The sequence below is a fragment of the Triticum urartu genome, chromosome 5A, assembly GCF_056163025.1.
Source record: "Triticum urartu cultivar PI428250 chromosome 5A, HENAU_Tu73, whole genome shotgun sequence".
NCBI lineage: Eukaryota > Viridiplantae > Streptophyta > Magnoliopsida > Poales > Poaceae > Triticum > Triticum urartu.
Genome location: NC_141877.1, coordinates 597,204,883 through 597,275,676, shown reverse-complemented (window position 1 = coordinate 597,275,676; position 70,794 = coordinate 597,204,883). Strand labels below are relative to the sequence as shown.

The 70,794-nt window shown below is 48.5% G+C and overlaps 4 protein-coding genes and 1 pseudogene across 5 annotated transcripts; 4 read left to right on the top strand and 1 right to left on the bottom strand.

Annotated features, from left to right (window-relative positions):
• Positions 1–17,453: 17,453 nt before the first annotated feature.
• On the top strand, positions 17,454–20,625 carry LOC125529850 (G-type lectin S-receptor-like serine/threonine-protein kinase At4g27290). The gene is made up of 5 exons (XM_087521958.1): positions 17,454–19,076; positions 19,155–19,365; positions 19,477–19,714; positions 19,787–19,937; positions 20,034–20,625. Exons 1-5 carry the CDS (start codon positions 17,469–17,471, stop codon positions 20,328–20,330), a joined length of 2,505 nt encoding a protein of 834 aa, XP_087378084.1. The 5' UTR covers positions 17,454–17,468; the 3' UTR covers positions 20,331–20,625.
• A 3,831-nt stretch (positions 20,626–24,456) lies between these two features.
• Positions 24,457–29,386, top strand: LOC125528362 (wall-associated receptor kinase 5-like; annotated as a pseudogene).
• Positions 29,387–29,843: 457 nt separating this feature from the next.
• LOC125528363 (small ribosomal subunit protein uS13z/uS13y/uS13x) lies at positions 29,844–31,629 on the top strand. The gene is made up of 4 exons (XM_048692836.2): positions 29,844–30,002; positions 30,095–30,255; positions 30,346–30,534; positions 31,259–31,629. The coding sequence occupies exons 1-4, from the start codon at positions 30,000–30,002 to the stop codon at positions 31,362–31,364; spliced, it is 459 nt and encodes a 152-aa protein (XP_048548793.1). The 5' UTR covers positions 29,844–29,999; the 3' UTR covers positions 31,365–31,629.
• Positions 31,630–57,201: 25,572 nt separating this feature from the next.
• On the top strand, positions 57,202–62,662 carry LOC125528361 (glutamate dehydrogenase 1, mitochondrial). 2 transcript variants are annotated; one of them, XM_048692835.2, is made up of 9 exons: positions 57,202–57,329; positions 59,434–59,578; positions 60,078–60,191; positions 60,589–60,810; positions 60,919–60,993; positions 61,107–61,223; positions 61,543–61,793; positions 61,961–62,036; positions 62,142–62,662. In XM_048692835.2, the coding sequence occupies exons 2-9, from the start codon at positions 59,471–59,473 to the stop codon at positions 62,412–62,414; spliced, it is 1,236 nt and encodes a 411-aa protein (XP_048548792.1). In that variant the 5' UTR covers positions 57,202–57,329; positions 59,434–59,470; the 3' UTR covers positions 62,415–62,662. The 2 variants fall into 2 exon arrangements, with proteins under 2 accessions (XP_048548792.1, XP_048548791.1); XM_048692834.2 differs by lacking the exon at positions 57,202–57,329 and adding an exon at positions 59,101–59,315.
• Positions 62,607–63,500, bottom strand: LOC147973198 (uncharacterized). The gene is made up of 2 exons (XM_087521957.1): positions 63,363–63,500; positions 62,607–63,300 (listed from the first exon to the last, which is right to left on the bottom strand). The coding sequence occupies exon 2, from the start codon at positions 63,286–63,288 to the stop codon at positions 62,719–62,721; it is 570 nt and encodes a 189-aa protein (XP_087378083.1). The 5' UTR covers positions 63,289–63,300; positions 63,363–63,500; the 3' UTR covers positions 62,607–62,718.
• Positions 63,501–70,794: the final 7,294 nt, after the last annotated feature.

Below are 70,794 nucleotides of genomic sequence, written 5' to 3'. Positions count from 1 at the left end.
TCGATGCTAGTTTTGACACAGATCTGGATGACTCCAAGTCACAAACCGGATACGTGTATATTTTGAATGGTGGGGCAGTCAGCTGGTGCAGTTGCAAGCAAAGCGTCGTGGCGGGATCTACATGTGAAGAGGAGTACATGGCAGCCTCGGAGGTAGCACATTGTCGGATTTCGGGTTCCGGCAGACCCTTAAGGTTCGAACACTAGGGTGCGCGCGGAGATTTCGCCTCCTACCTACCTGCACCCCTCCGCCTCGCTAAGATGTAAACTATGGAAAGAACAACACGAGAGACGCAGGGTTTATACTGGTTCGGGCCACCGTTGTGGTGTAATACCCTACTCCAGTGTGTGGTGTGGTGGATTGCCTCTTGGGCTGATGATGATGAACAATACAAGGAAGAACAGCCTCGCGAGGGTCTGTTCTTGGCTGGGGCCATGAACTGCTGGGAGGAGCTCAGTCACCCTTCTCTCTCTCTCTCTCTACCTGATCTTCTCTATCCTTCGATCCCTCTCTTTTCTTCCAACCTCTATTTGCTCTGTGGGTGGCTGGTCCTATTTATAGAGGCCCAGGTCCTCTTCCCAAATATTGAGCAGGAAGGGAGCCAACAATGGCGGGCTAACTTGAAGCGGGACAGCTAGTATCAGCTATCCTGACAAAAGTAGTCTTCGCCTGCGCAAAGCTCTGGTGATGACGCCGTCTTGGGCTCCACGGTGACCTCCGTCTCGTAGTCCTCCTGGTCTTGGTCTCGTTGCACCGAAATGGCAACCTTTGCCTGATGCCTCGGTACTCCACGACTGTGCTTGCCCCCTTTGCACCAAAGAGGAACGGATGACACTGCGCGGGCTGGCACCCGCTTGGCGCCCCCGGTCGTCATGGCTTGCGTCACGGGCACCTCGTGAGGTACCCGGCCTTGATCTCTCTGCCTCCTCGTGAGCCAGCCTGACGAGGCCGCGCCTGAGGAAGCTCCGCGTCGTCTGCCCCGCGAGGCTTGGCCCCTCGCGAGGGTCTTGGGTTTGTGTTGGTGAAGATGGCCCACGCTGGGCCCCCCTTTGAGACACGCCGCAGGCTGCAGGCAGGCAAGTCTGGGGACCCCCGTTCCCAGAACGCCGACAGTAGCCCCGGGGCCCAAGGCGCGCCCGGACTTGGCCGTGCAGGGAGGCGGAAGGGCAAGAGCGAAGTGCCGCGGGCCCTAACAGCCTGCGGCCTTGGGCGCCGTGTGGCAGTTGATTGGACGTAGGCGCCTCCACTTCCCCATGGCGCCTCGGCAACTGCACGGATTGGACAAGTCCCTGCATGCAAAGTGGGTCATGATTACCTGCGATTGTGGAGGTCGACGGTTGGCCTTCGCCGGCCATAAGTACGGAACGGCGCGCGCCCTTCCAGTCCATCCCTCCTTGCTTCTCCTTCTTCCCGGTCCTTTCTCCTTCTTGCTGCGATGGCTCCGATCCGCCGGTTCTCGATGGCAGAGAAGGGAAAGGCTCCCCGAGAGGAACCAGACCCGCTCCCGCTGAAGAAACGGCTCGTCCTCCATGGCCCGGACGAGGGGGCCCATCAGGTGGTGTCGAGGCCTTGGTGCGAGCGGGCACCGCCGGGGTTCCCGCTTCCCTTGTACGCCCACATCGAGGGCCCTGAGGGAGCTCATGCTGATCGTCATGGTCGGCGCCGCCGTCGGCGCCGATGGGTCACAAAGGTGTGGGTCGTTCCCCCTAGGGTCCACACCTAGGGCTCCTCCCGAGAGCTCGTGCTCCACGTCGCCATGCCTCCTCAGTCTTGGATTCGCCATCCTCCCTTCTTCGCCTCTATCGTCCCGCAGGGAGAGCCCCTGGAGCTTTGGCTGCAGCACGCCGGCTGCAGCACCCCCGCGACCGAGGCAGAGGTCGCGGTCGTTGCCCCGGGCGAGGTCTTCATGACTCGAGGCTGGAGCAAAATCGCTCGAGTTTGCAGGATAAGGGGCGTCTTCGCGGTCCACTTGGATTATGACGGTGCTTCGGTGATGCTCTTCAAGGTCTTTGATGCGAGCGGGCGCCGGCTGGAGTGCTGCCCAGGGGAAGGTGGCCAGGACCCTGCCGCGACGAGGACTGGGCCCGCCAACCGCTCCCTTGGCGGCTCCTCAGGCGGTGGAGGCGTCGGAGGTTCCAGCGACTCCGGCGAGCTCTTCGCGACTCCGGAGACAAGCGACGACAGCTACGAGTCCCCGAGCCGGCGCCGCTCTTGGAGCAGGGTGGGCTCGTCAGGCCGCCGCCGACTCTGATCTGGATGGGGTTGGCGTCGGTGCTTGACGGCCCACTATTGATGATGGCGTCTTTTGCAGGGTCGCGCATAGTTTGTGTCCCTTTAGGATCTGTTCCCTGCGAGGAATCAAAAACGCATCCCGTGGGGGCTTGTAAGGTGCCTGTGATCCTGTTTTGTTAATATAACCCTTGTCGTAGAATTGCGCGAGTTGCTCATTCTGTCTTAGCTCAGTCCTCCCTTTCGAACCTCACGAGGGCTTGGTGCTCTGCGCCGACAGGTCCCAGTCCCAAGGCGGCTTCAGCCGTCGCTGGTATGCCAGGTCGCGATGCCGTGGTCAAGGCCAGGAGGTGAGCGACCCGGAGTCCGGTAAGAGCCCCTGAGTCGCGATGCTCAGGAGGTCCCCTTTGGCGCCCAAGCAGCCGTCGTTTGGTGAGAAAGGAGAGCGGCGTCGCTAACACGGGATAGCATTAGGTGCGGGGATGGTGCCACGGCAGCTGGCGCTTCCGGGTGATGACTTATCTCGAGGATCAGGGGCCGCTCTCTGGTGTGTCGCCAGGTCCGTGCATCGGCAGGCGCGAGGTTGCTCGGCGAGGTCCTCATGTGTCTCTCCCCTCTCGCCTTTGCTCCCCTTTCTGCTCTACGTCCTCGAGTCCCGACCCTCGAGCGAGTCTCAGCCATCGCTGGTATGCCAGGTCGCGATGCCGTGGTCAAGGCCAGAGGGTGAGGGCTGGAGAGCTAGTAGGAGCCCTGAGTCGCGATGCTCAGGCACCCCCCCTTTAACGTGCAAGCGGTTCGCGCGGACGAGAGCGCAGGTGACACCGCAAGGGCCTCGCCTGACGCAGCTCCTTCAGGAGGTCCTGCAGGTCCATCATAGAAAAAACAAGGGGTTGCCATGACAATTGGCAGTCAGCCGTTGGTTGCTTCCGAGGGGTAGTGAGGCACTGAAGGCTTGACGAGGTGACGCTATGCGGGGCTGCCGCGGCCAGAGCTCAGCCATCCAGGTTTGTCGGCGTTTCAGGGACGGACCCATGCGCAAGCGTCGTGCCGTTTGGGAGCAGCTCCATTAGTTGGCGTCAGCTGAGCAGGCAACTAGGTAAAACACATTAGCCGCGAAGGAGTGGGTTCGTTCAAATAGATGCTGGGAATGCGGACATCATTGGGTCAGGCCCGAGCGACTTGGGGGGTCATGCAGCCCGAGGGGCGCCCCCAACAAGGTAAGCTAACAACATGGAATAAAAAAGGGATACACGCCGCTGGTACGGACCCACGCGGCCTGGGAATAATGCAGCCCTGGGGAGGCACTCCCAGCTGGAAATAAAACTCGAAAGATGTCACCTGATGATGTTGAGGACGAAGGAGCATTGATGTAGCAGGCTTGGTGGGCTGCGGGAGCCAATCCTCACGAGCCCCCAGGCCCAGGGGCCTCGGGAGGCTCCGCAGGCGCTGGCGGCTCCTCACGGGCCATCTCCATCCCTGTCAGGGCTGCGGAACGCCTGGCCTCTCGTGCCCCCGTGATGCCCCTCATGAGGCGCTGGTACGTGTCAGCCGCGTTCGGCAAGCCGTAAGGCATGCGAACGTAGCTGTGGGGTGGGCCTCCGCAGCGCCCCACTCGCGAGGGCCAGAGGTGCTCCAGAGAGGCGACGCGGTTGAGCCCTGGTATGTCGATGCAGACGCGCAGCCCACCATCCTCGCCTGGATGGGGAGCCACTGCTGGTAGGCGGCGGCCGCCTTTCATGACTCTTGACTCCTGTAGCTCCTGAATGGCCTTGCTGACGAACTCCTGAGGGTCTGGGTCTCCTTGCCTTGCTCCTTCTTGAGGGAAACGTGCTTCGAAGCACGCCTCCATGTGGTGCCCAAGCGCCTCCCTCGTGACCCTAGCTAGGTCGGTGGCCCTCCAAGGGAGAGCCCCCGAGCCCTGCCTGAGGAGGGCGCCAGGCGCACTTTCCTATGCGATGGAAGGAGGTTCCTCCTGGACAGGCGCGGGCCCAGAGGGGCCTGCCTCCTGAGTGGTCGAGCCAGATGATGTCTTCTTCTTAGGGGCGGTCTCGGGAGGCCTCCTGCTTCCACGATCCGGGTCTTCCAGTGACGCGGCCTGAAAGGCTCGTTCCAGGGAACACACCGCGTCCTTCTCTTCACATGACACCGTGATGACTCCGCCGCTTCCTGGCATCTTGAGGACATTGTAGCCGTGGTGAGTTACGGCCATGAACTTGGCCAGCGCTGGGTACCCAAGGATGGCGTTGTACGGCAGGCGAATGTGAGCGACGTCGAAGTCGATGAGCTCGGTGCGGTAGTTGTTGCATGCCCCGAAGGTGACAGGGAGGCGGACCTGCCCAATCGGGACCGTGGAGCCGTCGGTGATACCGGAGAAAGGCTTGGTTGGCTGAAGTTGGTTGTAGGGCACTTGGAGGTTGTTGAATGTCTCCACGGACAGGACGTTGAGCCCTGCCCCGCCATCGATGAGGGTCTTGGTGACCACCACGTTGCTGACGATCGGGGAGCAAAGCATCGGGAGAACTCCGGCTGTAGCCGCACACTTGAGCTGATCTGCTGAGCTGAACGTGATGGCGCATGCCGACCACCTGAGAGGGCGCGTGGCTTCGAGCCTGGGGAGGACTGCGTTCACTTCGCGGGCGAACTGCTTGAAGATGCGTTGAGAGGCTGGGGCTTGTGCCCCGCCCAGGATGCATGCGATCGCGCGCGGCTCCTGGAAGCCCCCAGCCCCCTCGTCCTGGTGGCGGTCCTCGTTTCTCCTTGGCTGCGGCGGCAGCGGTGGGAGGCCTGTGTTGCCTTGCGGGCGATCCTCGCGAGGCTGATCGTGCCACCCTTGGCGCGGGCCACGGTCTTCCCAGCGTCCTGCATTCCTTCCTCCTCCTCGGCCGTAGCCCCGGTCACTGCGGTCAGGGCGACGGCCGATCCTTCCTTCTTGCACAGCTCGGAGCTCTTGACATTTGTTGGTGTTGTGGGTGTGGAGGTCATGGTACACACAGTACCGACTGCCCTTGGAAGGTTCGGGCTGATCTCTGCCCCGCTTGGTGTCTGGTTCTGCCGCGAGCACGGCAGCCCCCTTGCGCTTCACATCCTTGGCCTTGGGCTTCTTCTCTTCTGGGTCTGTGGTAGGCAGCTCGAGGAGGGAGAGACGCCCTTCCTCGGCCCTGATGCACTTGGTTGCCAGGTTGAACAATTCCAAGGAAGTGCACAGGTCTTCATGCATCGCCAGCTCCTCCTTCATCTTGACGTCGCGCATGCCGTCGGAGAAGGCCGAGATGATGGCCTCCTCAATCACCTTGGGAATCTTGAGGCGCGCGTTGTTGAAGCGCTGGATGTACTTCTGCAGGGTCTCCCCGGGCTGTTGCTTGATGCGGCGCATGTCGCTCATGGCGGGTGGCCAGTCGCGAGTGCCTTGGAAGTTGGCGATGAAGCGGGTGCGCATCTCGTCCCAGGAGGAGATTGTGCCTGGAGCCAGGTTCAGGAGCCAGGTGCGGGCCCCGTCCTTGAGTGCCATGGGGAACCAGTTCGCCATGACCTTCTCGTCTCCGTTGGCAGCTTCGATGCCCAGCTCGTAGAGCTGGAGGAACTCCGCAGGGTCAGCCGTGCCGTCGTAGCGAGGAGGCAAGTCTGGCTTGAACTTGCCGGGCCACGCGACGCTGCGTAGCTCGGCGGTGAAGGCGCGGCAGCCTGCTGTGGCCACGGGAGGCCTTAGATGACGGGGAGCTTGGTCTTGCATGTCCCCACGCGCTGTAGCTGGGAGCAGCGCGAGGTCTTGACGTGCGGGAGCAGGAGCATGGTCGCGACGTGCTGGAGCATGGAGCGCCCGGGCAGCTTCTTGCGGGCGAGGGACTTCTTGACGGCTCTGCTCTTGCTGCGCTGGCGCCTGACGGAGCGGGTTCCGCCCAGGGGCCATGCGCCTTGGAGCCATGGCGCCTTCCTGAGGAGGAGGCGGCCGGGGCGCCGCCGAAGCTTCATTGCCCGCGCGGGGCGGGGGGCGGTGCAGCGGAACGGACGACACAGGAGAGCCCCCTGCGGCGCGGACGAGCTCGGCGACGCGGTCGAGCCATTCTTCATAGACATCGTCGATGGGACGGTAGCGCAGGAGCTCGTTCGCCGCGATGAGTGTAGCCCGAGCCTCCATGGGCGCGCGGAGCACGCGGGACGAAGAACCAGCTGGGGTGAGCGAGGGAGTTGCGGTGCGGCCGTCTTGCCGCACAGACGGATGCTGGGACGATGCTTGCTGCTCGTCCCCGCAGGTGATGGGGAACGGCGAGGACGCCCGTCGACAGGGGCCGTCTGGGCGACGTGGGAAGCGAGCGCGGCCCGGCGCTCGGCAAGGGCCTGACTAGCATCAGACATGGGCGTGATGGTCAGAGGAGAAGGGGGTGGTGGAAGACGAATCCCGGCGCACCCCTACCTCACGCGTCAAATGTCGGATTTCGGGTTCCGGCAGACCCTTAAGGTTCGAACACTAGGGTGCGCGCGGAGATTTCGCCTCCTACCTACCTGCACCCCTCCGCCTCGCTAAGATCTAAACTATGGAAAGAACAACACGAGAGACGCAGGGTTTATACTGGTTCGGACCACCGTTGTGGTGTAATACCCTACTCCAGTGTGTGGTGTGGTGGATTGCCTCTTGGGCTGATGATGATGAACAATATAAGGAAGAACAGCCTCGCGAGGGTCTGTTCTTGGCTGGGGCCATGAACTGCTGGGAGGAGCTCAGTCACCCTTCTCTCTCTCTCTCTACCTGATCTTCTCTATCCTTCGATCCCTCTCTTTTCTTCCAACCTCTCTTTGCTCTGTGGGTGGCTGGTCCTATTTATAGAGGCCCAGGTCCTCTTCCCAAATATCGAGCGGGAAGGGAGCCAACAATGACGGGCTAACTTGAAGGGGGATAGCTAGTATCAGCTATCCTGACAAAAGTAGTCTTCGCCTGCGCAAAGCTCTGGTGATGACGCCGTCTTGGGCTCCACGGTGACCTCCGTCTCGTAGTCCTCCTGGTCTTGGTCTCGTTGCACCGAAATGGCAACCTTTGCCTGATGCCTCGGTACTCCGTGGCTGCGCTTGCCCCCTTTGCACCAAAGAGGAAGGGAGGACACTGCGCGGGCTGGCACCCGCCTGGCGCCCCCGGTCGTCATGGCTTGCGTCACGGGCACCTCGTGAGGTACCCCGCCTTGATCTCTCTGCCTCCTCGTGAGCCAGCCTGACGAGGCCGCGCCTGAGGAAGCTCCGCGTCGTCCGCCCCGCGAGGGTCTTGGGTTTGTGTTGGTGAAGATGGGCCGCGCTGGGCCCCCCTTTGAGCCACGCCGCAGGCCGCAGGCAGGCAAGTCTGGGGACCCCCGTTCCCAGAACGCCGACACACATGAAGCAATCTGGATGAAGGAGTTCATTACCGACCTAGGAGTTATTCCCAATGCGTCGGGCCCGATGACTCTCTTCTGTGACAACACTGGAGCTATTGCCCTTGCCAAGGAGCCCAGATTTCACAAACCAGGCATATCAAGCGTCGCTTCAACTCCATTCATGAAAATGTTCAAGATGGAGACATAGAGATTTGTAAAGTGCATACGGACCTGAATGTCGCAGATCCGTTGACTAAACCTCTTCCACATGCAAAGCATGATCAACACCAGAACTCTATGGGTGTTCGATTCATCACAATGTAACTAGGTTATTGACTCTAGTTCAAGTGGGAGACGGTTGGAAATATGCCCTAGAGGCAATAATAAAATGGTTATTATTATATTTCCTTATTCATGATAATTGTCTATTGTTCATGCTATAATTGTGTTATCCGGAAATCATAATACATGTGTGAATACAAGACCACAACATCTCCCTAGTGAGCCTCTAGTTGACTAGCTCGTTGATCAATAGATGGTTACGGTTTCCTAACCATGGACATAGGATGTCATTGATAATGGGATCACATCATTAGGATAATGATGTGATGGACAAGACCCAATCCTAAGCATAGCACAAGATCGCGTAGTTCGTCTGCTAAAGCTTTTCTAATGTCAAGTATCTTTTCCTTAGACCATGAGATTATGCAACTCCCGGATACCGTAAGGGTACTTTGGGTGTGCCAAACGTCACAACGTAACTGGGTGGCTATAAAGGTACACTACGGGTATCCCCGAAAGTATCTGTTGGGTTGGCACGAATCGAGACTGGGATTTGTCACTCCGTATGATGGAGAGGCATCTCTGGGCCCACTCAGTAAGACATCATCGTAATGAGCTCAATGTGACTAAGGGGTTGGTCACGGGATGATGTGTTACGGAACGAGTAAAGAGACTTGCCGTAACGAGATTGAACAAGGTATCGGTATACCGACGATCGAATCTCGGGCAAGTGCTATACCGGTAGACAAAGGGAATCGTATACGGGATTGATTGAATCCTTGACGTCGTGGTTCATCCGATGAGATCATCGTGGAACATGTGAGAGCCAACATGGGTATCCAGATCCCGCTGTTGGTTATTGGCCGGAGAGATGTCTCGGTCATGTCTGCATAGTTCCCGAACCCGTAGGGTCTACACACTTAAGGTTTGGTGACGCTAGAGTTGTAATGGGAATTGTATGTGGTTACCGAAAGTTGTTCGGAGTCCCAGATGAGATCCCGGATGTCAGGAGGAGTTCCGGAATGGTCTGGAGGTGAAGATTTATATATGGGAAGTCCAGTTTCAGTCACCGGAAAGGTTTCGGGGTTTATCGGTATTATACCGGGACCACCGAAGGGGTTCCGGGGGTCCACCGGGAGGGTCCACCTGCCCTGAAGGACCTAATGGGATGTAGTTGGGTGGGAACCAGCCCCTTAGTGGGCTGGTGCGCCCCCAAGGGCCCAAGGCGCCTAGGGTTGGAGACCCTAGGGGGCCGCTCCCCCCTGGGGCGGGCGCCCCCCTAGTTGGAAACCCTAAGGGGGCCGGCGCCCCCCTCTAGATGGATCTAGGGGGCCAGCCCCCTCTCCCCTTTCCCTTATAAATAGTGGGGGGGGGGGAGGGCAACCACACCCCTTCTCAAGGCGCAGCCCTCCCCTCCCCAACACCTCCTCTTCCTCCCGCGACGCTTGGCGAAGCCCTGCCGGTGTACCACGCTGCTCCTACACCACCACGCCGTCGTGCTGTTGCTGGACGGAGTCTTCCCCAACCTGTCCCTCTCTCCTTGCAGGATCAAGGCATGGGAGACGTCCCCGGGCAGCACGTGTGTTGAACGCGGAGGCGTCGTCGTTCGGCGCTTAGATCGGAATCAACCATGATCTGAATCGCTACGAGTACGACTCCTTCATCCGCGTTCTTGTAATGCTTCCGCATCGCGATCTTCAAAGGTATGAAGATGCACTCCCCTCTCGTTGCTAGTAAACTCCATAGATTGATCTTGGTGATGCGTAGAAAATTTTAATTTCTGCAACGATCCCCAACATGTATTGTTGCCATCGAGGATAACAAGATGGGGTTTTCATCATATTGCATGAGTTTATCCCTCTACATCATGTCATCTTGCTTAAAGCGTTACTCTGTTCTCTTGAACTTAATACTCTAGATGCATGCTGGATAGCGGTCGATGTGTGGAGTAATAGTAGTAGATGCAGGCAGGAGTCCGTCTACTTGTCTCGGACGTGATGCCTATATACATGATCATACCTAGATATTCTCATAACTATGCTCAATTATGTCAATTGCTCAACAGTAATTTGTCTACCCACCGTGAATACTTATGCTCTCGAGAGAAGCCACTAGTGAAACCTATGGCCCCCGGGTCTATCTTCTATCATACTAATCTTCCAATACTTATTTTTTTCCTTTGCCTTTTATTTTACTTTGCATCTTTATCATAAAAATACCAAAAAATTATCTTATCATATCTATCAGATCTCACTCTCGTAAGTGACCGTGTAGGGATTGACAACCCCTTATCGTGTTGGTTGCGAGGATTTATTTGTTTGTGTAGGTGCGAGGGACTCGTGCGTGGCCTCCTACTGGATTGATACCTTGGTTCTCAAAAACTGAGGGAAATACTTACGCTACTTTGCTGCATCACCCTTTCCTTTTCAAGGGAAAACCAACGCAAGTGCTCAAGAGGTAGCACGTAGATCTCCCCGGGAACGGTGCCACAAATGGCTAGTTGACAGGAGATCCAATCTTGACTTGACTTGGTGCAAATATCCCCTACAAAAGCGTCAGAAATCCTTCTTGCTACCTCTTGAGCATGCGTTGGTTTTCCCTTGAAAAGAAAAGGGTGATGTAGCAAAGTAGCGTAAGTATTTCCCTTAATTTTTGAGAACAAAGGTGTCAATCTAGTAGGAGACAACACGCAAGTCACCTAGTACCTGCACAAACAAACAAGAACCTCGCAATCAACGCGATAAAGGGGTTGTCAATCCCTTCACAGTCACTTACGAAAGTGAGATCTGATAAAGATAATAAGATAAATATTTTTGGTATTTTTGTTGTATAGATTGAAAAGTAAAGATTGCAAAATAAATAGTAAACTAAAATTGTAGATCGGAAACTTATATGATATAAAGTAGACCCCGGGGCCATAGGTTTCACTAATGGCTTCTCTCAAGATAGCATATATTACGGTGGGTGAACAAATTACTACCGGACAATTGATAGAAAAGCGCATAGTTATGATGATATCTAGGTATGATCATGAACATATGCATCACGTCCGTGTCAAGTAGACCGAAACGATTCTGCATCTACTACTATTACTACACACATCGACCGCTATCCAGCATGCATTAAGTTCAAAAGAACAGAGTAACGCATTAGGCAAGATGACATGATGTAGAGGGATAAACTCAAGCAATATGATATAAACCCCATCTTTTTTATCCTCGATGGCAACAATACAATACGTGCCTTGCTGCCCCTGCTATCACTGGGAAAGGACATCGAAAGATTGAACCCAAAGCTAAGCACTTCTCCCATTGCAAGAAAGATCAATCTAGTAGGCCAAACCAAACTGATAATTCGAAGAGACTTGCAAAGATATCAAATCACGCATATAAGAATTCAGAGAAGAATCAAATATTGTTCATAAATAATCTTAATCATAAACCCACAATTCATGGGATCTCGGCAAACACACCACAAAAAGAATTATATCGAATAGATCTCCAAGAACATCGAGGAGAACTTTGTATTGAGATCCAAAGAGAGAGAAGAAGCCATCTAGCTAATAACTATGGACCCGAAGGTCTGTGGTAAACTACCCACACATCATCGGAGAGGCTATGGTGTTGATGTAGAAGCCCTCCGTGATCGAATCCCCCTCCAGCAGATCGCCGGAAAAGGTCCCCAGATGGGATCTCACGGGTACAGAAGGTTGCAGCGGTGGAAAAGTGGTTTCGTGGACCCCCCCCCCCCCCCGATGTTTCCAGGGTATAAGAGTATATATAGGCGAAAGAAGTAGTTCGGTGGAGCTACGAGGGACCCATGAGGGTGGGGGCGCGCCGCCCTACCTCGTGGCCGCCTCGCTGCTTCCTTGACGTCCACTCCAAGTCTCCCGGATTGCGTTTGTTCCAAAAAAGATCCTCGCAAAGGTTTCATTCCGTTTGGATTCCGTTTTGATATTCCTTTTCTGTGAAACACTGAAATAGGAAAAAACAATTTGCACTGGGCTTTTGGTTAATAGGTTAGTCCCCAAAAAATAATATGAAAGTGCATAATAAAGCCCATAAACATCCAAAAACAGGTAATATAATAGCATGGAACAATAAAAAAGTATAGATACGTTGGAGACGTATCACCCACTAACCGCCAGACAATACCAATGAGGTTAACGGGGTCACCCTCGAGGTTGGTTGTCATGGACAGTTCGCACCGCCACCAATAACTACCTCCTCGAGCTTCCCATGCTACCTCCCCTTCCCCAACCTCTCCCATCTAGTTGTCGGCCTCTCCTACACCATCTTCGTCATGCTCCCAACCCAAACCCCGCGCTGATGCCCGACCTAGTGCCATAACAAAGGTCTAGACGGAACTGCATCCACCGCCACCCAACCCCATTGAGGTACCAACGAGAATCGCCTCCCCCGACAGTTGTGAAGATGGTCTACCACTAAAGACACTCCCCACTAACCGCCAGACAGTACCAATGAGGTTAACGGGGTCACCCTCGAGGTCAGTCGTCATGGCCAGTTCACACCGCCACCAATAACTACCTCCTCGAGCTTCCCATGCCACCTCCCCTTCCCCAGCCTCTCCCATCTAGTTGTTGGTTGCTCACCACTCCTCAGCAGACCATCGCACGTCGTTATGTTGCCTCTACCATCTAGCCGTCGGCCTCGTATTCATCATCTTCGTCAAACTCCCAACCCAAACCCTGCTTCAATGCCCGACCTAGTGCCACAACAAAAGTCTTAGAACTGCGCCCATCGCCGCCCAACCCATTGAGGTACTAACGAGAACACCCCCACCCCACACACATAACCCATGGATGCAAAGCAAGGGAGAGAAGGAGATGATTGAAAGGGAAATGGGACCGGGAGGGGGGATTTAGTGGGCCAGGGGTGTCGGAGTGCTACGTGGCTGCTCTCCGGACTCTGGCAAAGCTCTCCGCCCCAACTTTGCTTCCACATTATGGGAGAAAGTGCGCCCGGACCGATAGAGGCCCGTGTTAGATGGCACAACACGTCCGAACTGCGTGTACAAATGTACACGGATGCCCTAAGAAGCTATGGGTTGTTCGTCGAAGACAAAAAAGGGAAAAAAAATTGGTAGAAGAGTGGGTTGTTCGTCGAAGAAGAAAAAATAAACGAAAAAAATCTGGTAGAAGAGTCATCTCCGCGACTCCATCCACCTATTCACTTGTCTCTTCCCTCTCTTTCTCATCCGGAACATAATCTGCGCGCACAACTCCGGCCATCGCCGCCCGGGAAACCGAAGAGGCCCAAATACTTTCCGCGAGCGGGAGCTACCGGCGGGCGAAGCACCGCCTGCTCGCTCTCCCGTCTCCCACCCGCATAATCAATGACTTCGACGTCATCCGCACCCACCCCATGTCCGCCTAAGAGCCTGCGACGGCAAAATCGTCCTTCGCTTCGTCTTCTACAAGGTCCACGTCACCGGCTACCCCGCGCCATGCCTATGGCGATGAGGCGGCCCTGAACACCCTCGCGGGCGAAGGGGTGCTGTCGCATGGTGGCGGGGATGCCCTGCACAAGAGTAATTGACAAAAAACTACCACATTTCACGTATCCGTACCACAGAACTACCACATTTTGAAAACTGACCAAAAACTCCAGATTAGTACTAATTCTGTGAGAAAAAACTACCACTTTCACAAAATGGCCAGTTTAGACGATTTAAACATGTTTATGACAGGAGGGCCCGTTTGTCAGGGCTGACGTGGCGGAAATCGTCAACTCCGTTTATTTTGACTGTCATGTTGACCGTGATGACGGGTCAGGCCCACATGTCATTCTTCTTCTTCCTCCTCTTTCCCTATCTGACATTTTAACAAACACTTCATGTGCTCCCCTACACCACCATCTGGAGCAGCATCCCGTGCGTCGCCGCTCCTCCACCGTCACATCCACCCAGCCCGTCGCCGGAGTGGTCCATCCATGCCAAAGACCTCCTCCTCCGCGCGAAAGAAGCTGGCTCCGGCGCCCTCAGGCCAATGCTCGCCCGCGCCGCACATGGGCACCTCCTCTCCTATGCTCCACGCTCTCCTCGTTCTCTTCTCGGTGGCCGGCGTCCACGACGCGTCCAGCAGCGTCGCGCCCTATTTGATAGCCCTCGGACGGGTGGCCGCGGCCGAAGCACGCGCCGGTGGGGGCAAGGCGAGGCGCAGGGGTGTGGCACGGGCACGGCCAGAAGAAGGCGAGCGCGGGCGGCAGTGGTGCTCCGGCCATGGTGAGCATCAACGACGGCGGGAGCGCGACAGTGGGCGGAGCTAGCGGGGCGTGGCTGGGCATTGTCGGCAGCGGCGCCGGGGCAGCATCAGTGCATCAGTAGGTAGGGGTGCTGTCACTTAACAGGGAGCGGGGAGCAGGAGGAGGAGGAAGAAGGTCGCCGGTGCCACGGGCTGCCGCTGCTCACCGGCGTCGACGCGTCGGCACGGTGGTGCTGCCCGATGCACATAAGGTGCTTGTTGAAATGTCAAACAGAGAAGGAGGGGAGGAAGAAGAAGGTTGATGATGACGTGTGGGTCCCATTTATCATAACGGTTAACTTCACGGTCAAAATAAACAGAGTTGAGTTTGCTGCCGGTCCCACATGTCATAAACAGGTTTAAAATCATAAAAACGGTCATCAACTCAAATTGATAGTTTTTTGTCACGAAATTAGCACTAATTTGAAGTTTTTGGTCAGTTTTTAAAATGTGATAGTTCTGTGAGACGGATACGTGAAATGTGGTAGTTTTTTTGTCAATTACTCCCCTGCACAAGCAACTTGGAGCCGGCATTTCAGCGAACACCTAAGGGGCGTCCTGAATAATCTTGCACGAGCAACCTAGCCAATGCCGGGGCGGCACGATGATCGAGTGATGACACGATGGCAAGCCGGCGAGAGGAATGATCTAAGCCGTCTTCTTCCTTGGCTCCGGTCAAGGCCCATGCCGCCGTTGTTTCCTGTACTGAGGTCAGTCTCTACTCACACATTGCGCGTACTGAGGCCATCGCATTGGTGTGACCAAATACCTGGTAAAAAAATACCTTGGAATAATTCTGAAGCTATTGCAAGTTATATAATTCTGAAGTACTCCTATATACTAGCTGAAAGATGACAGACAAGTCTCTCTCTCCCCCTTTTTTCCGGGGAAGATGACTTGCAAGTCTTACATGTGAATGACCGGCATTTGTAAAGCTATTCCAAGTCCAAGATACGACCTTCACCAAGACAAGTCCTCTTTCTTTTCGCAAAAAAAGAAAAAGGACAAGTCCTCTTTTTTGGCAGGACTTCTCCGCCTTCAGACAAGTCCTCTTTTTTTGCTTTCCAGCAACAGTAGGCATCAGGTTAGAGGTTGGCTTTTGTGTTCACAAATAAATACAGTACTACTACCCAATAGTACTAGTGAAAGAAGGAATATGTCCTCCAATTCGACCTAGAATATCCTCACCAGGAAAAAAACACATATCTTGTTTTAGGAATGTAGCAGTTCCTCTGCCTCTGCTCCTTCATCAGGGCCTCAGGGGGTGAATTGGTGCAAAATCTTACTCCCTCCGATCCATATTAATTGGCAACTTTAGTTCGAAGTTAGTACAACTTTGTACTAAAGCTGCACCAGTTAATATGGATCAGGGAGTGCTGGAATAGACTAGACAAGGCAGAAGAGAGGAACACAAACAAAGGATCCGAATCTGTTTCTGAAACATAACCAGACTTTGCTGAGTACTCGGGGGAGGTGGGGGACATTGAGCACAACTGGTGTACGGAATGTATAAAAATTGACAGTGAGCATAGCAAAATGCATACTATTATAACCCGTTACAATTAGATGATGATTAACTAACAAATTTCAGTCGAACAGCGCGGGCCATTTCGTCGAAATCATCAATAATTGTATCTGTCGAGAATCATATTGCAATCTCTTTCTCGATGTAGATCAACAAGTAATCTCTTAGAAATATGTCTCCATTTTATTACGGAGTCTTGTTTTAACAAGTTTTATTGTTGTTGAAAATGCACACTCTGTTGTTGCGGCTGATACCAGTAAAAGAAGAACAACTCGAATTAATCTACATTTCTTTTATGTTGCTATAATTTCCATAGATTCAGTAAAAACCAGACCCACAAATGAATACTGCAAATTAGGAGATCAGAGTGCACGATCTTTCATCTTGAACATGTGTGACTGTGTGTGTTAGCTTCCTGATGTGCTCCAAACTGAAGAAGAAAAAAAATAAAGTTCTTGATGTGCCTCGTTACAGTCGTCCTAGATCTTGGCCTTGTAAGAACAGAATTTGCAGAGAGAGGAGAAGCTCCAAGAATGAGAAATAAGCAAAGGGGGGGGGGGGGGGGGGGGGGCGCAGGAATGGCTCCCTCCATAGCTGAAGGAGAGCAGGTCAAAGGGCTTCTCACTTTTTAGTGGGATCTTCTGTGAGTAGCACATGTGCTTTTATTATTTTGCTAAAATGCTCTCCGGGAGAAACACATACAAGAGGCCACATAGCTTTTTTACATAAATAATCGGGGGCCTTCAGAAAAATTCATACAGAAATAATCGTGGGTCTTCAGAATAAGTTTTTTTTTTTTGACAAAGGTCTTCAGAATAAGTTGGGCGGCTGGTGGTAAGCTAATCTAGTGCGGCTGCTAACCGAGAACGACACTCTAGGTCAAGTTTCACAGTCCAAGGAATGGCTGAAGTTGACCTAGAATGAATTGATTAGGCAGAATAATATATCAAGGAAGGGACAACCCCCATAGTTAATCCCCTTCTAATTTTCAGCACAGTAGTGACTAGATTGCATTCTGTTAACTTATCCATCATTCAGCACCATAATGTTGTTGGGTGTGTCTACCTTTCAATCAGCCTTGCTCGTGTACCAGATATAAGAAGGATCCATACTACTATCGGAGGTGAAGTCTTTCACTCACCAACCTAAAACCTCTGCATTGAACCACCACAAGAGTTAGGCCCTGTTCGGGAATCGTCCAGCTCCACGGAATACGGGAGCGGACGGAGCGCCACTTTGGCAACTCCCAGAAAATACGCTGCGGGCCGCTCCGCTCGGCTGCTCCAGGAGCGGAGCTGCGGAGGCGGAGAGCTGCCGAACAGGCTCTTACTCTGCAAGTTCAAATTCCCAGCCTCTTCCAGCCCTGAGTGCCTGGATATTCAGTATTCATCGACTATCCCATCCATGGCTCCTCCGGCCTTCCCCCTCCTTCTACTCAGCCAAATCCATAAACTTCTTTCAATTTAATGCACTGCGATGCAAAACAGTCTGCGTTTTCTCGAAAAAATTATAACTACGAAGCATGCACAAAGTATATACGTAATCGCAGGATGAGAGACAAGTCTTACTACAATATTTGCAAAACTTAATCAGGGAAGGGAAAAAACAGAGCCTGCTGTATACCAGGTCAATGGAACCTTCCTATTGAATTATTCCATGATATACTGGATGACAAACTTTTGACCTCACATTCATCAACAATGACTCTGAATACTCACCAACCTAAAAACCTCTATATCCAAGCACCACCACGAGTTAGGCAGAAAGTTCAAACTCCCATGCTCCTGCCAGCTCTGGGTGGGTGGGTGGGTGTTCTTCCAAGCTGCCATCCATGGCTCCTCTCATCTTCCTCCTCCTACTCAGCCAAGTCCTTGTCTGCACAGCCGTTGATATCATCAACTCCACCTCACCGTTGTCTGGGACGACACACAGGATTGTATCCCAGGGCAAGAAATTCACCTTGGGATTCTACTCCCCGACACAAGGTAACACCACCTCTTCCAGCTCCAACACCTACTACATAGCCATATGGTACAGCGACATACTGCCGGTGACGACGGTGTGGACGGCGACCACCGACGTGCCGGTTTCCGACCCGACCAGAGCCGCCTTGGCCATGGGCAGCGATGGCAACCTTGTCCTCTTTGACCAATACAGGAACAGGGAGCTGTGGTCGACCAACGTGAGCGTACCCTCCAACTCCACCATGGCCATCATCAGGGACACCGGTAGCCTCGACCTCACCGACGCCTCGAATTCATCCATAATTTATTGGCGGAGCATAGACCATCCAACAAACACCTGGCTTCCAGGGGGGAAGCTCGGGCTGAACAAGATCACCGGCGTGAGCCAGAGGCTTGTTCCTTGGAAGAACACGGCAGACCCATCTCCAGGGCTGTTCACGCTGGAGCTGGAGCTGGAGCTGGACCCAAACGGCACGCCACAGCTTTTCATCCAGTGGAATCTGTCCATAACCTACTGGTCCAGTGGCCCTTGGAACGGCCATAACTTTAGCCTTGCACCGGAGATGACAGTCGGTTTCACATTCGACTTCCCATTCATCAACAACGACACTGAAGGCTACCTCTTCTACTCGCTGAGGGATGACTCGGTCATCTCGCGGTTCATCATCGACGTGGGCGGGCAGATCAAGCATCTGTCATGGGTGGATTCCTCACAGCAGTGGATGTTAGTCTGGGCCCAGCCACCGATCCAGTGCGAGGTCTACGCGCTCTGTGGGGCATACGGCAGCTGCAACCTCAATGCCCTGACGCACTGCAACTGTGTCAAGGGGTTCAGCCAGAAGGTTCAGAGTGACTGGGACCTCCAGGATTACAGCGGCGGGTGCAAGAGGAACACGCCATTGCATTGCCAGACCAACTCGACTTCTGCACATGCACAGACTCATCAGTCTGACAAGTTCTATGTCATGGAAGATGTGTTGCTACCTGATAACGCTCAGGGTGCAGTGGCTACAAGCTCTCACGAATGTCAGGTGGTGTGTCTGGATAGCTGCTCTTGCACCGCTTACACTTACAATCACACTGGGTGCTTCATTTGGCACGGGGACCTCGTTAACCTCCGAGAGCAGTACAGGGGAAATGGAGGAGGCGATCTCCTCCTCAGGCTCGCAGCATCCGAGCTGGCAGACCCAAAAAAGCCCAAGATGGTGATCATTGGTGTAGCTGCTGGTGTAGGCTTGATAATGCTTGCAATGTTCTTCCGATATCAGAAATGCTGCCGAGACAGAAGAAGTCATTGGGTATCCGAGAATGCTGGGATGATAGCCGCACCGACTGGCTTCAGGTACAATGATCTATTGGACGATATTCAAAGTATTGATTCGCTGCTTCTTGATCTATCAACGCTACGAGTTGCTACGAATGACTTCGGCAAAGGAAATATGCTTGGTGCAGGAGGTTTTGGTATGGTTCATAAGGTACAAATCATGCCGTGTCCCGTAAACTTTATCTAACTTTATGTATTTATTTACCAATGAGTATCTTGTCTTGCACAGGGAGTCCTACCTGACGGTAAACAAATAGCAGTAAAAAGGCTATGCCAGAGTTCCAAGCAAGGGATAGGGGAGTGGAAAAGTGAACTTGTCCTGGTTGCTAAGCTTCGCCACAGGAATCTTGTAAGCCTCATTGGCATTTGTTTGGAAGAACAAGAGAAAATACTTGTGTATGAATTTATGCCCAACAGAAGCCTTGATACCATTCTTTTTGGTACACAACCTTTTCACCATTAGTTTCTCAAGGAATATTTTCACTATGGCTGAGCTTCAATAAGAGTACTTTCACTGCAATGCTGATACTTCTTGTTTGAACGAATGGCAGATTCGGAGAAATGTAAGGACCTAGATTGGGGAAGGAGATTCAAGATTATCAACGGAGTTGCTAGGGGATTACAATATCTCCACGAAGATTCTCAGCTGAAGATAGTTCACCGGGACCTGAAAGCAAGCAACATCCTGTTGGACTTTGATTACAACCCTAAGATTTCTGACTTCGGCCTAGCAAAGATATTTGGAGGGGATCAATCAGAAGATGTCACCAGCCGTATCGCTGGAACATAGTAAGCATAGTTAGCATTTCTCAGTTAAAACGCACACAGGACACAAAATTAATTATGTTCTTATTATTGCAGCGGATACATGTCGCCTGAATACGCCATGCATGGTCAGTACTCAACAAAGTCGGATGCGTTCAGCTTCGGTGTTTTGGTTTTAGAGATCGTCACAGGAAGAAGAAACAGTGGCTCCTGCACCTCCGAGAAATACGTTTACCTCGTAAACCTTGTAAGTACTCACGAACCAACGTTAGTAAACTCTGCGCGTGTGGCTCAATCCCCACCGTAATAACCGAGCAATTTGGAATTTACCGATTCGGTGCAGGTATGGGAGCACTGGGTCAGGGGAAATGTCATCGAGCTGATCGACGCATCGCTTAGCAGGCATCCTTCTCCCACTGAACAGGTGCTGAAGTGCATCAAAATCGGGCTACTGTGTGTGCAGAACAGGCCTAAAGACAGGCCGACAATGTCGTCGGTAAACGTCATGCTTAGCAGCCACAATGTTCGTCTCCCTCCTGTTTCCATGCCGGCCTTCTGTGACGGGTTGAACGGGTTCACTGATAATTCAGAAGCGGCGTCCTCAAATGGGGTAACCATGACAAGGCTCGACCCAAGATGAGCCTTGGAGCAGTCGCTGAGCCAGTTTGGACTAGTGTTAATTTACAGTCTGTTTAGAGACCACCTGGTGGCTATGATGAAAAGTCATATATGTTCCTCCAAGATTGTCTTCAGTTTCAGTTTTGCTGTGAAGAGGCGTCAGGGTATTGCCGTTGGGAAAAAAATGTCAGCGGCACTATTGCGATATGCGCCTTACCCTTGAGCAACTGCATTTGTCAGTAAGTGTTTTTTTAGAATGACGCTCTAACTTCATTCAAATTCAAGAAAAATACAGGTACAATGCTTCGGATCATAGATCCATGAAATTATAAAGTTACTCCTGCAACGAAGAAATAAAATGAAATTTCTTAGATACAACTTCTCGGTGGCACCAATCTTTGCAACACGAAATATTGCAAGGCTTCGGTAAAGAGACTGCGGTCATACAAAACGCGTGCCAAAAGAACAGTTGGGCATGCCAGCTGCCTTTGTTTCAGTGGATGCGGGGTGCGTAGCTACTTGAAGCAATGAACTAGCCCATGGAAGAACTCGGCTTGAGGATTTGGTTTTGGGTCCAAGTCACAAAATATTTCAAGTTCTTGTCTATCCAAACTAAGCGGGACAGATGTATCACATCATGCAGTTTAAAAAAGATCGATTAGCTTTTTCCTAGGTGACATGTAATTGACCACGTCGAAGCATTCCATGCACAATATATACCATTACAGTACATATTACAACATCTATATATTGTTGCAGGAAACATCCCCGTCGAAGACCCGACTCTTTCCAAGTCTCCCTCCGATTACATTTCCAAAACTCCATCAAAACCTGGTTGATTGATTGGTTGCATTAACACCTGTTGATTGCTCCAATCGGTCAAGATAATTGTGTCATTGATCAGATCAAGGCTGATGCAGAAGCATTGGGCGCTGGGAAGTTCAGGGCGTTTTCCTCTGCAGCTCTGATGTCATGTACATTTTCCTCTGCAGCTCTGATGTCATGTACATTTTCCTTGGGTTGCACTCCTGGGTTGTTTCTCCTTTGTTTTCTTCGGACGTCGTGGTCGTGGAATGGATTGCTTCCTATAAAACAGATGCAGGTCTCCTGAGCAGGTGGTCCGCGGCACACGAGAGGGAGGTCTGAGAGCCCCGCGCGATGTCGAACCGCACGCATCTTCTGCTTCGTCTCCGGCCAACTTTTCTTCTGCTCCGCCTTGCCCTCTTGGCTACGGCGGACGGTGGGCCGGCCGCACGGACGGCGGCGAGGCCAGGCTAGCCGATGAGGTGCAGCGACGTGGACATCTCGTACCCGTTCGGCATCGGGGAGCGGTGCGCCGTCAACCGAGGGTTCGCACTCCGCTGCAACTCGACCATAGGCGTGAAGGAAATATGCCCTAGAGGCAATAATAAAGTTATTATTTTTTTCCTTATTTCATGATAAATGTTTATTATTCATGCTAGAATTATATTAACCGGAAACATAATACATGTGTGAATACATAGACAAACAAAGTGTCACTAGTATGCCTCTACTTGACTAGCTCGTTGATCGAAGATGGTTATGTTTCCTAACCATAGACATGTGTTGTCATTTGATTAACGGGATCACATCATTAGGAGAATGATGTGATTGACATGACCCATTCCATTAGCTTAGCACCCGATCGTTTAGTATGTTGCTATTGCTTTCTTCATGACTTATACATGTTCCTATGACTATGAGATTATGCAACTCCCGTTTGCCGGAGGAACACTTTGTGTGCTACCAAACATCACAACGTAACTGGGTGATTATAAAGGAGCTTTATAGGTGTCTCCAAAGGTACATGTTGGGTTGGCATATTTCGAGATTGGGATTTGTCACTCCGATTGTCGGAGAGGTATCTCTGGGCCCTCTCGGTAATGCACATCACATAAGCCTTGCAAGCATTGCAACTAATGAGTTAGTTGCGAGATGATTTATTACAGAACGAGTAAAGAGACTTGCCGGTAACGAGATTGAACTAGGTATTGAGATACCGACGATCGAATCTCAGGCAAGTAACATACCGATGACAAAGGGAACAACGTATGTTGTTATGCGGTCTGACCGATAAAGATCTTCGTAGAATATGTGGGAGCCAATATGAGCATCCAGGTTCCGCTATTGGTTATTGACTGGAGACGTGTCTCGGTCATGTCTACTGTTAAATTGTGATCCAAATTCCAGTACCGTATTGGACTAGATGTAGTACATACGGTGTGGGCCTTTTGCGTTGGTACCGACGCGTACGAGTACAACTCGTTTACTTGTCCTACAAGGACTCCTATGTGTTGCCCCTCATATATACCCCATGTAGTTGCACCTCAGACGGTCTGTCGTCTCGTGCTTGTAATACTCCTCCTCATAGTGATTGCGCCTTCGTGCGTCCGTGGTTTTCTCCCGCAAGGGTTTCCACGTAAAAATCTGTGTCTCTCTGTCTCGTTTATTCTCGTTATTATCTAACATCTACATTGTTCTCGAACCCGTAGGGTCCGCACGCTTAATGTTATGATGACAGTTTCATTATGAGTTTATATATTTTGATGTACCGAAGGAGTTCGGAGTCCCGGATATGATCACGGACATGACGAGGAGTCTCGAAATGGTCGAGACATAAAGATTGATATATTGGAAGCCTATGTTTGGACATCGGAAGTGTTCCGGGTGAAATCGGTATTTTACCGGAGTACCGGGAGGTTACCGGAACCCCCCGGTAACCTAATGGGCCTTAATGGGCCTAGTGGAGGAAGAGGAGAGGAGGCCTAGGGGCTGCCGCGCGCCCTCCCCCCCCCCCCCCCCGAGTCCGAATTGGACAAGGAGCCTCCCCCTTTCCTTTCTTCCCTCTCTTCCTTCTTCCACAAGTCCTAGTCCAACTAGGGAAAGGGAGGGAGTCTCCTCCTGCGCGCCTCCTCCTAGGGCCGGCCGCACCCCCCCTTGGCTCCTTTATATACGGGGACAGGGGCACCCCTAGACACACAAGTTGAACTAGGTATTGAGATACGGACGATCGAATCTCGGGCAAGTAACATACCGATGACAAAGGGAACAATGTATGTTGTTATGCAGTCTGACCGATAAAGATATTCGTAGAATATGTGGGAGCCAATATGAGCATCCAGGTTCCGCTATTGGTTATTGACTGGAGACGTGTCTCGGTCATGTCTACATTGTTCTCGAACCCGTAGGGTCCGCACGCTTAACGTTACGATGACAGTTTCATTATGAGGTTATATATTTTGATGTACCGAAGGAGTTTGGAGTCCCGGATATGATCACAGACATGACGAGGAGTCTCGAAATGATCGAGACATAAATATTGATATATTGGAAGCCTATGTTTGGACATCGGAAGTGTTCCGGGTGAAATCGGTATTTTACCGGAGTACCGGGAGGTTACCGGAACCCCCCGGTAACCTAATGGGCCTTAATGGGCCTAGTGGAGGAAGAGGAGAGGAGGCCTAGGGGCTGCCGCGCGCCCTCCCCCCCCCCCCCCCAAGTCCGAATTGGACAAGGAGCCCCCCCCTTTCCTTTCTTCCCTCTCTTCCTTCTTCCACAAGTCCTAGTCCAACTAGGGAAAGGGAGGGAGTCCTACTCCCGGTAGGAGTAGGACTCCTCCTGCGCACCTCCTCCTAGGGCCGGCCGCACCCCCCCCCTTGGCTCCTTTATATACAGGGGCAGGGGGCACCCCTAGACACATAAGTTGATCTCTAAGATCGTTCTCTTAACCGTGTGCGGTGCCCCCTTCCACCATACTCCTCGATAATATTGTAGTGGTGCTTAGGCGAAGCCCTGCGACAGTTGAACATCAAGATCGTCACCACGCCGTCGTGCTGACGGAACTCTTCCCCGACACTTTGCTGGATTGGAGTCCAGGGATCGTCATCGAGCTAAACGTGTGCTAGAACTCGGAGGTGCCGTAGTTTCGGTAGTTGATCGGTCGGGCCGTGAAGACGTACGACTACATCAACCGCGTTGTCATAACGCTTACGCTTTCGGTCTACGAGGGTACGTAGATTATACTCTCCCCTCTCGTTGCTATGCATCACCATGATCTTGCGTGTGCGTAGGAATTTTTTTGAAATTACTACGTTCCCCAACAAGACGGCAACAGCAGCAGCAGCATGATGCCCATCATCGGCCGAAACCTCGAGGTGACGAGGATCTCCGTGCCGGACAGCAAGGTCTGGATCAGGTGCTACAACCCGGCCAACGGCGAGATATGGCACCACAATCGTGCGTGGGTGGACATGACACGGCTGCCCTGCTGGTTCTCGGACGTGGACAACAAGCTCTTCGTCATCGGGTGCAACTCGTGAAAATGTTTTACGAAACCATGATTCAGCCGAACCTACGCTCGACATCATTGATTTCTAGACACTATTCATGAAGATCCATGCATGGTTGATTAAAAAACACAGTTGACATACATGTCTATTCATGAGGATCCATGCATGATTGATTAAAAAATGCAGTTGGCATGCATGTCACAGATCCACATGTAGTAGGATGTTAAATCGTACGACATAGACCATAGGTTCGGCTGAACCATGGTCCTGAATCATGTCTCTCGTGCAACTCGTTGGGCTATGCGAGGGGTGTCTCTGTAAGTACAACAACCTACTACTCTCCTACTCCTTTGGCTAGTACTCCCTCCATCCCAAAAATGTCTCAACTTTGTACAAAATTGTACTTCCTCTGTTCGAAAATACTTGTCATCAAAATGGATAAAAAGGGATATAGTATTAAACTTGAGACATTTATTTTGAAACGGAGGGAGTATAAAAGATGCACTTTATATATACAACATGCCTCTATCATTTTCATTTTATTTTTCTTTGCTCGTATATAAAAATCAGGATGTGTAATGTCAAAATATATAGAATACCATGTCTGCTGATAATTTTTTTTCATGATATATACAATTATATTGTGTGTGTAGCCATGGTGTGGTTTAAATGTGCATTTAGGTGCGTCTTCTATTAGTGAGGGCACTTCCTTAAGGGTATATGTTCGGCTTAGGAAGGTTTAGTTCAGCTTAATGAGGATTGCCAGCTCAATCCCATTAATCCCAGCTAATCCCTCCTAACCGGAACGTGGCCTAATAGAGGAGGAGTTGCTCGAGGAAGACAAGTTCACAAAGTACGGCAAGCATGAAGAGGTGGGGTAAGTGGGCCCGACAAATGAGACACTTTCATTTTCTTAGAACATATACAACCATAGAGGCACACCACCATATATATGCACCCCGCACAACTATATATGAGCAACTATAAGACTAAAATTGACAGGGCTAGAAATTGAAGAAGTCACTATAGGCGCCTTGATGCCAACGGAATCATCGCCCCTCCAAAAGAATAGCTGCATCGATGTGACAACAAAACGTTAAACTAGAGGTTGATTTGGTTCTTGGTGAGCTAGGGGCAAAACCACCTCCGCTAACCACCCAAGTTATACTATGTTCACAGTGGAGACAATTCCATCCGAAAGGAAAAAAATGGGTGTACATAATCTTGGGTTAAATACAATTAGTACAACTCATTTTGTTTGCCTACTTGTTCTTGAATTTGATATTAGAGGTTCAAATTAGCAAAACAGATCCCTCCGTTTCAAAATAAATGTCTTTTGTAAGTATAAATTATGATAAGAATCCTTAAATTGAGTAAGTTTGAAGAATATATTAATTGGATTCAATGAGTGACTATTCTTTCAAGGAGGGGCATTATCCCGTAGGTATCAAGGCATTAGCATTCAATATGTCCTCGCTAAAAATGATGAACACAAATGTGGCTACTTAATAGTATTTCCAAGCTATCTCTTGATTATTGTTCTTGATTAAAGTTAGAATGGTGATAAGGGAACGATGTTCCTCATCACGCTCAAAAAATCATGTAGGCCGTAATAGGATGATACTCGACATGCAACGGGAGACCCTTAAACGGCACATGCTCCCACCGCGGTGGCTGCTGCCAAGCGGACATCCCGAAGAATTTGAACTACTTTCAATCATATCTAAACGAGTATTACAATAGCACAGACCCTGATCAGCCCTGCAGCTACGTTGTGATGATGGAGAAGGCGGGCTTTAGTTTCAGCACCACATACCTAACATCGACAGTGTTCAACGAGACTTACAAGGGGAAACCCCCGGCCGTGTTGGACTGGAACGTAGGACCCTGGTCGTGTGATGAAGCCAAGAGAAACATGAGCTCCTACGCATGTACTGGTCGGAACAACGAATGTGTCAACTCCCCGAACCAGCCTGGTTACCGCTGCAAGTGCTCAGCTGGGTACCATACATCAATGGCGGATGCACAGGTCTTCTAGCTCTCTGCCTCTCTAATTTATTGTGTCGTAAGAGTTTGTGACAGATTTACCGAGTTTGTGAGAAAGTTAGTTGATCTAGCTTCAAATTTGTCATTGCAGATATCGATGAGTGTCTTGACAGTGCCACTTATCCTTGCGTGGGTATGTGCGCCAACACGGTGGGAAGTTTCACATGTCCCTGCCCACCAGGAAAGCAGATGATCTAGGGTGTTTGCGTGCCATATCAAAGGCATGCTTGGGTGATGCCTACCGTTGGTATGTCAATCAATTTCTCTCTTCAATATACTAAGAAATACTCCATCTGTCCCATAATATAAGATTTATTATAACCGATATACTAGGAGACTTGTATTATCCTGAGTAATCTGCTATCTGTTTGGCCTGGGTTCTAAATTGACGTGTACTTACGCAGGTGCAAGTATCGGATTTGTTGCCCTTGTGGTTCTTGATACGCCCATTTTGCATCATGCTTTTATATCAATATTTATTGCATTATGGGTTGTTATTACACGTTATGTCACAATACTTATGCCTATTCTCTCTTATTCTACAAGGTTTACATAAACAGGGAGAATGCCGGCAGGTGGGATTCTGGCTGGAAAAGGAGCAAATATTAGAGACCTATTCTGCACAGCTCCAAAAGTCCTGAAACTTCACGGATGATATTTTCCAAATATATAAAAAACATTGAGCGCAAGAACTTCACCAGGGGGGCCACACCCTGCCCACGAGGGTGGGGGGCGCGCCCTACCCCCCTGGGCGCGCCCCCCTACCTCGTGGGCCCCCTGGTGACCCTCTGGTGACCATCTTCTGCTATATGGACTTTTTCGATGGGAAAATAATCATAAGCCATCTTCTCGGACGAAACTCCGCCGCCACGAGGCGGAACCAATCTAGGGTTCTGGCGGGGCTGTTATGCCGGGGAAACTTTCCTCCAAGAGGGGGAAATCATCGCCATCGTCATCACCAACGCTCCTCTCATCGGGAGAGGGCAATCTCCATCAACATCTTCATCAGCACCATCTCATCTCAAAACCCTAGTTCATCTCTTGTATCCAATTCTTGTCTTCAAGTCCGGGATTGGTGCTAGTAGGTTGCTAGTAGTGTTAATTACTCCTTGTAGTTGATGCTAGTTGGTTTAATTGGTGGAAGATCATATGTTCAGATCCTATATGCACATTCATACCCCTCTGATTATGATCATGTTTATGCTTTGTGAGTAGTCACTTTTGTTCCTGAGGACATGGGAGAAGTCTTGCTATTAGTAGTCATGTGAATTTGGTATTCGTTTGATATTTTGATGAGATGTATGTTGTCTCTTCTCTAGTGGTGTTATGTGAACGTCGACTACATGACACTTCACCATTGTTTGGGCCTAGAGGAAGGCATTGGGAAGTAATAAGTAGATGATGGGTTGCTAGAGTGACAGAAGCTTAAACCCTAGTTTATGCGTTGCTTCGTAAGGGGCTGATTTGGATCCATATGTTTCATGCTATGGTTAGGTTTACCTTAATACTTTTGTTGTATTTGCGGATGCTTGCAATAGAGGTTAATCATAAGTGGGATGCTTGTCCAAGTAAGGGCAGCACCCAAGCACCGGTCCACCCACATACCAAATTATCAAAGTACCGAATGCGAATCATATGAGCGTGATGAAAACTAGCTTGACGATATTCCCATGTGTCCTCGGGAGCGCTTTACATCATATAAGAGTTTGTCCAGGCTTGTCCTTTGCTACAAAAAGGATTGGGCCACCTTGCTGCACCTTATTTATTTTTGTTACTTGTTGCTCGTTACAAATTATCTTATCACAAAACTATCTGTTACCACTTATTTCAGTACTTGCAGAGAATACCTTGCTGGAAACCGCTTATCATTTCCTTCTGCTTCTCGTTGGGTTCGACACTCTTACTTATCGAAAGGACTACGATAGATCCCCTATACTTGTGGGTCATCAGTTCTCTTCACCTGCGGATACCTTGTTAAGGAAAGACGAAGGACAGAGTCCATCAAACATAAGTATTTTCGGCAGCATGACGACATGCTTCTATTTGAAAAAATGAAGTCACAACAAGGAGTTTCTTTCAAGATATTCTCAGAGGAGCTACAGCAAGCCACCGACAAGTTTGACGAGAAGCACATCATCGGCTATGGAGGACATGGCACCGTCTACAGGGGGCTTCTCGACAGTGGCGTCGAGGTTGCCGTCAAAAGACGCAAGACCATCGACGAGAAGAACAAGAAAGAGTTCGGTCGGGAGATGTTGATCCTATCTCAGATAAACCACAGGAACATCGTCAAGTTGTTGGGATGCTGCCTCGAGGTTGAAGTGCCCACGTTGGTGTACGAGTTCGTCCGAGATGGCACGTTGTACCAACTCATCCATGGCAGCCCCGTCAAGCGCATCTCCCTAGCAGCTCGTCTGTAGATTGCCCATGATTCTGCTGAAGCTCTCGCCTACCTGCACTCTTGGGCGTCGCCACCCATCCTCCATGGCGACGTCAAGTCCTCCAACATCCTCCTCGATGGTGGCCTCACGGCCAAGGTCTCCGACTTCGGCGCCTCCATCCTAGCACCGGCAGACAAGTCACAGTTCGTCACGCTCGTGCAAGGAACCTGTGGCTACCTCGACCCGGAGTTGCTTATATCCTGGAACGGGATGCACGTCCCGCTGGGAGTGGTAGGGGCCATGCGAAGTCCTTCAACAGTGTAGAGTTTTATGTTCAACTCCCACCCACTGTTTACCTTCAGAGCTTTTTTTGTGGTGTCTCTGCCACCCAAATGAATTCAGTTTCCATTAATATACTTGGATGTACTCCAGTAGTTTGTAATACTATTCATCTAGGTCTGCTACCCAAATGAATTCAAGTTGCAATAATATACTACTTGGCATAATGCTACAGATATACAGTAGTTTGTAATACTATTAATCTAGGTCTGCGAGCAAAACTTTTTTTTTTTGAGAAAGAAACGAAAGAGCAAAATTGTTTTTTTGAGACAATAAAGAGCAATTTTTTTTGAGGGGTAACAATAAAGAGCAAATGCTCCTGCGAGGCGAGGCAGAGCTCCCCCAACGGCCCGTTCAAAAAGAGCCCAAGAAAGTCCAGAAAAAGGCCCGTTCCAGTAGAGCCCAAGAAAGCCGCCCATTTACAGAGCCCGCAGGGATCGGCATCCCTCCCGCAGATCACAGCCGTCCGATGAAGCACCAGGGTTTCACCTCGGGTATATAAAATTCATCCCCGCGACCCCGGCTCCAAAACCCTAGACGCGAACGCACCTCCTCCCTTCCTGCCCCCGACCGCCCCAGCCGCCGCCGCCGTCGCCGCCGCCGCCGACTGCAGCCATGGTAAGTGTCTCCCCCCTCCCTTCTCCGCCGTCCTCCACCTCTCGCGGATCCCTCCTCGTGTGCTGACATCCGTGAATCTTCCTTGGCCGCAGTCGCTGATCGCGGGTGAGGAGTTCCAGCACATCCTGCGTGTGCTCAACACCAACGTCGATGGTAAGCAGAAGATCATGTTCGCGCTGACCTCCATCAAGGGTGTGGGCCGCCGCTTCTCCAACATCGTCTGCAAGAAGGCCGACATCGACATGAACAAGAGGTGAGGAACCCGTCCGCCCCCCTTTCTCGCCAGATCTCGCCGTGGTGGGTGTGGTGCTGATCCGTGCGCTTTGTTTGTGTGGGTGTGCAGGGCCGGAGAGCTTTCCGCGGAGGAGATGGACCGTCTGATGGCGGTGGTGCACAACCCGCGCCAGTTCAAGGTGCCGGATTGGTTCCTCAACAGGAAGAAAGATTACAAGGACGGGAGGTTCTCCCAGGTCGTGTCCAACGCCGTGGACATGAAGCTCAGGGATGACCTTGAGAGGCTCAAGAAGATCAGGTATAACCTCGCCGTTCCCTCTTTTCTTTTTGCCCCTTACTATTGCTTGATATAACTTTGTGTTAGATTCAGCTACTGATGATGCTTGCATTTCGCATATTAGTACTAGCAGTATGTTTCTTGCATGGTAGTAGACAGTTTAATTTGTCATTATTTGCTAGGTTGTTGATTGACGAGTTTTCTGCTGGAAGTCAAATCTCCTAAACACCAGAATGTCTGAAATGTCAGGGTAGCAAGTACTAGCATCATGTGCTAAATTCTATGTGCCTGTGCTAGTCTGCTTAGACATTTGGGCTAGCTTTTTGCTTAGATAGTGAATTGATGCTTATTTCTACAGAAACACAGCATGCTAGCTCTGTATTGATGGATATTACCTGGAACTTGTGCCAGCTCTAACTTACTGTTATATAACAGTTCAATTTAGTCAACCTGTTGGAACTTGTTTTCTACTACTTGTGTCCAGATTTTAAAGTCTGCCCTATGCTCTTGTTGACTTAATTTCATAATTTCTGTCTTGTAATCTGGTAATTGATGATTGTCAATGTATTCATGTGTACCCTTCTAGTGTACCTTGTATGTGACCCAGCTGTTCTGTATATCGATGCTTTGTTTCCAAGAGATGTATGCTGATGGCTGATTCCTTCACTTAACTGTTGCAGCAGCATTGTCCTACTGTATAGATGTGTGAGTGATCACTTATGCTTGAAACTCCTCTCTTTTGCAGGAACCATCGCGGTCTGCGTCACTACTGGGGCGTGCGTGTCCGTGGTCAGCACACCAAGACTACCGGCAGGAGAGGAAAGACTGTTGGTGTCTCCAAGAAGCGATAAGCTGCTTGACAAAGATCCTGCATAGCTTTGTATTACTGTGTTGGTCCATTTCCAGAATCTTAAGGAGTGTTCTTGTTTAGATAATTACCTTGGATGATGTTTTGCCCTAGATAATGTTTTGGTTCTGGAACCTTTAATATATTGTATCTTGAATTCCATGTTGAACTCTTCAGAGTTTGTTTTGCCATGGGCTTTAAGTCATTTGAATGGTTGGCAAGATTATGTATGTTCTAGCATTTCTGTGAATTACAGGTTTGTTGGCTAATTGAATCTTGGTATATTTTTTAGTGTGCATGATCGAGTTTTGTAAGTTGTTGAGCGAACTGTTGTGGCAACTGGGTAATACTCCCTCCATTCCTGAATATAAGATATTCCTGTCAAAATGTCTTATAAGAGGTATATCATAGGTCGTCCTATTTGGGTATTGTTGTTTATCAGTTGCATGAAAGTTAAGACCTTTATTTTTGACCTTGACTCTTGCTTTGCATCTACCAATAGAACCTAGAATGAGAGATACTGGTAAATGCAAAAAGACTATACTGATACTCTCATTGAACATATAAACCCTGAAGAACTTGTAGTCACAACCGTTGCCTTTATGTCGCCGCCACCTCCGCTCCTGCTGTTGCCGCATCCCTGCCGCATCGGAGAGAAATCCTTGGTGCACCTTGTCGCCACCTTTCCTCACCTTCTCCTAGGTTCCTGATCTGGAGCGGGAGGGACGCACGCCAGCGAGGCCAGGCTACCCTTGACACGCATGTACTCCCCCTCTCCCCTTTGTGCCCTCTCTCTCTTCCCCGACCTCTCGTTCTTGTTACACCCAGATTCATTGGAGCAGCACACCTGGTTTTAGATCTTTCTTAACTTCTCCTATTTGCTATTGTTGTGTCAGAACTGATGGATATCAAGGATTGCTGCCTTCAAGTTATGTTTCCCCGTTATAAAGACTCCATTCAATTGATTATTTTTTATGGCTGCAGATGTGGAATGTTCTCACTATCAACTCTGGAATAACTAGCAAGTAGTGCCATCCTTGGGAGCCATTTTGGTGGCACATGGACATCACGTTCTGGAATAAAGTAAGTCTCACAATCAACTTGGGAAGATGAGGTAGGCTGCCTTCAATTTTCTATCTGGGTAGCAGCAACAAATTCATGAATCTTCCGCTTGTTGCCTTTATTATTGTGATCTATGCAAAAAGTAAATTTTGCTTGAAGATTGCAGCACACGCAGATTGCTTGGCAGACTAAAATAAATAGGAGCTTCCGATTGGACCCTTCAAGCAATAGTGTTGTTAATATATTAGTTATTATATTATCTCTACTCCTAATGAAGCAGTTGGTAGTCTCGCTTGCAGTTTTTTTTCGTCCCATTTTTCATGGTTTTTTTTGATACCTCGTCCCACCTTACACTGAGCCGCCACGAACCGAAAAAACCGCGTACCGAAGCCCCCACCCGCCCCACGCACTCCAGGGCCTAACCTCCGATCGCACCCAAGACAATCCAGCGAAAAAAACCTACGAAAATTAACCAGCAAAAAAAAACCAAATGGAGAAGTTGGTAGTCCGGAAGGGTTTATTTTCAACACTTTCTTAATGACAAAAGATCACGGATCTAATTTTCCTACCTTAGCCAAATCAACGAATCTCTCTCATTAATGCAATTTGCTTTATATAGGAAACAAATAATAGATTCTTTCGTACCTTAGCCAAATCAACGGATCTCTCCCATTAATGCAATTTGCTTTAGCAAACAAATAATAGATTCTTTTCTACCTTAGCCAAATCAACGGATCTCTGTCATTAATGCAATTTGCTTTAGGAAACAAGTAATAGATTTTCAGGAAACAAATAATCTCTAATCTCTATCTCTAATCTCTAATTCTCTAATAATAATAATAATAATAATAATACCCAAAAGAAACGCAGTGCTTCGTTTCCCGTCTTACGTCGTCGAACCCTTCGTCGAGCCTCCCTCCCGCGTGCTGTTAGTTTTCCCTGCGTACGTTCCACCCCAAACGTGTTTCGTTCTTTTTTTTGAAACTCAGACGTGATTCGTTCTTCTTAATTATGCGGTCCCACCCCCATGCGATCCGGCGAAAGAACCAGCAAAACCGTCATACCCACGCACGCAAGCAATGAAAAATCCACGCAAGCCGTGTCTCCTCCTCCCTGTTCAAACCCTAGCCGCCCCTTCCCAGTTGACGCCGCTAGCGAGTAGCACGTAGCACAGGCACCAGTGCAGCCCTTCCGCGGTCCCCCTTGACCTCGCAATGAAACAGCTCGTAGGCATCGATGACGAGCCGGTGTGTCCGGTGTTGATTCCTGTGGATGGGTCAAGCAGGACAGAGGGCGGTGGATCCGGGACATAGCCATGAAGTCTGCTTCGATGCGCGCCCAGTATTGTCTCAAGTGCATGGGTTGATCCTGGACGGCGGCGATGGATCAAGGACGTACATAGCAGCTTTCACCTACGCAAATGGTTGACTACTCAACCTCCTCTCGGCGGTGGCAGCGGCCAGGTCTGGTTAGCTACCATTTATCTTTAATACATGCCATGAAAGGCGATCAAGAGGAGCAATCATAAGCAGCGAGGTGTTCCAGGGCTACAAGCGCCAGTACTGTGACTCTGTGTCTGCGAGGTCTTCGCCAAGATCGCCACCCTCTCTTCCCGTGCCTATTTCTATTCGCTGTTGTTGGTTTCATCTTACATGGTGAGATCTAAGCAGACAAGATGAAGCAGAGGCTCTCTGAGATCCAGTCCGACGTGCAGGATACTGAATCGCTGGTAAATACTAGATTGTGTTTTATGATTTGATCATCCATTCCGATGCCTTACATACTGCCTTTGGGACACTATAAGAACTAGGCATGTGATTTTGGCAGGTGGAGGCTTCATTTTGGATGTAGGTGAATGTGTGATTTCTGGAAGCTCTGTATATTAACTTCATGATCTGCTCTTGATTTCCTTCTTGGGGACTAGATTTGAAGATTTGCCAGCTACACCATCTAAAAATCAGGCTGCTGATCCGGATACATTGCTACTCGGCCTTGCGTTCACTTGAAGTTTTCTGGGATCAACTCTTCTGAAACTTCAAAACGAGTAGTCCTCCTATTTTGAGGTTGCTACTTGCACATTGTTCATCTTTCTGTCAATTTTGTTCCATCATTTTGCACTCTATCTGCCAATTTGATTGCATGGTATAGGGTGCAATGGTGGCGTGGGCGCTGCACGGGGTAGGAGTAGTGCCCTGCACAGGCCAGCCCATGCGGGGAGCTAGCATCGCGTCAACGCCTCCATGAACGCCGCCATGACGCGTTGCGTGGTGTCGCTGTCAGGTGTGGCCCCCAACATGGCGATGTGTGCTCAAGCATGTCGTTTGTGGCTTCAAGCTGCCTGGTGGCCACCGTGGCATCGTGGCTAAACAAGAGGTTGGTGATGAAGAGCCTGCGCTCGTCCAGGCGGATATGGTGGAGCATCCATGGCGATGTGGACGCAGCTGCAGCCGTGGCCGGATGGAGAAGCCTTAGGTCTTGGTAGATTATCTACTGATGGCATAATCCTCCAGAGTTACAATAGCCAGAAAGATGCCTTGCCGTGGGGAAGCCTCGCTGCTGGAAGCGCCATCAGTGATCTGATTTGAAGAGTCCAACAAGAGGTCAATGGAATTCTCATCTCCAATATTTTCGCATTCTAACATGTCATTGTTGATTCAGCTGTTACATTGTGTCACAGTTCACTTGTTTTTCACCTTTTTTCGTACTACTATGCACTGGAATGTCCATGTTTGCTAATTTGCAGATTGAATTGTTCTGATAAAATATGCTAATATATGTCACTTCTTTCTGAAAGGTATCCGGAACTCTTAACTGCATTGCTTCGGTGATAACTCTTTCTTATTTGTTACCATTTTGTGTTCCGGTCAAGATTTTCTTCTTTCACAGACATTAGAAGTCTAGAACTGGGATAAAAATAAATAAAGTTTGGAATAAGCTAGAATCTTAATAATCTCCAATATCTGCTCCACATGTGTGGAATCAATCATCCAGATATATATACTCGGATTGATCCAGCCATGCCCAATAAGAATCTTCATGTAAATAAATCAAAGGATTCTCTACTGATGAATAGGGAGCTGCACAAGACATCATATGGTCTTCATTTTCGTGGTAAGACTGAACTGACCTCAAGACTTAAGTATCTCGGAACCATGCTTTTCCTGCGTAGTTTTCAACATGCTATTACATGGTCTATTAAGTGCGTGTGAAGATTCTTGAATTTACCCTGACATTATGGAACCTTTGTGCTGAAACAATTAAATATGTTAATTTATAATGATAGCAATGAAGACATGCAGTTCTGTTATCAGTACAGTGCAGATGGTCATGTGGTCATTATGGCCTATCTTCAGTATTGTGGTTAACATTGACAGGATTAATGTAATCTTCGAAACGACATGTTCTATTTTCCCTATGTATTTTTTTGTTCAGATGCCCTACTACTGTTTTATTGACTACAGGCAATCTATTTTGTATGGTATGATTTTGTTTGTTGGAGAGATACTAGCTGCCCCTTTTCCACCTGTTAGTAAGTTTTGTAGCAGACTTCTTAATTGATATTATAGACGTTCTAAGGTAGACGTGGTATTTTCAGTTAGACTGATTTCTTGTATTTTATCCAGTGTTATAGGAGTTTGTTACCTTTGTTTTTTATCGAAAATTAAAATGTGCATGCATTGTCGAAGTTTGTGAAGTAGAATTAATAACCTTCTGGTTATTGATCAATATATATATCTTGGATGTCCCATAGCAACGCAAGGGCATTCAGCTATCCTTGAAAAAAAGAACTGTCAAACCGCTCAAGAACCTGCCAGGTCAAGCCTCTCCCTCCTCTGTTTGGCATTGCCTACCCCCTCTCCCCCGAATACCGCGACAGGGAAGATCCGGTCCATCGAGAGAGGCCGATGCTGTCGACCATTGATGTCGCATGGGAGATCTGCGATAGTGGAAACATGCTCCCCTTCGCGCCAACGGCGCCTCAAGGTCACTGACACGGGTGACCCAGCGATTTGTCGCTGCCATCCCGAGCTACTTTGCCAACGTCGTGGGCGTGGGCTACTGGCCTTCCAGGTACTCGACCGCCGGGCTTATCGAATTGGGCCGCCACGGTGCTGCTGACCGCCGCCGGTCTCACTATAGATGCATCATGTGCCGTCGGCCATGCCAGCATCGCCGCCTACGTTTCCCAAATCATTTACACGTATGGTCCATGCATACCCGGAGACGTTGGTGCATTCATACTTCTCATGGATCCTTGTATTAGCCTGATAGTGTTGGGATCTCGAAATTTTGCTATAGGTGAAGAAGGGATTCCTATCTCGAAATTCTGCTGTAGGTGAAGCGCCTCCTGTAGGCCATGGAGATGACCAAGGATGTATTGGGAGGCGGGCGACGTAAAGCGCTGGAAAGGAGTATTGTATTATGCATGGTCCTCCTTCGCTTTTTGGAAGGTTGTATAGTCGTTTTGATACATAAGATACAATTTTAGGTTCTACATACATATTGATTTGAGATGTTTTCATTTTCTATCATTTCAATGAATAATGCAATCTGGATTTGTTTTATCATGCCAATTTAAGGCATTCTGTATGGGCTGGTTGGAGGAATATTATTTTTTGACGCACTATGTGTGAACATGTTGAAGGGGCATGACCATCAACGAGCTTGTGGCAGAAGTTTGAATGTGAGTAGCTCCTATCTTTTGTGTACTTATTTTCAGTCTATCAATCAAAGGGTAGAATGATTACACGTGCAATTATTTTGGTGTGAGCTTTGACAAGGGATATCGATTGTTATGTTGAAGAGGCTAAAATCTTCCTCGGTAAGTGATGTGCATTATGCATCTGATAAAAAAAGAGGCTTTAGGAATTTGATTGTGCCCATGAGAGGTGGTCCTGATATTAGGCTTGCTATAACATGTTATATTTAACACGTAATGTTCTTTACCAACCAAATGTTCATGTTTTAGATTATAAAGAATGATGACCTCAAAGACAAAGAGCTCCAAGAACTCGGTTCTGAAACTTTTGGTTAGTCTGAGTAATGAAATGTGACCCTACTGGAAGTTCTACCTCATTTCAGTTCTTCTTTTTTCCATTTAATTGTCCATTTCATTCCAAGCTAACTGTCTTACATACCTATATCTTTCAATGCAAGACTGCACGAGGACTATGGTCTATGGGATATCAAGCTCCTTCAAATAGTCTGCACCAGTTCTTCTGGAGAATAATGTGTATGCATGGTCTACAATGGAGTTTACAAGATAGATTCACTTACTCAAAGATTCTGCCTAACATTTTCCATAAGGACTATGTATGTTATACCAACTCTCAGTAATCTCTACTACTAATCTCTACTACCAATGTCTTAGTTGGTAGTCTCGCCTCACTCCACCTCATCCCACCACTCCTATCTTTCGTCCACCTTTGACATCATCGCATCACATCATTGGGCTGGCCCATTAATGTGTATGTGAACGCAATCCTCCCATCGCCTGCCCTCCTCGCGATAATCCCGACGTCCTCGCGTTGCCGTCCTCTTCTCCCTGATCTCCTCTACCAACGTGCCTTCCTTGCGATCCTCCCGACGTGTCCTCACATCGCCGTCCTCTTCTCCCCAAACTCCTCTACCAGGGGGACTCCTCTATGACCCAGGCAGAGCGAACATTGTACGCAGGTTTTTTTGGCTTTCACCGGTTCGTTCTCTACCCCTCCTCCATGACTCCCTCGCCATCGATTTTTTTCGACGTCTAAATGCAATCCCTCCGTGGGGAAGTATGGTGTGAAGGAGAGAGGCCGCGATGACGAAGGTGAGGTGGGCGTCATCCCGTTTTAAATGAGAGGGCTCCAGCGAGAAATGTCTCACTACGGCGAAAACCGAGCGGAAGGGGAGGGTCCGACTGGAAAACATAAGGGTGTGTCATGGGGTGGAGTTTTTATGTTGGGTATGCGTGTTGGAGATAACAGGGTTCATAGTTTAGACATTTTTCTCTCCAATATGGTCTGGATTTGTGGGAGCCTGGACTGTTGCATTGTTACATTTTTCATACAGTGTATCATAAAGTGTATCATACATACAGTGAAAACAAATCCCCTTTATTATATACAGTATAGCCCTCCAATATGGCCATGTTTATGCTACACTAGATCGCGAGAACCTGCCGTCGACCGTGAGGTTGGTGTATGAGAGAGAAATAAGTTTTAATATCAATAATTTATCTAATTCATTTATATACAGTATAGCCCGTAGCAACGCACGGGCGTTTTACTAGTGTTACTAGAGTATTAGAATAACTTCCTGATATATGTGTTTATATGATTTCTGACATTTACTGCAATAATATTGATGGCCAGGCACTATACTGTGCATAAACAAAAAAAAACAGTTTTTCTTTTCGTAGTTGCAGCAATTTTCCTGTACAATAGTGTGACACTACACTACTCTTCATTTTTACAGGCCATGGAACAATAAATAACTTGGCAACAGATACCCCGTGGTCTACAATTATACTGTAATTATGTGTGCACTTTGGATCTATTGGATGTCTGAATGTATTGTTAATCGACAACTACTAATGCAAAGGTATGTTCTGTTTGTAATATGAAATGATTCTTATTTGTACCTCCAACACTCTTCTATCGCTCCTTTTAGAACTAATGACATAAAAAATGTGGTCTGGAGTCTGGTCGTGTTTGAACAAAGTTGGTCAGAATGATATAGTTGTTTTTTTCAAGTTCATTATATTAATTTTTTCATTATATAGATTATTTATTTGTTCACACAATACATGGCAGGAGATGTGTGTCGAGAGGTACATGAATACGCACATGGGCTGTTTTTCAGCATGGTAGTCTAAAAAACCGTGGTATTCTCAGAACACGTAGAAAATGCTTTGCTATCAAACAGGGCAAGTGCAGATTTCCTTGAATATAGTTTATTTTACAATTGTGTTGCCAACGTGCTTCCATTGTTTTATCACCATAAAATAGTTCTAGGTGCTCATATAAAATTTAGTGGCGTGTATGGGTGATTGTAGTGCAGTTTTGTTGATCTGCTTGCATTTTCAGCATTATAGTGTTGATATACTATCTCAATAAAACAGTGAATACGTATAATATGTACAGGCTACATTCAAGTTATGGCAGTGTGCCTGGGTAAGATGAACTGGTAATCTTCTGCTAGCTGAAAAAAACTTTTTTCGTCTTTACATGTGTTTCTTGTTGAAACTCTTTTTCGTCTTTGCATGTGTTTCTTGCTGAAGCTTGTGATTTCCAAGTTATGGCAGTACATATGTCTACCCACTTGCATGACTTCCGATATTGTCCTTATTTTGCTCCTCCTTAGCCCTGTTCTGTTAGTGCAGTTCTTTTAAATAGCAGGGACAGAGTCCCAGAAAACATGCCTGGTTGCTTTTCTTAGTGGTGCACTTGCAAGTATATGTGGTAGATAGTTTCTCATGCTTTTCTACAAAGTGATAGATTAATAATGTCATCAACAATTTTTTTCCTTAACTAATCAATATCTTGGAAGTTGTCACTCATTAGTTTTCTCTTCCTTATCTGATCTCTAGCGAGTAGAGTGATTTATTTTCGCAATACCTAATTCTGATCATAGGTAATGACAGATTTGTTTTCATTAAATGAGATTCTTGTTTTGTGTTGATTTTGCAAAATTTCTGTAGCTACATATTTGCTCAATCCAATAGACAGATTTTAATCAACCTTTAGTATAATGTATTTCCAATTGTTCATAACTACATAAATTTTTGTTGTGATTTTGCAAGATTTCGAAATTATTGTGTTTCAAAATTGTTATACTGATTCCTCAATGCTCTGTTCATGGCTTTGTTCTTATTTCTGAAGCTATATATTTGCTCTATCCAAAATACAGATTTTACTCAATCTTTTGCCTTTTAGAAAAAGGGAGATGCCATTTAGACCTTACTCTGTCCAACTTGATCTTCAACTTGCCGCTACTGTTTCTAAGCATTTTCCCGAAAACTGTTGTATTTGCTTTAGAGAATGACCTCACCTTATTCAGAAGATATGCCAAGTAAAAAATTAGAAATTGAACAATTAGTTCCGCTCTTAAATTTTGCACAACAGTCCAAATTATCCAATAAATCATGTATTAGCAGGGTTAAATTATAGAAGTTGAATCACTTGTTCTAAATTACCCAATCCAAATTATGGATGTTAATAATATGCTTTGTGTTAGACTGTTAGTCAAATTGTCGAAAGCCGGAGCTGGGCCGAGGAGCCGGCCTCCACCTTTGGCCATCACGATGAGAAGCAACACCGGCGTTGGCCGTTCCGTGTGCAGAGTGCGTGAGTTAGTGATTTAATTCCATCCTTTCCATCTCATGATGTGATTTTTTCTTTAGGATGAATTAGTAACTTTGTGTGGAGGTGGCAGCACTACCTGCTGGTTGGTGTAATGCCGTGCTTGACAGGGTGATCTGCAATTCCGAGTTTGTTTAATGGCTTAATGTCTAAGCACTCATCCCCTTATTCTGTTGTGTTGCTACCAACTTGGTTTGCAAGGAACAGAGCTTCATCTGTGTACATCAAGATTGCTAATTGCCATCTGAAGGTTGGTTTTGTTATCTGAGTCATCAGTTTTGTCATCTTGATCAACGATGCAACTTCAATGAGGATATGTTTACGTTGCTTATTACTGTGCTTGACAGGGTGATAGTAAGCGTGAAGATGCCTAAGCTTATCAGGAAGCTGCAAACTGCGACCAAAAATTCTCACTTCAGGGTATTTCCCCTTTTCTCTCCCTCTCTCCCGTGCCTCCGCGCTGCACACCGCTGCTGCTCCCCAACCACGGCGCTGCGATGGTGCGTGCTCGCCTGGTCTCGCCCGATCTTGATATCGTCCGGGGCGGCGCCGGCACCGCTCGACCGCGTCGTTGCCTCCTCTGCGTCATGAGAAGCGCCACCATTGCCTCCACCCCCACCGGGCAAGGAGCTCGAGGTGTTTGGGGGTTCGTGTTCCCTACACAGGCCAAAACACTATTGGAGGTGTGTGTGCAGCTCTAATTTGCTAACATCCTTTTTTCTTTTACCGCTGACTGCATCTGTCAAATGAACTGTGTGGGTGCTTTCAGATAAGGATACTGGTTTTGTAGATTTAGTATGATTCTGGACATACTCTGAAACTAAAATGTACTAGATCTGTACCCCTGTACCTATGGACATACTTTGGAACTAAATTATACTATTATGCAAGGTTGTTTCTAATGACAGTAAACTGCATAGTGATGTTCCAAATTATTTTGCGCAAGGTTGTTTCTAATGGCTTGTCCATTTGCTTATTTCCTTGTTCAGTTCGAAACCAGTCGTTTGGAGCAGATCAGCTCAAAAGAGATCCTTTGTACCATTTGCAGACTACCCATCTCCCTCTGGTAATTCGTTTCTGCTACGTGAATCTTGATGTACAATTCCCATTTCACTTACTGGCAACAACCATTCACTTAGCTGATAATGAAGGAGATTGACAGGCCTGGAGTCTCGCTCGCCTCTGTTTTCCCCCTGTGGACACACACGAGACTCAGATCTTGGCTCGTCGTAGAGGAATCGATAGCAAGAATCAACCAGAGAAAGGATGCACACAAGGTACTCGATGGTTTTCCCCCAGCACTAGCTTTGTGTTGAGTTCGTTTTTGTATTTTTCTGTTTATGACTGAAGCGAGGAGAAGCTACACATTGTTGTTCTCCTTCACAGCCTCACGCATACACACACTGCACACCCAGGCCGTGCAGTACACCATGACCCTCTCACCTTTGCCCATGCCTGTTATACGTGTGCAAAGCATGCCAATAGTGCCCAGCACAGGAGCTGCACCCCTACATGCCCTGCTTTATTTGTTACAGTTTTACACAAATGGAAACCCCAAGCTAAATTATAGAGAACAAGAATAACTCACAGTCAGAGATCAGATTGAATTAGAACTGGTGCTATAATTGATTCTTTTGCAAGGAGGGGTTTCAGTGTTCAAACATAATGCACTTCCATTTTCAGTTTGACCAAACTTGTATGCGGAGTAAAAGGAAAAGGTGGGGGTATAACGACATATCTGTGATTACATGGTCAAAATACAGGCCTAGGATATTTGAATGTTCCCATATAAATGTAATCCTCTACCCGCAAAATAATAATATAAATGTAGTCCTGTTATATTTCGTAGCTTCCTGTTACCAGGATTGATAGCTATTGTATTTCATTCCGTTGTTTAGTAATGAATTGTTGTGATGCATTTTTTACTTTAATACTTGCTACTTTTAAAGCAGCCTTCTTGCGCAGATAATTTTGTATAGGTGTATAACGTCATGCCCGTGATTGCTCTGTAAAAACCCGGCCTAGGATATACGAATACTAACATATAAACATATGCCTCTTCTATTTTGTAGCTTCTCATTCTAAGGAACGATATATATATCATATTTCATTATGTTGTTTCGGTAAATAAATTTCCTTTCTGATTCTTTTTTGTTAAATAACCAAGTAAGAGTCTGATTAGTGGAGGTGATTTCAGAGCTTGAGGCAGAGATGGCGGAGCTCGGTCGAGCTCGAGACTATGGATCCAGGGCTTGAGTGCTCACGGGATGGAGGTGCTCAGGATGGAGGCAGGGGAGGGCGCCCTGCGGGAAGTGATTTATGTGCTCCTTGATCAGGTTTTTTATAACTGATGACATCTTACATTGTTGTCTTTTACCGATTAACTGGTTAACTCTTTTCCTAAATGGTCTTAGATTTCTGCTTTCTATTTGCGCCAGTTTCTTTTTACAAGAGATGAGATCTTACACAATATATTTTTGCCTTGGTTGATCTAATTAAAATTTTCCTTCAGCATGTGCATATGATGTTAATATAAAGCTATTTGGAAGTACATATCCATGGGCGAAAACAATATTATCATGTATTTTGTCTGTCATTTTGCTTGTGTTGATGTAGTTTATTGAGCTTTTTCACACGTCATGATATTATGCCTTAATTTCTACTAGGCTGCTTTTACATTTAAAATTCATTGTACAAACATTATTTACCTAATTTATGGAAACAATAAATTTGTAGCTCAGGTCAACTAGGAGATGATGTAAACCAAGTCGCTCACCGGTTTAAGATGGTATGTTCTGAACTTTCGTTGCTTTATGAAAGGACAAAAGATGTTAGATATGTATGCTACTACAGTTGAGACATTTTTCAGTTTTCTACATGAGCCACAGTGCCGAAGCCTTTGGACAGGCACTTTGTGGTAGAATGTGTCAAACATAGGTCTGTTTGCTAGAATATGTGTTGTGCCGATGCTGCAACTAGCATACGCAAAATCACTTTGCTATATATTTTTCATAATGCTACATTCCATCAATTAAATGACTTCTTATTGTTTTGAATCTACTTACATAGGGGTTTAAAGATTTACTTTGTTCCAGCGCCTACTTTGGATCATAGGAAACTAAAAAAAAAGAGGGCGCCGCCACCACCGTCATCAGGCTGGCCCACATCCACGCGCTGCTCGGCTTCAGTAGGTCACCGGTACAACTCCTCACGCCCAGGTCGTTCAACATTTTCTTCCGCTTTTGGTGCGTCACATTTAGAGTCTTTCTTTCCCATTTTACCATGTTTGCATGGTAAGATGTTTGGTCGGATTTGAAGGTTTGTAGCCTTGGCTCCAAAGCTTCAAGCTCTTATAGAAATTAGAACTGAGGGCCTTTTAAAATGAGTCCTGCATAATAGTGTTGTTCAGTGGGATGCAGAATTTTTGTTTGTCTGATCGGCTATCCTTGGTGCTGATTTAAGTACTGATTTCATCGTCATATGACTACAATAAAGAAACTGTGTGTATAAATATTACTAACTGCTGATACTTTGCATCAGTGATTTCAATTCTGTTGGCCCTCCTTAAGATTGCTTGGGAATGTGAGGCTTAAAAGTTTTAACCCTGTACAATGTGCTTCTCGGGTGTGGATTTGTGTCTGACTAATTAACGGTTCTGTTAATACTGATATGTCCTTGAACATTATATGGGTATTGCATCGCTTGTACTTATAGCAAGTGGAATTTTTTTCTCATATGTAAATATGTGCCCGAATAATATTAATGTACACTCTTTCAATACATGGCTTACTCTCGGCCTTTGTGCCATTGGCGCAACTGGTCATCTAGTTCTGGTAAATGCAAATAGACTATACTGATAGTGTTGATTACAGAGCAGCTGATCTCAGATAATTCAACACACAAATATAAGTTCAAACACATAACTTCCCTTGAACCAACATAAAGATAACCAAAGGGTTTGCTAACACAGATAAGTAAGATAACTGAGCAATCAGAATGAGGCTTGCTCACAGCCCAATAAGATGACAGATCACACACTGCCATTAGAATTGTCGCAGTTCAGAGCATCTGCAGACACCTGATTAGCAGGGATCTTGCACTACTCAGTAGCCATGCACTGGATGGTAGATACGTGAGGAGGAGGCCTGGCATTTTTGTCCATCATTGAAGCTTCAAATTGCGGCTCCAAGTTCACAGACACATTCTTCCTCACCTTGGGGGTCTTCTGCTTCTCAGTGTGTTCAGTCAGAGCAGCCTCAGCAGCCTTTGCACTTGCAGGGTTCATGTCCTCATGAAGCCATCATTGAGCTTAGCAAGTCTACCGCTTCTCCTGACAAGAGCATCATCGACAGGTATAGTTCTCTTGGGCTTGTTAGTAATGGCAGGGGCAGGAAGGCAAGTGTCAGCGTGCAACTCAGAGGATAATTCAGTAACTTCTCTAACAGAGGATTCAGTGGTTTCAGAGGAGCAAGTGGTGCTGATCTAAACAAAACCTTTCCCCTGATACCACCATCTTCCTGCACATCAACAATTTTACAGCAAGCACCTGTCACCTGGTTACTGTTTAGTAAATTGATAAACAGAGACAGTCTTAGCAAGGTCCTCATATGCATAACCAGTGGTGTGTGAAGAGTTCTGCATGGGGGTCGAGTGTCTGGCATCTCCACATCAGCATCAATGTTACCAATGATATGGTCATTCATGTTGTGTTTCTGCTCCATCACATGTTTGTCATTCAGGTTGGGGATTTGGTTAACACTAGTAAGATGGTCGTGCATTGCACGGAACACCAAGATTGGGGGTAGACAGCACCGACAGCGGCCATCACACTAGATTGCTTCACAGCCTTCTGGATGCGGTGGGGAAGAGATAAGGCTGATTGTGAGAGACAAGGAGTTATTTGTAAATATGGAAACAAGTGCGGGCATCTTTTTGCAAAACTGCAACAATTTGTTTTGTATGCGTCAGATCTAGATCCAACGGCTATTGATGAAAGATGGCAGACACACCATCATCACCAACTCAGGTTTTTATACGAGTAGAGATTGTTGATAACTTCAGCCTACTAAACTTCATTGTGCATAGGGATATTTCCTACAGCTACATCATGCCAGTTGCCTTCACATATAATTGGTAGGGGGTGTGGTTTAGCACCATCAGGTGGCAGTACTGGACATAATATATGTAGTCTGGACCAATTTTACCCACTTTTGCCATCCAACGGAGACCCGTATATATCCGCAGACGAATCCGCATGACCAAATTCCAATATGCAAACAAATAACTGATTTGCGGGAGTCCAAAAAGCATGCGGAGGTCCGCTTGGCCCAATGTCAGTTGCCACATGCCCTCACAACCCATGTGCTTTATCCTCTAGGTCCGCCTGGCCCACCTCTATTGTCCGGATTTGATGCTTATTTTTTTATAAAAGGAATATATTAATATCAATATCAAGATGATACCAAATACACCCAGTCTCTGCAACAACATAATGCTTAGATTAAATCTAAACATCAAGGATGCACACAACCAAATGAAAAAGATGAAGAAAAAGGAAAACAGAGACCCCGCCAAAGCAAATAGAGATTCGCAGCAGCAAGAGCACGACCAGTGGTTATGACACTTAGACTTCGAAGAAGGTTCTTCAAAACGACGCCTTCAGGAAGGTAACAGTGCGCAAACAACGTCGTCGTCCGGTCTAATCAACATGGTCAAATCTTGAATTTTCACCCTGGAGAAGATCTCATCTCCAGACAATGTCTTCAACAAGAAAAACGACTAGGGAGCCGCCATTGCCAGGTACAACCACCGAAGGCCAGACCTAGGGTTTCCACCCCGGAAGTGAGACGCGGAACTCAAAGAGCACCGCGAAGAACGAAGTCGGCTAGTGTCGCCGCCCCCACTTGCCGAGAACACTACTGCAAAATGCCAATCATCCGACACACATACTTCTCCGATCCACTATGCATGCTCTCTGTAATCTTCATCGGCTCTCGACTCGGTACGAGCATGGGAGATGGAACCTCCAGAGCCTATATCTGGTCTTCTTCAAATAAGACCGCCTCAACACCTTGGTTAACGCGGCAATGAAGGTGCCAAGGCAGACCCAAGGTGGATGGTGGCCGCCATTAGCCATAGGAAATGGATCTTCACGTTGCCAATGGCGACACTGACGACAGGACACCGGGTCACACTCCCGTGGCGATGGCAGAACAGACAAAGAGCCCATCTCTCTGCCAACCACAAACGTCGATTCAATGCTTGTCGAACCAAGCACGCACGCACGCCTCCTGGGCGAGTTTTCATGCGCGTGCCCGGTCGTAGTAGTCTGCGGGAGATCTTGAAGTTGCCTGATTAGCACCAGGAACTGCTGAGGGAGGTGGCCACGCGCGGGATCTCGCCTCCCAAACCATTTCAGTGCTGACCAGTAGACGATGCACACGACAGCGGCGGCAGAAAACGCTATGGCCACCAAAAACACCACTCCGACCGACCAGATCCGCATCGCTGCGTCGATCTGGGCATGGAAGGAGTAAGGTGGGAGGAGGGATGGGGGTTTGGGAGCGCGAGAAGGGGCGGCTGGCCGGGGTGGCCAGCGAGGCGGCGGCGAGGGGGTTTGGTGAGGCGACACTGAGAGGTTGGCGTCGGGGACGCCCCGGAGTCGCGTGGGAGGCGACCCAGAGGCGGATGTGTTATGTTAACTATTACCTAAATCTTCATATTTGATGCTTATTTGAGGGGCAAAGTATGACGCCTCAAGACCAGAGCTTCAGATGCCTTCCATGGTTTTCGGGTTTCGTCGTGTGATTTGTTTGGTTCGTTGCATCATGTGCATTGCATCATGTCATCATGCCATCATCTCTTAAATCTTTTGCAACTCAACTAAATAATGGCATGGACCTTTGATTCATTTAAACCGAGGGAATTCACATGATGATTCTTTTTACAACATATTCTCTCGATATTTAGAGAGCTATAATAACTATTTCATTAATTTGGAATTAATCATAAACACTTGCAAATATTTTTGTGCCTTTTCTGATTTAAATTTGGTCTCCAAACTTTGTCCTCATATTCTTTTATCGCTTTCCGAAGCTCCACCAAAAATCTCAACATTTTTGGTCACCCCTAAAACCTCGTCCTAGTTCAAACCATTTGAATTAAATTCAAATGAGTTTGAATTAAACTCTTCTATATCGCGTGAAACTTCTTTTCTTGGGCTAAGTATAATTCTTAGACTCAGTAGGAGAAGTTTCAGCATTTTCCAAAACCCCTAGCTATTTCTTTCCTTCCCTTTTCCTTCTGTCTACTTTTCTGTTAATGGGAAATAGCAAAAGGTTGGCCTTTTTGCTCCGAAGCGGCAACTAGCGGCCCAGCTAACCCTCCTAAGCTCAGCCAGCCCACCACCAGTTGGCCCAAGGCCCATTTGGACATTCTAACCCTAGCCCCGACCGAATCCCCAGCTCTCTCCCTTCGCTCTCCCCCTCACGCCGTCACCCTCACGCAGGCGCAGTCACCCCGCTCGAACCCTCTCCTCTCGATCCCCTCCTCCTCGTTCCTACTCCCGCCGCCTCACACACCCTGCACCGCATCGCCAGGGAGAGGAGCTCCCCAGATCTCGCGCGCCCCTCTCTTCCATCGCCCCCGCTGCCTCCATCCTCGCGTCGCCTCTCTCCCCTTCCCCTCGTCGCCGTCTTTGGCTGGAGCAGGAGCTCCCTGCTGTCGCTCCGGCCGGCGGAGTCCAAGCCCCCGAGCTCCCGTGCCCTGCCTTGTCCGCGCGCCTCTGGCGAAGCTCCGGGAGCAGCCATGGATGCCGTCCGCCGCCTATAGCTCGAAGCTCTGGTGCGCCCAAGCCTCGGAGGCGACCAAATCGACCTCCCCAAGCTCCTTCGCGCCCTGCTGCGGCTGTCCTTCTGCAGCGCCGCCGTCCGCGTCCGCAGGAGGCCACCGCTCGCCTTGCCCCTCTGCTGCCGGCGACCGAGGCCGCTGGGGCATGCCCGCAGTCACCCAGCGCCGCCTTGTGCCACTCCTCTCCTTCGCGTGGCCCGAGGACCTTGCTGGCTCCGTTGTAGCGCTCTGCCGCGCCAAGTCCTCGCCGACCTTCCTCTGCGTGCCTGCAAACTCCACCGACTGCGGGTTGTGTGCTTTCTGCTGTCGGATACGCCAAGTTCGCCCGGTCCAAGACCACCGCAAGTCCGTCTACACAAAATTGCCAAGTACCACTGGTTACGCCAAGTTCGACTATGCGGGTTCGCCAAGTACTCCACCGGCAAGACCGACGCCCGAACGACTTCACACCGAAACGACAAGTTCCACTACCGCAGACTAGTACGACTACCGTCGCAAGAACCGAGAACGACAAGTCCGAAGACCCAAGTACCATGACGCCAAGTACCTCTTCGGATCGTCAAGGTGGATCTCGAACGTTGACGAGGTTCCGATAAGACCCTCGACGTGTACGGCTACAATATAAACGTGTACCTGACGACCCCGGAGACCTATGTTACACCAAGTACCACGACGACATTCGACTTGTACCCCTACATCGCACCGAAACGTCGAGTTCCTCGCCGAGACCCCGAACATTTACGGAACCTTGTGCGACTATGGATGTGAACGACCACCGTCGAACCCAAGTTACTCGGATTCGTCAAGTCCCTCTACGAAAACGTTGTACGACTACTTCCGTGGCCGAAGGCCCGTGTACAACTACCGTCGCCGTGGACGACTACTTCCTCTACTTCCTCTACGAACCCAAACCGCTCCAAGAATGCACCTGGAAGGTATAACCGCCGAGACGATGACCCGTGGACGAAAGCATGTGTTGTATGAGATGCATGTTTAGTTGTTGTTTTCGCCTGTGAACGTTAGTGGTTCCTCCTCGTTACCATGCCGTCGTTGACTCGTGGGAACCCGGTAACCGGGATCACCCCACCATCTTTTGCACGCTCCCGCCACACTTTCTTTTGCACCGACGTTCTCAATGAGTTGTCGGAACCGGAATGTTGCCATGGCACTGTTTTCGTTGTCGTTGTCGTGGCACCCCTTTCCTTTCCACCACGGTGACAAATGCTTCATAATGCTCTTGTCAACTTCTAATAAAAATTGCATAAGCTTGAACATGTCATCCGCATCATGTTAACAACTTCAAGAATGTTTAAAATTGCTGTTTGCTTTAAATTGCTAAATGCATATGAGGATTTATCAGAATTGTTGTTTGTTATTTCCGGCCTCATTTAAACTTGCCTAAATGTTTAGTTTGCTTATGCTTCACCTTCTTGCCATGTTAACCAACATTTAATATTGTTGAGTACCTAACCGAGAGTGAACTAAATAACTTGAATGTGGTGTTTCATCAATATGCAACGGAGTTGCATGTTGAGCTCCACTTAATTTGTAGGATTGTTTGTGCACTTGACCATGCCATGCTTCATTAAACCGGACATGCATCATACTTGGTTGTGCATCATGCCATGTTTATGTGTTGTTTGTTTACTATGTTGTGTGCTTCTTTCCGGTGTTGCTTCTTCGGGTTGGGTCCGATAACGTCGCGTTTGTGAGGATCCGTTCGACTACGTCCGTTTGTCTTCTTCATGGACTCGTTCTTCTTCCTTGCGGGATTTCAGACAAGATGACCATACCCTCAAAATCACTTCTATCTTTGCTTGCTAGATGCTCGCTCTTTTGCTATGCCTTTGCTGCGATACCTACCACTTGCTTATCATGCCACCCATATTGTTGAGCCAAGCCTCTAATCCACCTTGTCCTAGCCAGTGGCGGAGGTAGAGGGTGGACAGGGTGGGCCACGGCCCACCCTGAGATTTGGAAATAGCCTTTATACAATAGAAGAAAGACTAAAAAATAAAAGGAAAAATAAATGTATATGTACAACTACACTATTGGCTAACCCTGGCCCAGTGGGCTAGGTCCGCCACTGGTCCTAGCAAACCGTTGTTTGGCTATGTTACCGCTTTGCTCAGCACCTCTTATAACGTTGTTAGTTGCAGGTGAAGATGAAGTTTGTTCCTTGTTGGAACATGGAGATGTTATTCCTTGTTGGAACATGTTTACTTGTTGGGATATCACAATATCTCTTATTTAATTAATGCATCTATATACTTGGTAAAGAGTGAAAGGCTCGGCCTTATGCCTGGTGTTTTGTTCCACTCTTGTCGCTCTAGTTTTCGTCATATCAGTGTTATGTTCCCGGATTTTGCGTTCCTTACGCGGTTGGGTTATAATGGGAACCCCTTGACAGTTCGCCTTGAATAAAACTCCTCCAACAATGCCCAACCTTGGTTTTACCATTCGCCACCTAGCCTCTTTTCCCTTGGGTTCTGCAGACTCAAGGGTCATCTTTATTTAAACCCCCCGGGCCAGTGCTCTTCTGAGTGTTGGTCCAAACTGAGCTGCCTGCGGGGCCACCTCGGGGAAACTTGAGGGTTGGTTTTAATCGTAGCTAGTCTCATCTGAGTGTGCCCTAAGAATGAGATATGTGCAGCTCCTATCGGGATTTGTCGGCACATTCGGGCGGTGTTGCTGGTCTTGTTTTACCATTGTCGAAATGTCTTGTAACCGGGATTCCGAGCCTTATCGGGTCTTCCCGCTAGAAGGAATATCCTTCGTTGACCATGAGAGCTTGTGATGGGCTAAGTTGGGACTGTTGGAAATATGCCCTAGAGGCAATAATAAATTGATTATTATTATATTTCCTTGTTCATGATAATCGTTTATTATTCATGCTAGAGTTGTATTGATAGGAAACTCAGATACATGTGTGGATACATAGACAACACCATGTCCCTAGTAAGCCTCTAGTTGATTAGCTCGTTGATCAATAGATGGTTACAGTTTCCTGACCATGGAAATTGGATGTCGTTGATAACGGGATCACATCATTAGGAGAATGATGTGATGGACAAGACCCAATCTTAAGCCTAGCACAAGATCATGTAGTTCGTATGCTAAAGTTTTTCTAATGTCAAGTATCATTTCCTTAGACCATGAGATTGTGCAACTCCCGGATACCGTAGGAGTGCTTTGGGTGTATCAAACGTCACAACGTAACTGGGTGGCTATAAAGGTACACTACGGGTATCTCCGAAAGTGTCTGTTGGGTTGGCATGAATCAAGACTGGGATTTGTCACTCCGTGTAAACGGAGAGGTATCTCTGGGCCCACTCGGTAGGACATCATCATAATGTGCACAGTGTGATCAAGGAGTTGATCATGGGATGATGTGTTACGGAACGAGTAAAGAGACTTGCCGGTAACGAGATTGAACAAGATATCGGGATACCGACGATCGAATCTCGGGCAAGTATCGTACCGATAGACAAAGGGAATTGTATACGGGATTGATTAAGTCCTTGACATCGTGGTTCATCCGATGAGATCATCGTGGAACATGTGGGAGCCAACATGGGTATCCAGATCCCGCTGTTGGTTATTGGCCGGAGAACGTCTCGGTCATGTCTGCATGTCTCCCGAACCCGTAGGGTCTACACACTTAAGGTTCGATGACGCTAGGGTTATAAAGGAAGCTTGTATGTGGTTACCGAATGTTGTTCGGAGTCCCGGATGAGATCCCGGACGTCACGAGGAGTTCCGGAATGGTCCGGAGGTAAAGATTTATATATGGGAAGTCCTGTTTTGGTCACCGGAAGAGTTTCGGGGTTTATCGGTAACGTACCGGGACCACCGGGAGGGTCCCGGGGGTCCACCAAGTGGGGCCACCAACCCCGGAGGCTTGCATGTGCCAAGAGTAGTGAGGGACCAGCCCCTTAGTGGGCTGGTGCGCCTCCCACAAGGGCCCATGGCGCCTAAGAGGTGGGAAGGGGGCAAACCCTAAAGGGGATGGGCCTTAGGGCCCATCTAGCTGCGCCTCCCTCCCCTCTCCCCTCTTGGCCGCCACCCCCTTTGCCATCTAGGGCTGCCGCCCCCCCTAGGGGTGGGAACCCTAGAGGGGGGCGCAGCCCCTCCCCTTCCCTATATATATGAGGCCTAGGGCTGCCCATAACACAGGCGATTCGATCTCTCGTTGGTGCAGCCCTGCATCTCTCTCTCCCTCCTCTTCTGTGGTGCTTGGCGAAGCCCTGCAGGATTGCCACGCTCCTCCATCACCACCACGCCGTTGTGCTGCTGCTGGATGGAGTCTTCCTCAACCTCTCCCTCTCTCCTTGCTGGATCAAGGCGTGGGAGACGTCACCGGGCTGCACGTGTGTTGAACGCGGAGGTGCCGTGCGTTCGGCACTTGGTCATCGGTGATTTGAATCACGACGAGTACGACTCCATCAACCCCGTCCACTTGAACGGTTCCGCTTAGCGATCTACAAGGGTATGTAGATGCACTCTCCTTCCCCTCGTTGCTGGTCTCTCCATAGATAGATCTTGGTGACACGTAGGAAAATTTTGAATTTCTGCTACGTTCCCCAACAGGGACACCCCTGCAGGGTTTGAACTTTCGAAAGCCGTGCCCGCGGTTATGGGAAGATGGGAATTTATTAATGTCCGGTTGTAGAAAACCTGAAGTTGACCTTAATTAAAATGCATCAACCGCATGTGTAACCGTGATGGTCTCTTTCCGGCGGAGTCCGGAAAATGAACACAGTGTTGGAGTTATGCTTGACGTAGGTTGTTCTAGGATCACTTCTTGATCATAGATTCTCGAACGTGCTTTGCCTTCTCTTCTCGCTCTCATTTGCGTATGTTAGCCACCATATATGCTAGTCGCTTGCTGCAGCTCCACCTCATACCTTTTACCCTTCTTATAAGCTTAAATAGTCTTGATCGCGAGGGTGTGAGATTGCTGAGTCCTCGTGACTCACAGATACTTCTAAAACCAGCTTGCAGGTGCCGTTGAACCGTGCAGATGACGCAACCAAGCTCAAGGAGGAGCTCGATGAAGATCTTGTCCTTTGTGTTGTTTCGTTCTAGTTGATCAGTAGTGGAGCCCAGTTGGGGTCGATCGAGGATCTGTGTAGCATTTGGGGTAGTCTTCTTTTATTTTTGGTTCCGTAGTCGGACCTTGATTGTATCTGGATTATGTAATGCTTTATTCATGTAATTGTGTGAAGTGGCGATTGTAAGCCAACTATGTATCTCTTTACCTTATGTATTACATGGGTTGTGTGAAGATTACCTCACTTGCGACATTGCTTTCAATGCGGTTATGCCTCTAAGTTATGCTTCGACACGTGGAAGATATAGCCGCATCAAGAGTATTACACAAAGTTGAATGTCTGGCTCTCGTGTCTTGTTCGTGAATGCGCCCGGACGTGCTCCATGGACGGATAGTGTGTCTGTTTTAGGAAATAGCGTTGGAGACGCCCACTCAACCAACCCACCGCCTTAACATCTTCTTCATCTTTGTGCTTATTGCGTATTCGAGAGGTCACGCGCCCTTGCAAACTCGAGGTGTCACATTCTCTTCTTCAACTTTGACTATCATTTCCGCCTCTTTGCTGTAGCTCAAGTGGGCTGTCTTAAGTTTTAAATTAAAATTAGCACCACTAACACGATGACTCGAAAATAGATCTAACAGAAAGGTGCTATGGTCAGGGTTTATTTTTTTCTTGTAAGTGGTAGTCCTAATCAACATTCAGATTGGGAAATGACTGTCTGCCTTTTCCCTTTACACCGAATGGTACAGAGGCGGACCACGGAAAAAATTTAAGGTGGGGCGAAGTCTCATTAAGAACACATTAACAATGCACACTACAAATGAATAACCAAATACATTCTTTTTCACTATAGCTTCAAGAGAATCTGGAGTTTGTTCTTCCACTTGTTCTGTTTGTATCAAATTTTCATGCTCTAGTTCCACATAACTCACTTGATCTTGATGAGTGGCATGTGCCGAAACATTGACACTTTTACGGGTACTTGGGTTCAATTTCAAGCTTCTGCCACTACTAAGCACTTCAAAATATCTTTTCAAATCTGCAATTCACAACCAGAGTGTTCACAACATTAATATGTAACTACAATCTGCTTGAATTTAAGGCTTAAAACTACTGTGAAAATTTGCTACAAAAATTTCAAAAAAATTGAGAAATTATCTCCTCCCCTTTCCTTTGGATTTGCTATTCCTCTTCCTTTCCATCCTCTGGCAGTCTGGTCGGAACTGCGCCGGACTCAGAAGTGGCCGGACGCCCGGACGGCCGTTGCTGCTGCTGCCGCTAGGCGCCTAGGCCCTTGCTAGAGCCGCCGCTTGCGCCACTGTCGCTTGCTTCCACGGTGCCGCCGTCCTCTAGCTCCCCATCCTGCCGCCGCGGTTGCCTGCCCTGCCATCGGCTGCGCCGCCCGGTCCTGGGCTCCTGGCGACCTGGCCAGACGCCGCCGCCGCGCTAGATTAGGGATTAGAGTTTTTGCGTGGCGTCGCGTGCAGAGAACAGAGGAGTGGTCGAGTGTGTTGCGTCTCTTCTCGCGTGTACGCTCGAAACCTGGCTGGCTGCCTCGGCTGTTGGCCCATCAGGCCGCTCGCTGCATCGGCCCATCAGGTATTGGCAGCGTCAACGGAGCGTATTCTGCTAGCGATCGATGCATAGTAGTTATAATTTTTTTTGCTCAAAATTAAGGTATGGCGGGCGCCATACCCTGCCCACCGGAGAGGTCCGCCAGTGGAATGGTAGGCATTGACTCCAACACGCAAGTCCATCCACCTATTGTGCATCAAGTCCAGGTCCTCTCTGAGTCTCAGAAAAAGGAAAATCAATGAACCACACAAGAATAACATTGCACTTTTATGTAAATAATTGCAAACAAAGTAGTTAATCCAAAAAAATGTTTTAAGGAATTTGCAGTAATCCGCACAGGGAAAAAGGGCCACATGACATTTCTCAAAGAAAGAAAACATCCACATAACATTTAAATATTATTTCTACAAACTGTTCTAGAAAAAGAAGGATCACCACGGCCTCTGCATCATTACGATGCACAGAGCTATATTAAAATTTTAAAGTATCAATCTCCAATATCAAAGTATCTTTCTATAATGATGTTAGAACTAACTTGAATCTTGATTTAATCCCCGGTTGACACGTGGGAACATTTCCCTGTTCCTACGGGAAATGGAACGATTTACAAAATTCTCCAATTCCAAAGAAATCATCATTCCTTTGCTGCAAACTGTACAAGGAATTTTACTGTTCTCTCAAATTCCTTTGCAATCCAGAAATCCCTGGATAGCTTCCTTCCCAGTTAGCACTCCCCAAACAAAGCTTTTAACATATTCTTGGCAAAAAAAAAAAAAAACATGAACCCTGAAAGGAGGCTTATGAGTGACACTGAAGACTCATGACACAAGTTGGTGCATACCAAGGCTGGAATCTCCACACACGTAACACATACGCTTTTCTGCTCAGAGAACCTTCCTTTTGGGCGTGCTTTTTTGGCCTAATGCAGCATGATGCTACATCCATGACACAGCAGTAAAGGTCTAGTAGTAATCTATGCATTGTCCACGAAACGAACACAAGTCATCCATCCATCTACGACGAAAGAATTCTAAAGCAACTGGGAAGACGGGGTGGCCATGTCGCTGGACTCCAATTGCGCCAATTTGCGCGGCGCATCCTGCGATTGGTTCCATATTCCGCGGTTTTCCACCGGTGATGCAAGAGGATGCGTCTCGCGTCATAATTCATGACATGGAGCTTTCGGTTGCTCGTGCATTTGATGATCTGCTCTCTCTCACCCAGGATATCTTCTGGACCAGATTTGTCATAATCATCGCTTGAACGTATTATTCTGAAGCCACGGTGGATGAGGTGCGTCTAAAATACGCTTATTTCCAAATAACTTACCACATATTCTTTCTCACACACACAGTCTTTCTATGGAAATACAAATGCTCATACACAAATACACTCCCCAAAAAAGGCATGCGCACACACACTGCCTCTACAAGCATGTCTGAGAGACCGAGTCGGCAAATCTTATCATAGGCACCTCGTACTCGAGGCGCACAACGTCTCCCACTAAGGAATAGCGCCAAAATTCTAAAATAAATTCAGAAAAATACAAGCACTCATCTCCAAGAGACCGAACCGGCAAATCTCATCATAGGCACCTCATAGTCAAGGCACAAGACAGTCTTCCACTAGAGAATAGCGAAAAGAAATTGTGGAATAAATTCAGAAAAATACGAGCACTCGTCTGAGAGTGCGAGTATACGACTTAAATCCATGTGGGCAGATTCTAGTATAGAGAACCTAACCAACCGAGCATAGTTACCAGTTTGCGAGCATAATCTCTGTACCTCCACATAATGATGAGACCGAGAATTCCGGGCGTGGACCCTCTGCCCAACTGGCCCTCGAATAGCAATGAAATGGAATTCGATGCAATGCAACCCGGCCAACTCAACCCAAGCAGATGGAATCGCCCAAAGTCCTTGGAGCAATATGATCCATATTCGCCATATCTCCGAACTAATTCCACGTATCATTCCCAGCCGGTTTCTCCTTATAAACCCCCCCTGTAACCCTCTGCCTGAATGCCACAACAGAGCAGACAGCGCGGGCGAAATTCCTCAGCCGCTACGATTCACTCACCCTGATCAGGTGCTGCAACAAAGTACTCTATATACCCTCTCTCCTTTTGTGGTTCGTTTGTATGGTAGTGTGCTAGTGTTAGCAGTGATCACATGGCCAGGGAAAGATCAATTACTGATGGTTTATCCAGGCTCTGAACTCTGTACTAGTACTAATATTCTGAAGCTTTTGATTGGGGTTGTTCATCTACGGCTACCTAACCCCCCGGGATCTGATTTTGAGAATATTTGCCTTCATTATCCTCTGATTTGAGAATATTTGCCTTCATCATCCTCTGATCTGAAAGCATCGCCTTAATTATCATTATCTGCATTCATAGTGGGGTGATTGTTTTGTCGTTCTTTTTGGGGCATTAAAAAAGGGATAGCAAAAAACAGGACAAATAATAATGCAGGCCTTGCATAATCTGGAATCCATGCATCTAAAAGCAGCTAAACCACTTTCGACCCGTATTGCTTCTTCTTCTTCTCCACATGATTTTGCTGGCCGTTCTGGGGTTGTCCTGCTCCCGCAATCTGTCCCCACTTTTCGGCGAATGCATCTTCCTGGAACTTATGCCCTCTTACCCCGAGCTAAAGTTGGCATTAGCCATACTAATAGGTTCGTTTAATTATCATACCAGCCCTGTCCATGGCATATGATATATTTCTTGTCACCATATGACACAAAAATTATACGGCATATGTGTTGTCAATCAAATAAATAAATAACATACGGCATATGGCATATGCTTCACACATCCTATGCAGATCATTAGCTAGCCTTAATCCGAGTTTGCCAACAACCCCCTGACCCATGGGATACACGTGTCTTTGTGTCCAATTATTAGATTGTGCTACGCAAAACAGTGCAAAATTGCATGGTTAGCCAAATTATTAGATTGTGCTATGCAAAACAGTGCAAAATTGCATGGTTAGCCAAATAATTCGCAGTTGAGTCAGCCATGTGCGTTTTCCCACAAGTTGCTTCTGAAATTTCCATCTCTTACAGGCGGCCGAAGCACAGACACCAGATTTCTTCTACAGTAGCAGTATCACTCAACTGCTAGACCAAGTTGTTGAGCTCTAGCTGTAGCTGTGATTAAGTACTACTCCCTCCGTCTCTAAATATAAGCCTTTTTTAGAGATTTTGATTGATACAGAATAGTGCATACGGAGTAAAATGAGTGAATCTACGCTCTAAAACATGTCTATATACATTTATATGTAGTCTCTGTTAAAACCAATATCTAAAAAGCCTTATATTTAGAAACGGAGGGAGGAGTACTTGACTGTTGACAGACATGTATTGTGAGCATGAAGTGTCAGGAATCACGTGTTACACGTGCATGCATGCTCATCACCGTCAGCGTATCAGCAAATTGCCTGGCGCAAGCTGTGCAGCCGGTACATCCACAGCTCAGTACATACATTGATACATACGTACATAGTACACCTAACCGATTTGAGCAGTAATCTGAAGTTGCCACATGCAGAGGCTTCCTTGAACACTCACTTCCACTGACTTGTGGCTCAAATTCTGGGCATTTTCTCAGCAAAACAAGCGCAGCTGTCGGCAGTCTGAATCTTCATTCAGATGTTGGCCCTAGAACAGTGATCATTTTGTAGATGTTAGTAAGCTCCTAGCCTAGCACCTCTTCTAAACTAAACAAAAGGGGAGGTGGTCGATTCCTTGGCATAGATTGATGCTCTTCAATCTGGTACTGGTAGGCTAGGAGTAGTAGTAGTTAATTACGGTATTGAGTGCAGACAGGGCTCGGGTCTCGAGGGAAATTAATTGCAGGCAGGGCGAGAATCAGATCTTGTTCTTATCCTTGTAGAGACAAAACAAATTTAAAATTAAAAAGAAAAATCTCCTCTGCTTTTTGAACGGAACCCAAATCCACCGAGGGGTTCAGCCCAGTGTGCCTATATATGCATACGGCCTACCTGAAACTCCTCCATAGTCTTTGTGCCGCTGCTCGCCACTAACACTTCGCGGCTACTCCACTCGCCGGTAATATAAAAGCAGATTATCCTTTGGTTCCTCGCGCAGAGTTTAATCTTTTTGTCTCGTGTGATTAGTGTTCTTGGATTGCTACCTATGATGTTGGGTTTCTGGATCCGTTTTTCAGGCGCGGCGGCTCCGGAGGGGGGATTTCGTCGGGCAGGATGAACGCATTGGCGGCCACCAGCCGGAACTTCAAGCAGGCGGCCAAGCTGCTGGGCCTCGACTCCAAGCTCGAGAAGAGCCTGCTCATCCCCTTCAGGGAGATCAAGGTGATTATTCCTTGATCCCGGATTTTTTTTCTGTTTTTTGCTGTGAATGAATGAATCTGGATAGCGATGTACGCTCTTTGTTCTATGGAGTTCAGTGGTTATTGAGAAGTATCACCTTGGTCCTTGGGGACTTAGTATAGTTGACCTGCGATTATTTCTTATCTGGTCTGTAAATTTATGAATTTCTGGTTAGGCTACCAGATTATCTTCGGATTCGACATTTTCCAACCTACTACTTCACTTGATTTATTTATTTATTTGTGGGGAACTTCACTTGATTTTCTCTCTCTCACACTCTTACTTTCCCTATCCATGTTAATTTATTCTGATTTTCCTGCTGAATATGGCAAAAAAAGTTCGTTCAACTGACCTCTTAGCCACTTACTCTGTAAGGTTAAACCGTGTGCAGGACCGTTCTAACTTTTGAGTATGTTTGCTGTCTATGTAAGCTAAACTGTTTGTTCCATTATTCAGTAACATGCTGCTTGTGTGGTTGCAGGTTGAGTGCACAATCCCGAAAGATGATGGGACATTAGCATCCTATGTTGGGTTTAGGGTGCAGCATGACAATGCCAGGGGCCCTATGAAGGGTGGAATCAGATACCACCATGAGGTGAGCACACATATATGTATATATATTCCTGGGTTCTTCTGTTCATCATGATACAACCATCCAATAAGCACTCGATTCTTGCCACGCTGTCGCCGACTTGAAATGGTCCTTCCGCATAAATTCGATCTCCTTCCGGAATCTGTCAGACAGTTGAATGACTTATTGTTCAGCCCATACCTAGTTATGCAATTGCAATATCTACTTGCAGTAAAGCAGAACAAAGCTATTTTGGAAATTAGTCACGTCTCACTAAAGCTACTATACTGGATCACATTCTGACATTCTGACTTGGTTTCCATAAAAACCGATCATGTGCATGCAAGTTCAAGACACTGGCAACCAAGATTATCTATGATCATAGTAAGTTCTTGCACTGACAAACTATGATAAAATTCAGGTTGATCCTGACGAGGTCAATGCCTTGGCGCAACTGATGACATGGAAAACAGCCGTGGCCAATATTCCGTATGGAGGCGCTAAAGGTGGCATTGGGTGCAGTCCCGGAGACCTGAGCATATCGGAGCTCGAACGGCTTACCCGAGTTTTCACCCAGAAAATTCATGACTTAATTGGCATCCACACCGATGTTCCAGCTCCAGATATGGGCACCAACGCACAGGTTATTTATTGTCCTTTGCATATTTATTATTTCTCTGCAGAGTGCTGTGAGAATTATTCATCTGTATTCTGATGTGGATTCTTTTGCTTGTTTCATTCATGGATTCAGACAATGGCATGGATACTGGATGAGTACTCAAAGTTCCATGGCTACTCACCTGCTGTGGTGACAGGAAAGCCTGTGGTAATTATCCATCCTGAAACTCTATCATATAATGTGCAATGGAAATGTTATTTCCAGATCAAATGTGGAAGATGCAGCATTTGATTGTCGAGAGAATTTTTTGCTCAACACAGGACCTTGGAGGATCACTGGGAAGAGATGCAGCTACTGGAAGGGGAGTTCTGTTTGCCACTGAAGCCCTACTTGCAGAGCATGGCAAAGGCATTGCAGGCCAGCGTTTTGTAATCCAGGTAATTAAATAATGTGTAGGCTAATGAGTTAAGCTCTTTGAATTTAAAATGATGAAAAGTAATTGAATTGAGGATTCAGTGTGGTGTGAGTCATGAAGCCTCAATCTATTATTACAAACATAGATTTAAGAAATACTACTAGTTAAAAAGTGACCGTCAGTGGATCGCACAATACGCACTTTTGAACTTTATGGTTACAAAAGGGAGTAAGGGAGCAAGACCAGAACTTTTCTTACTAAAAAGAAAGTAAGATCAGAACTATGTTTCTTCACCTACATTTGCAGAGATAAGCAATTATTGGGTGCTTTGCCTTTTTCAGGGATTCGGTAATGTTGGCTCCTGGGCTGCTCAACTGATCACTGAAGCTGGCGGCAAGGTGATCGCCATCAGCGATGTCACAGGGGCTGTCAAAAACTCCAATGGCATTGACATAGCCAAGCTGATGAAGCACTCGGCGGAGAACCGTGGGATCAAGGGCTTTGACGGAGGAGACGCCGTCGACCCGACCTCGCTGCTCACCGAAGAGTGCGATGTGCTCATCCCGGCAGCGCTGGGAGGAGTCATAAACAAGTAATCTTCTTCTTCCTCGTCCCAGCTCACTTTATATCCTACCTTCTATCAGATTTCTGCTCTGAACTTCAATTATACTAGTATCCTCCTGGCTGTTATTTTTTTCGGTATCTTAAAACATTTTTGTTAATAAAAAGGCTGTTCTTAACCATGATTTGTTCTCCTAGGGACAATGCTGATGCCATCAAAGCAAAATACATCATCGAGGCTGCGAACCACCCGACAGACCCCGAGGCCGACGAGGCAAGAACACCCAAAATTTTGCCACAAAACAAAGCTCGCATTTGTTGACATAATTCAATTCACACACTGACTGACAGTGGAGAAATGCACATGTTCGTGGTGCAGATTCTGGCGAAGAAGGGGGTGCTGATCCTGCCGGACATCCTGGCCAACTCGGGTGGCGTGACGGTGAGCTACTTCGAGTGGGTGCAGAACATCCAGGGGTTCATGTGGGACGAGGAGAAGGTGAACCGGGAGCTCAAGACGTACATGACCCGCGCCTTCCGGGACACCAAGGAGATGTGCCGCTCCCACCACTGCGACCTCCGCATGGGCGCCTTCACCCTCGGCGTCAACCGCGTCGCCCGCGCCACCGTCCTCCGCGGCTGGGAGGCCTGATCGACCGCCGGCCGGCATCCTGCAATGCCCGTGCTCTCTCGCCGTCTCCATGGGGATCCCGTCCAAGTCTCAACTCAACAAAAAGTTCAATAATCGAGCCCGTGTGTTCTCTCATACATAAGCTCCGATCTCTTGGAGAGACCGGCAGAACAGCAGCAGCAGCACCTTCTTCTTGTAATCCGCGGCTGAGAGTGAAACACAGCAATGTAATTCGGTTTCTTTTTCTTGGTAACATTTGATGGTGTTGATGATGCGTGAGTCGATTTTATTAGCATTTCGTATGGCAGCAAGCCAGCCAACATCGTCATGAACTGCGTGAGTCGATGAGTGGGTCGCCGTCGGTGGAGATGAGGCTGTAGACGACCACGTCCTTGGCGTCGCGGTGGCGCCGCAGCACGGCCTCGCGGCGGAACCCGGCGTCCTCCAGCGCGCGCAGGGACGCGGCGTCGTCCGCGTCCACCAGCGCCTCCACGCGCTCCACGCCCTCCAGGTCCCCGAAGGCCGCGGTCGCCGCGCTCCTCAGGACCGCCGCGGCCACGCCCCTGCCCCGGTGCGCGCGCGCCAGCGCGGTCCCGACCTCCGCGCGGCACCGGTCCTCTGTGCGCAACACGGTCACCGCGCCCACGATGGCGCCGCCGAGGCAGACGGCGCGGATCCAGGTGTGCGGCGGGTCGGTGCCCCGGAGGAACGCGAGCAGGGCGTCGCGGGACGGGGAGAAGTGGACCCCCAACGCCATGGAGGCCGTAGGCGGTACTAGTTCGGGGTCTTCCGCCCACGCCGTCATGGCGTCGGCGTCGGCGTCGGGGAGGTCGAACGGCCGGAGGGTCACCTCGTCCGCGCGCTCCGGCGTCCGGGCTGCCGCTTCTCGCTCCATCGGTCTCCGACCCTAATTCGTTGGACAGAGTGAGACGCTGGACGTACGAGAGTCACGGCGAGCGAGCGGCTTACCTACCTCATCCTCATGTGATGGGGGCAAGGGATCGCCGGAGACGAAGCCGTAGATGGCGAGATCCCTGACGCGGCCCTTGTGCCAGTAGTGGCGCCGCAGCACGCCCTCGCGCCGGAACCCGGCCTTCTCCACCACGCGCTGCGACGCCGCGTTGTCCACGTCCACGAGCGCCTCCACGCGGGCCAGCCCCTCCACCTCGCCGAACACCGCGGCGAGCGCGGCCCTCACGGCGGCGGTGGCCACGCCCCTGCCCCAGTGCGCGCGGGCCACCACGTAGCCGAGCTCCCCGCGGCACCGGTCAGCCGTGGGCTCCAGGGACACCGAGCCGACGGGGCGGGCGTCGCCGGCGAGGCAGATGGCGCGGTACCACTGGTGCGGGAGCGCGGTGTCCCGGATGTGGGCGAGCAGGGCTTCCGTCTCCGTGGACGCGAAGGGCTCCCAGCGGCAGAAGGCGGCGACCTCGGGGTCGGACGCCCATGCCATCATGGCGTCCACGTCCGAGAGGTCGAAGCGGCGCAGGGTCACCTCCGTCGCCATGGGCGCACGCTTCCCACGCGCGGGGGCAGGTGAGCGTGGAGCAGCTACAGTATAGCCACTAGATCAACGACGACGCATGAAAAAGAAACACAAATGGTGACCCGGAAGGTGGTGCCAGTCTTGGACGGCTGACAAACGAGTGGAAGAAACGGATCCAGAGCGCCTCCGGGCGGGCGGGTTGTTGTTCTCCACGACACCGTTGATGGAGGGGAGGTCTGTGGTTGATGACGATCGTAGCTAGAGCTTGGAGGCGGATGTGCAGCTGCCGGCCGGTCGTAGCCGAAGGTCCTACCGCAGCTGCACATCCTCGTCCAAACTCTAGCTAGGATCATATACGTGAATGAGTTCGTCGCACTAGTCTAAGATAGTACTCCCTCTGTTCATTTTTATAAAGCCTTAAAGACATTTCAAACAATGTGCAAAATAACCTATTTTCAGTTGTCTGAAATAACTTATAAAAATGAGCGGAGGGAGTACTATATACCGACCAAGCTACCTAGCATGCAGCGGTGGTAAACCAAGTATGCACGACGAGTATAAAGTTGCCAATCCCACATGCACCTTTAGAGCAAAGGAAATGCAGTGGTGGTACAACTTTGGAAATTCCAAACAATTTTTGAATCTGTGCTCATTTTTAAAAAATGAAAACATTTTTTTAATTTGCGAACAAATTTTGAAAAAGGGATTTGTTTTTGAAATCCGAAACGTTTCTGTTGAAACATAAACTCTTTTTTTACCTCTGATTTTCTGTGAAATCTCAAAACGGAAACACTTTGTTAAATTTCAAACAATATTTGAAAACATGAACATTTTTTGAAATTCATGGACATTTTTTTGAAAACATGAGCATTTTTTGAAATTACAAACAATTTATGAAGATTTTCGAACATTTTATTTAGAAAAAATCATCCTTTTGAAAATTTAAAATAAAATAGAAATAATGTAAAAGAAACAACTGGAAAAAAAATGGACCTGAAGCGGTTAGCAACCTTCTAGAAGATTCCATAACCGGTCTGTTTATTAACTTGACTGAACAATTAATAAAGAAAGCAAAGTTTCACATGACATTACGAAAATTTCTTTTCGGGTGGGTATACATGAAGCTGAATTATGACACCAATCAGTCGAGCAGCACAGTGTCGGTGGAGATGAAGCTGAAGATGAGCATGTCCTTGACGGCGCCCTTGAGCAGGCAGTACCGCCGCAGCACGGCCTCCCGCCGGAACCCGGCCTTCTCCAGCACCCGCTGCGACGCCACGTTGGCCACGTCCACCAGCGCCTCCACGCGCTGCAGCCCCTCCACCTCGCCGAACACCGCGGCCACCGCCCGCCGCACGGCCGCCGTGGCCACCCCTTTCCCCCAGTGCGCGCGCGCCAGCACGTACCCGAGCTCCGCGCGGCACGCGTCGTCCGTCGGCGACACGGAGATCGCGCCGACGGGGCGGTCGCCGTCGCCGGCGAGGCAGATGGCGCGGAACCAGGGGTGCGGGAGCACGGCGTCGCGGATGAAGCCGAGCAGGGGCTCCGTGGACTCGTACGGCTCCCAGCGGCAGGGGGCGGCCACCTGCGGGTCCGACGCCCACGCCATCATGGCGTCCACGTCGTCGAGGCTGAACCGCCGGAGCGTCACCTCCATGGCCGGCTTCTTGGCGGGCTGCGCTCCTTGGCCGGCCTGCTCCATTTTCTTTTGAGCTACGTGCTCTGGTTGGCGACGGCGAGCAGAGGTGGCCTGTGCTTATAGCTGGAATCTGTCAGAGCAAGCGCCCACTCTGTTTGACCACATCACATACAAATTGTGACTTACTGTAGGAAGGAACCTTGACGACCAAGTTTGCCGTGAAAGTGAAACGATGGAGTGTGATTGGAAAATTCAGAGAAAAGGACAGGCAGGCAGGTATGCAAGCGTCAATGGTGATAGGGACGGCCAAGGAAGGTCGATGGAACCGAGGAAGAAGGGCGGCTACAGCCTACAGTGGAGTCAATGGTCAGCCTGACCATGACTTCAAAGCTAGCCCAAACATTTGGGGTTGTCTGGCACGCCTTAGAGCAACTCTAGCAGACCCCATATCCCCGACCCGTAAAATAAGCGTCAAAATGCGGCTACGGGCCGGAAAGCCTGCCCAATCAGACCCCGCTTCTCGTCTCGGCATGCAAAAATTTTTGGAAGGCGCGGCAAATTCCTGACCCCAACTCGGGAAAACGCAGGTTTCTCCCTCGCGGCTGCGGTGCCCTACATCACAGAGAAGCAGTTGGCGGAAGGAACATTTCAGCCACACACTCTTTTCCCCCCTCCTTCTGCTTCCGCCCGCTTGCCGCCGGCGATTCCGGCCATATCTGCGGGCGGAATCGCTCCGCGGGGCCGCCCCACACCCTCCCGCGCCGAGCTGCTGCACCGCCCCTCCCGATCCGGCGAGAAGAGCCGCCCCCCGTCGCCGCCGCCGCTGGGGATCGACCACCGCCGAGCGCACCCCCCTCGTCGCCATCCGGGATCACTCGCCACCGGTTAGTCTTTTTTTGTGATTTTTGCAAGCTGTGTAGTAGATTGACGCGCCGGTGTACGTGTAGATGGAGTTGACACCGTGCGAGAAGTTCTTGCTATCCGATTCGTCTGATTCGAATGACTCGAATGTGGAGACCATGCTTGCGACCTTTAGGCAGCAAACATTAGTCATGGCACTTGCCGTGAAGGAGCATGAAGACGAGTACCGGAAGAGGAGGCGAGGATCTACTGTTGGGTGTCTGTGCATTCCTTGGAATCGCCATCTTGGGAACGAGATGTTGATGCAAGATTATTTTGCGAAGGATCCTACATATCCTGCACACCTCTTTCGCAGAAGGTACCGAATGCGCCGATCCCTCTTTGTGAAACTTGTTGAAGCTTGCGAGGCAAATTGCTGGTATTTTACTCAAAAAGGAATGACGCGGGCTTAAAGGGATTTAGTGCATATCAAAAAATCTCCGCGGCTATGCGGGTGATTGCATATGGTGTTCCGGCTGACTATACCGATGAGTATCTTCGCATTGGTGAAGATAGCACAATTGAGTCTGTGCGTAGATTTGCGAAAGTGATCGTCCGTGTCTTTGGTCCCGAGTATCTTCGGGCACCAAATAAAGATGATACAAAGAAATTGATGGCAGCTAATGAGAGGAGAGGTTGGCCTGGCATGCTAGGTAGGATTAATTGTATGCATTGGAATTGGAAAAATTTCCCCAAGGCTTGGCAAGGAATGTATTATGGCAAGTCTCGTGATGCAACAATTGTGCTAGAGGCCGTAGCATCCGAGGATTTATGGATTTGGCATTGCTTTTTTGGTATGCCTGGCACTCTCAATGATATCAATGTGTTGCAACGCTCTCATTTGTTTGCTAGGCTTGCTAGTGGTGATGCTCCTGCGCAACTACACTATCAATGGGCATGAGTACACAAAAGGGTACTATCTTGCAGATGGTATATACCCTCCTTGGTGCACATTTGTCAAGAGCATCAAAGAACCCAAAACAAAAAACAATGTGAATTTGCAAGGATGCAAGAGGCAGCCCGAAAAGACATTGAAAGAGCATTCGGTGTTTTGCAATCTAGGTTTGCCATTGTCCGTGGTCCTGCTCGTTTTGGGGATAAGAAAACCCTGAAGAACATCATGACTTGCTGTGTTATCTTGCACAATATGATTCTTGAAGATGAGAGAGGAATGAACTTAGAATTCTTTTACGACAATGTGGGTAGCCGTGTCAAACCAGCTAGAGGCCCAAACCGCATTAGAGCTTTTCTTCATACATACAAGGAGATTGAAAATGCAGACACACACTTTCAACTTCAGGAAGATCTCATTGAGCACCATTGGCAAAGGGTTGGACAATGACTAATTTTTGTATTCATTTGTATTTGTATTCATGACAAGTTTTGTATTACATTATTTAAGTTTGCTACGATGATTTGAATAATCATTTGTAATGCGGATGATTATTGTTTTATGTTTGATTTGAATAATTTAGTTTGTTTTTGATTGTTGAATTATGTTGGATTTGATATTTGCGGGCTGATGATATGCGGGGATGCAGCGGCGCAAAGAGCAGAACCCGCATAGCCGACCCATAAAAAATCATATTCCGCGAATATACTTTTTTACGGATCCGTTTGGGGGGTCTGCATTTGTGCCAGCCCGCGCCGGCCCGCAAAAGCTGTTTTGCGCAAACTGCAAACGAGTTTTGCGGGCCGGCTGGATGCGGGGTCTGCTAGAGTTGCTCTTAGAGCCAACCCATATGTGGGAGGGATATGAAACACTACACGTCCAAGACGCGTCTGCCATGTTGGATACGACAGGCTGGACCCATCCCCAACATGTTGGATTGTTGGAAATATGCCCTAGAGGCAATAATAAAATAGTTATTATTATATTTCTTTGTTCATGATAATTGTCTATTGTTCATGCTATAATTGTGTTATCCGGAAATCGTAATACATGTGTGAATACATAGACCACAACACGTCCCTAGTGAGCCTCTAGTTGACTAGCTCGTTGATCAAAAGATAGTCATGGTTTCCTGACTATGGACATTGGATGTCATTGATAACGGGATCACATCATTAGGAGAATGATGTGATGGACAAGACCCAATCCTAAGCATAGCTTAAAGATCGTGTAGTTCGTTTGCTAGAGCTTTTCCGAATGTCAAGTATCATTTCCTTAGACCATGAGATTGTGCAACTCCCGGATACCGTAGGAGTGCTTTGGGTGTGCCAAACGTCACAATGTAACTGGGTGACTATAAAGGTACACTACGGGTATCTCCGAAAGTGTCTGTTGGGTTGGCACGAATCGAGACTGGGATTTGTCACTCCGTATGACGAAGAGGTATCTCTGGGCCCACTCGGTAATGCATCATCATAATGAGCTCAATGTGACCAAGTGGTTGATCACGGGATCATGCATTACGGTACGAGTAAAGTGACTTGCCGGCAACGAGATTGAACGAGGTATTGGGATACCGACGATCGAGTCTCGGGCAAGTAACGTACCGATTGACAAAGGGATTTGTATACGGGATTGATTGAATCCTCGACATCGTGGTTCATCCGATGAGATCATCGAGGAGCATGTGGGATCCAACATGGGTATCCAGATCCCGCTGTTGGTTATTGACCGGAGAGTCGTCTCGGTCATGTCTGCGTGTCTTCCGAACCCGTAGGGTCTACACACTTAAGGTTTGGTGACGCTAGGGTTGTTGAGATATTAGTATACGGTAACCCGAAAGTTGTTCAGAGTCCCGGATGAGATCCCGGACGTCACGAGGAGTTCCGGAATGGTCCGGAGGTGAAGATTTATATATAGGAAGTCAAGTTTTGGCCATCGGGAAATTTTGGGGGGTAATCGGTATTGTACCGGGACCACCGGAAGGGTCCCGGGGGTCCACCGGGTAGGGCCACCTATCCCGGAGGGCCCCATGGGCTGAAGTGGGAGGGGAACCAGCCCCTAGTGGGCTGGTGCGCCCCCCATGGGCCTTCCCTGCGCCTACGGTTGAAAACCCTAGGGGTGGGGGCGCCCCACTTGGCTTGGGGGGCACTCCACCCCTCTTGGCCGCCGCCCCCCTTGGAGATCCCATCTCCTAGGGCCGGCGCCCCCCTAGGGGTCCTATATATAGTGGGGGGAGGGAGGGCAGCCGCACCCTAGCCCCTGGCGTCTTCCTCTCCCTCCCGTGACACTTCTCCCTCTCCCTGAGCTTGGCGAAGCCCTGCCGAGATCACCGTTGCTTCCACCACCACGCCGTCGTGCTGCTGGATATCCATCAACCTCTCCTTCCCCTTGCTGGATCAAGTTGGAGGAGACTTCTTCCCAACCGTACGTGTGTTGAACGCGGAGGTGTCGTCCGTTCGGCGCTAGGTCATCGGTGATTTGGATCACGACGAGTACGACTCCATCAACCCCGTTCTCTTGAAAGCTTCCGCTCGCGATCTACAAGGGTATGTAGATGCACTCCCCTCTCCCTCGTTGCTAGATGACTCCATAGATTGATCTTGGTGATGCGTAGAAAATTTTAAAATTCTGCTACGTTCCCCAATAGTGGCATCATGAGCTAGGTCTATGCGTAGTTTCTTTGCACGAGTAGAACACAAAGCAGTTGTGGGCGTCGATATTGTCAATTTACTTGCCGTTACTAGTATTATCTTGATTCGGCGGCATCGTGGGATGAAGCGTCCCGGACCGACCTTACACGTACGCTTACGTGTGACTGATTCCATCGACTGACATGCACTAGTTGCATAAGGTGGCTAGCGGGTGTCTGTCTCTCCCACTTTAGTTGGATCGGATTCGATGAAAATGGTCCTTATGAAGGTTAAATAGAAATTGGCATATCACGTTGTGGTTTTGGCGTAGGTAAGAAACGTTCTTGCTAGAAACCTATAGCAGCCACGTAAAAACTTGCAACAACAATTAGAGGACGTCTAACTTGTTTTTGCAGTATGTGCCGTGTGATGTGATATGGCTAAAAGGATGTGATGAATGATATATGTGATGTATGAGATTGATCATATTCTTGTAACAGGAATCACGACTTGCATGTCGATGAGTATGACAACCGGCAGGAGCCATAGGAGTTGTCTTAATTTATTTATGACCTGTGTGTCAACATAAACGTCATGTAATTACTTTATTTTATTGCTAAAGCGTTAGCCATAGTATTAGAAGTAATAGATGACGAGACAACTTCAAGAAGACACGATGACGGAGATCATGATGATGGAGATCATGGTGTCATGCCGGTGACAACGATGATCATGGAGCCCCGAAGATGGAGATCAAAAGGAGCAAATGATATTGGCCATATCATGTCACTATTTGATTGCATGTGATGTTTATCATGTTTTACATCTTATTTGCTTAGAACGACGGTAGC

Excerpts from the sequence above, each read along its gene's own strand:
- LOC125529850 (XM_087521958.1), top strand. The coding sequence starts at position 17,469 with ATGGCTCCTCTCATCTTCCTCCTCCTACTCAGCCAAGTCCTTGTCTGC. Across the intron at positions 19,077-19,154 it reads GTTTTGGTATGGTTCATAAG|GGAGTCCTACCTGACGGTAA; the intron begins GTACAAATCATG and ends TGTCTTGCACAG. Across the intron at positions 19,938-20,033 it reads ACGTTTACCTCGTAAACCTT|GTATGGGAGCACTGGGTCAG; the intron begins GTAAGTACTCAC and ends GATTCGGTGCAG.
- LOC125528363 (XM_048692836.2), top strand. Across the intron at positions 30,256-30,345 it reads GACATCGACATGAACAAGAG|GGCCGGAGAGCTTTCCGCGG; the intron begins GTGAGGAACCCG and ends GTGGGTGTGCAG. Across the intron at positions 30,535-31,258 it reads GAGAGGCTCAAGAAGATCAG|GAACCATCGCGGTCTGCGTC; the intron begins GTATAACCTCGC and ends TCTCTTTTGCAG.
- LOC125528361 (XM_048692835.2), top strand. The coding sequence starts at position 59,471 with ATGAACGCATTGGCGGCCACCAGCCGGAACTTCAAGCAGGCGGCCAAG. Across the intron at positions 60,994-61,106 it reads TGGTGACAGGAAAGCCTGTG|GACCTTGGAGGATCACTGGG; the intron begins GTAATTATCCAT and ends TGCTCAACACAG. Across the intron at positions 61,794-61,960 it reads CTGGGAGGAGTCATAAACAA|GGACAATGCTGATGCCATCA; the intron begins GTAATCTTCTTC and ends TTGTTCTCCTAG.
- LOC147973198 (XM_087521957.1), bottom strand. The coding sequence starts at position 63,288 with ATGGAGCGAGAAGCGGCAGCCCGGACGCCGGAGCGCGCGGACGAGGTG.